Below are 70431 nucleotides of genomic sequence, written 5' to 3' on the forward strand. Positions count from 1 at the left end.
CTGTCACGTCAGATTTGGAGTGAGTTACGCTGATTAATCTCAAATGTTAAGGAGCATGTGGTTATGTTCCGTGTGGTCTAAGATTTTGAACTCTAGAACAGAGGTAAAATCATGCAGGCCGAGTAGCACGCACCCTTCCAGTGCCCGACTCCCTGTTCCCTCTAAGACATTCCTGACCCGTACATGACGAACTACCGTGTTCAGATTGCTTTAACTTGAACTTGGTTTGAATGAACCCCCCCTGCACAAAAGAAGTGTGACTCTGTGAGGGTCTTCGATTAGTTTCCAGTCGTGGCCTTTGGTTACCGGGACTTTTGACCGTGCGGCACCGTATGCCCCTGACTGCCTATTAGGATCACACCATCAAGTTTCATTCCTGTTTTCATCTTTTAAATGTATTCCTTTGAAGTCCACTGTACTGTTGTTTAGTCCCCAAATAATATTTTTACTTTTCACATTGAAGAGTTAAACATACAGGGTTTGGCACAAATAACACTCCCTTTTTATTACAGAATTATAAGCATGTGATTCTGTAATATAACAGCATCACACTCAAGCACAGCATATGACATTTTAGGTGAAATGTTCAAATTAAAACTATAAATTATCACACCCATATTATTACCCTACCAACCACACTCAAGCAGGCCTTGCTTCTGCCAGACCTTGTACAATAACAAGACAAACTCAGGTTGATTTTTCCAAATCCATTATTTATAAAAGTTTGTTCTTTATGTCATTGAAAAGATGATTCGTTATTTGCTAAACACATGGAAATTTTTCACTCGGTACATTTTCTTCAAAAGAGTTCCCACCCCTGGATGATTTTCTCATGCAAATTAGCATGTTTTTCTGAATTGCTGCTTCTGTCATCATGCTGAATACAATCAGGGAAATTATATTCATGTTATAGGAGTCTAAGTAAAACATGAAAAGGAATGCAAATTTCCTGAACTAAAACATACAAATCCTTTTAATCATGGGTCAAGTAGATTAACGCTAATCTCCAGACATGTTTAAGCTCAAAGGTGCACGACCTCACCCTCAGTAAGTGCACACACGTGCACCTGGACAAACACGTCTAGGGGGTCGCACACGTCGAGTTCCACCCCGGCCACCCAGACTCAGCGAGTGCTGTCACTTTCTTCAGCTCTGACCAAGGCAAAAAAAAAAGCCAACAAACAGGCAGGCTGAGAGAATGAGAGTATAATTCACTAATTCATACATTGTTGTCAGTGTCTTTACCCAACATGAACTTTATCTTATATCACCTGTGCATATAATTTCACCAAAGTCTGGGCTTAGGCATCTTAATATTTTATGTAGAAAAATATGAAATGTAACAGCCAAACTGGAACGTTTCCAGAAAGCACTTCAATAGAAGGTGTTTCACGTCCTTAATGATTCATTATAGTCACACGCCATAAAGCCTAGGTTAGTTTCAGCATGAACAGCTGTACATCTGCCCACACTTTCCTTCCTCTAGGTTTGCCATGCCTTTGGCCGCTACCGCAGAAAGCCACGCGGACGAGCACTGCCCCAGCGTGGCCTCCGAGAACAGCCGGCGGTCGGCAGAGCCCGCGGGCAGCCCCGGCACGGCCGCCAGCCCAGGGCCCCGCAACGCTTCCTCGGGGAGCGCGGCGGGCAGCCGGTCCCCCTGCTCCTTCCGGAGCTTGAGTTCTTACGACGACTATTCGGAAGACTTTCTGTCGGAGTGTTCGGAAACCGCCGTCCACAGCAACTACTCAGAGAAGCCTGCGGTCAAGGGGCAAAAGGAGGAGAAGAAAAACTGCGTTTCTCAAGTCTCCCAACCTAAAGGTAAGAAGCTCCGAGTCCCAACCGAGACCAAAGGTGAGGTTACGGTGACATTATTTTTAATGCACTAATATTTGACAGCGGCCCATACCGTTTTGTCATTTCTCCACATTGTAAACTCGCGTTTCTAAGTGAAGTGTAATAGGAGGAGTTAGGAAGCAGAGGGACTAAGAATAATTACGAAATAGCAGAGAGCTAAGTGTCAGGTGTAACGCCGTCTCGCACAGCTTGCTGCTGGCGCCCGCGAGTGAGGCTGGCTCCGTTTTTAGTTAACAGGTGGCCCTGTCACAGAGCACCACTGTACCTGGATTTCACCGGCTTCTTGCCTCTCTTCCCAGCTGAAGAATCCCAGTTCGGATCCCCAGCGAACCACACACTCCTGCCTCGGCAGCCCAAGAAGACGGTCTCCAAGTCCGGTGAGGCATGCTGGCCCCAGAGGTCACTGACAATGTCATTTCCTGGTGGACTGTAGAAGTGCCGTCACCGTCAGCTCCTAAGGGTCCAAATTAGAGCCGGCCCTGTGACAGCCCCGGGCTCCTCACTCCCTCCGGCCTCCCGGCCCCGATGGGGTGACTCCCCGCAGGTTAGGCGGTCCTGGGCTCACGCCTCTTCCTTGTGCCAGAAACAGCCCGACTCTTCCCCACTGTGACCTCGAGAACGGCCATCAGTCAACAGCTGGAAAATAGAGCCTGGGGAGTGGGGTGGGGCGGGCACATCCAACTGCCACCCCCAGCCTGACCAGGAAGGACCTTCTGTGCCACCTCTGGGTCATCTAGCATATTCGGTTCCCCCTCTTCCCAGCCAAAGAGCAGGGGTTCTGAACCTCAGACCCGCGCCTGCGAACCACAGGAAATGCCGGCCTCGTCTCTGTCTGTCTGCCTTTGTGGACTCTTCTAGGGAGAAGGGCCCACAGCTTCCAGCAGGTTCTTAAGAGGTCAGAAGCCCCTTCTCTGGCAGGCGGGGCCGAGGGCAGGAGACGCGAAGCGTGGCGCCCGTTGTCACAGTGGGCTCCGGCGTCTGGGAGAGGCCAGCGGCCTCAGCAGGACACACGGGGCAGTCCGCTCCCGCAGCTGCCCGGGCCTCGGCTGCCGTTGAAACACACGAAGCCCCGAACGCCAAACGTGTCTCCAATCTCTGGCACCACAGCTGATCTGGCAACAGAAACCTGGTGTAAATGGACGTGAGACTGGTCTTGATCTATTTCACTTAGTGTGAAGAGTCACATTTATTTCAAAAACTACGCTTTGATTCAGGTCTGCTGTCCCTGACCATGGTGGGAAGGAAGCGCCATGGAAAATACCATACACGCACCTTAAAAGATAAAACCCCCAAATCCAGGAAGGTGTGGCCCCTCCCCAGGTTTACGGCCAGGGATCATGGATCCGCACTCACTGCATGTTCCACTGAGTCTGTGCTTTGTGGGCCAGAGAGAGGGCAGTTAGCATTTGTGAAACTTTCCATGACACGTGAACTGCATTTTGAGTTCTAAGCACCTTAAACTTTAACTTTTAAAAATCGACTTCTCAATTATTTGTTCCACAGATGTTTACTGTGTGTTATGTGTTTTATACAAGATACCTGTTCATAGATCAGGAGCAAGCTAAGTTAATTCAGCCACCTGAATTATCAGAATTCTGAAGGGGGCTCTTTTGTATATGAATACTCTGAAATTATGTTAAATACTGGATGCATTTTTTTAAAGATTTTATTTATTTAAATAGAGGAGAAGGGAAGGAGAAAGAGAGGGAGAGAAACATCAATGTGTGGTTGCCCCTCACGTGCCCCTCACTGGGAACCTGGCCCACAACCCAGGCATGTGCCCTGAGTGGGAATCGAACCGGTGACCCTTTTGTTTGCAGGCCTGCACTCAGTCCACTGAGCTACACCAGCCAGGGCTAGGTGCATCTTTAACTCAAATTATATGCTCCCAAGGGTACATTATGAACTTAAAACTTTGTTGTAACATTAAGCTTTGTCACAGAATGATAAATTTTTGCCTTCGTTTATCCTTTCATTCTTTTGTTCTCTGACCGCTCGTGTTCTGCATGTGTTAGTCAAAGAAATTTAAGCAGCAAGTAATGAATATAATTGTAACCCAAAGCAAAGAAGCTGAATCTTTCAGCCAGTGCAGCCCCTTCTCAACTGGGCGTTCAGTGTCTGTTCATCTTTCTCCTGTGCTGGAAGTAGGTGTCTGACCCTTGGGGGCTGGGAACACTGGATTAGGAGCCACCAGTGGAGACCTGGAATTCACTAAGGAACAGTAACATCAGCCCTGGCTGGTGTGGTTCAGTGGGTTGAGCACCGGCCCACGAATGGAAAGGTCACAGGTTCGATTCCTAGTCTGTCAGAGTACATGCCTGGGCTATGGGCCAGGTCCCTGGTTGGGGGCGTGTGAGAGGGAACACATAGGTTTTTCCCTCCATCTCCTTCTCCCTCCCTCCCCCTGTCTCTGAAACAAAAAGATAAATAGCAAGCCATATATTCCTACAATTTAATTTTCAAAAGCTGGTGATTTCCTTCTTTTGTAGAAAATATATCTTCAGCACTCTTTCAATTATACAGAGTGAGGCAAATGTAGGTTTTACAGTTTGTAGGGAAAATAATACAATAACTAATAAATAATGATACAAGAATAAACTCTGTGTTTTGCACACTCACAACTATAAACCTACTTTTGCCCACCCCTGTACGTCCCTTTTTACTGTGCTTTGTCAGTACAACGCCAAAATGTGTGGCAGTCATTCCAACATAGTTGGCGTCCTGGAAGGAGGTCCTGTCACCACACCGGGTGCGGGGACGCCGTCAGCACCGCTGTATGTCGTCAGCAGCAGGCGGGAGGGGCGGTGAAGAGACCCTCCCCGATGGACTGATGCTGGGAACTGGGGAGGGCGGAAAGGGCAAAAGCCCTCTCTCGGCCCCTCCCCTTCTGCTGGTCCTCCGTGGAAAAGGGCACGTCCGTTAAGGGGAAGTACGGCGTTACCTGGAAGAGAGGGAACCCCGTGGAGGGCGGGCCAACAGGAATGAGTGGGAACGCGGCTCCGGATAAGGAGCAGAGCCAGACTGAGGGTGCGGGAGGCCTCGGGAAGGGAAGGAGACACTGAAACCGAAGAGGGAAAGGCCAGGAGAGGCGCTAGGGAGGCCAGGGAGGCCAGGGGAAGGGAACAGCATGGGCCGCGAGGACAGCAGCCCTTTGCACCCAAGGGGCCGGGGGTGAGCGTGACCCCAGGAGGGGGCAAGCTGGGGCCGGGGAAGGGAGACTGCAGGCACATCCGTAGAGCTGTTCCAAAGAGCAGAGTGCCTTGTCCGTGATGTGAGAAGTGCCTTTCTGGTTCACTGTGGACTGAAACGCACACATCTCTGAGGAAGTAACTTATATTGAGTGTTTTAGTTCAGTGGTTTAAAAATTAAGCATCCTGCCCTGGTCCGTGTGGCTCAGTTGGTTGGAGCACCATCCCATAGACCAACAAAGGTCACAGGTTCGATCCCCGGTCAGGGCACATACCCAGGTTGTGAGTTCAATTCCCCATCTGGGTGCATAGGAGAAAACAACCAATTGATGTTTCTCCCTCACATCTCTCTCTCTCTCTCCCTCGCTCTCTGATGAAAAAAAAAAAATGTCCTTGGGTAAAGATAAAAAAAAATTAAGTATTTTTGTCATTGAGCTAAATCTGCCTTAACTATGTGAAATGAGAGAGAAATTCTAAGTCTTACCCTTATTATGTGTAGGTTAGGATAATGAGATATAAAACATTAAGGATTAAATTATAGTTTAATTTTCTGTAAGCTTTATAGTTATATAAATATGTGTGATAAATGTAATGTAAATATGCTGTCTACCACTCAAATGCCAAGTGGTACCTTTACCTTTCTGAAGCAAACTGGCTCATCCTCTCAGACCTGCCCAGTAGTGCAGACACGAACATTTGGGGGAGGGCCTCTGGTCCTTCATCTCCTCCACTTCTGGGTTCCTTGCCCAGGCCTATGTGACCTTTGAAAGGCTAACAGCTCCTCTCTTCAAAGCTCCCACGTGCTCTGTGCACACCCCCACCTGTGGCCTCAGCACAACCCCAGGGCTGTGGGGTTCGTCCCCAGGGACCCACCCGCTCTAACTGCCCACCCTGCAGTCGCTTGAACACACACGACACAGGGACACAAGCCTCACTGCCCATGTGACCCCCCACCCCTCACCCTCTGGTCTCCGGGAACTCCCTCTCCTGTCGAGGGACACCTCACCCAAGAGCTGGAAGACATTGCAAGCTGGAGATCAAGTTCAGTCATGCTGGGCACGGTGTGAGGCATGGGAGTCGCCACCCACCCCTGTTTTAATCCAGCCTGGGTCTAGGGCTCCCCTAGCCAGTGCCCAGGCTATGCAAGTGGTGACCTTGCCACAACCGTGACACCTGTTCCCCGGCCTTCTGGTGCGTGTCACGGAGTCTGGCCTGCTCTGCCTTCCAGTTTTCATTGTCCTCAGAAGCTGACCCCAAAATACTCAAATATCCAACCCTAGCCCCTCCTAAATTGTTACCAGTGGGAAAACAAGTACCACTGGAGGCACACTGTAAAGACAGTTCATCGGTTCTCGATGTGATGCAGACGCTGTGATGGCGGTCAAATCTGTGTGTCCTGTCGCAGCCCAGATTCAAACACGTTACCCCAGCACACACCCTCTGCCTCGTCAGGCTCACTGCTTCCACCCCAGGCAGGGTCGCTGTCCCGTACCAGACAGACGAGGCCGGGTCTCAGAGGACGTGTCCACGCTTGGCCGAGGCCCTAAGGACCCCAGTGACCCTGGGCATGGCGTTCCCTGGAGGTCTCTCCAGGATGAGGACCAGATATTGCAGATGCTACAGTTCAGTTTCAACCTCTCTCTCTCTCAGACAACAGATACACACTAATTCAGTCATTCCTCAGTACATGTTGGCTTCAGAACTCGTCAAACTGTGGTCTCAATTTGACGAGAAAAGTGTCTGCACTCAGTGCTTGCTCGCCACTCGGCGCCCCTCCCTCCCAATGAAACAGAGGTCCATGGGTCAGTCTCTCGGTCAGTGGCCCGCAAACAGTTCAGTGCTCACCGGTTTCAGCACCTGTCATGAGTTCCAGAACGAATCAACAACGAGTTGCCACTGTATGTGCACATGCCTATTCACATATGTTTACATGCACAGAAGCACACATATACATAGCTGCATACATGCATATCATACAAAGGCACGACGACAGGGGGTAGTGACACAGGCACACAGACCTGGGCTCTGTCCCACTTACTAGCCTCGTGCCCTTTGACAAGGGACATTGCTAAGCATCAGTGTGTTTTTTCAAATGGGATGACAGGCCCTGGCCCAGAGACACCAGGGTTGCAGGTTCAATCCCTGGTCAGGGCACATACAAGAATCAACCAACAAGTGCATAAATAAGTGGAACAACAAACTGATATTTTAAAAAATAAATAATTAAATGGGATAACAATACAGTGATGTTACACATACATTTGACATTGTCAAATTCAACTATAGAAACTTGGTACTTATAAGTTTGCTAGAATATTGTTTAGAAACATTTTGTTTAAACTATACCCCTGAACACAAGCCCCCTAACCACTTTATTTAGTGCCAAAGTCATGGAGGAACAATGGTCTTTGTTGGATTTATTGAGAAATGGAATGCCTGCGTATATATCCACACTCACGCAGCGTGATGGCTTTTAGAGGGTCTTTCTGCATATGTGAGACCTTCGTACGCAACACTGGGCCCCAGCGTGACACTCTCACTACCTCATAACATTGTTAGAAGGTTCACATCAGCTGATCTGTATAAAGCACCTAGTTCAATAGCTGACATACGGTAAGCACTTAATAAATGTTACCTCTTATCATGAATTTTAGCTTAGCTTCATAAAAGAAGTAAGTGTAGGCTTCAGAGTCAAAGAAGACCTGGTTTTCAATCCATGGTGTCACTTTGTGGTTACGTAGCCCTGGGCAGCAGACTTAAAATGTCCAGCTACAAAATAGGCCCCTGCTGACCTAAGGTATTAAATGGGATATTATGTATGAAGTACCTAGGGTCAGCGTGGGTAGTCATCAAACATTAGTTCTCTCCCTTTTAGTTTTCATGAGTATGCATGACCATGCAGGAGGGTGGGGGGAGTCGTACATTTATATTTGCATATCTGCCTATCTGTAGAGATGGAGATGTTGCTAGTAACAAACTGGATTATCTGCTTAACAGGCCAGAAGGAAATCTCAGCTGAAAGAAAGCACAACCGGAATGCACCGTTTTTAAATTCTAAAATCAGTACGATCGTCCAGAGAAGAGAGGCTGTGACCTACCGCATACTCTCAGCAAGGCTCCACAGAATTAAAGAACTGAAAAACGAACTAGCTGACATACACCGGAAGCTGGAGGCCACGGTTGTGGAAAACCAGTTTTTGAAACAACTTCAGTTCAGGCACTTGAAAGCCATAGGAAAATATGAGACTTCACAGAATAATGTACCTCAGATTATACTTAAACATCAGAATGAAGTTAAAAATTTAAGGCAGCTACTTAGGAAATCCAGAGAAAAGGAAAGAACTGTATCCAGGAAACTTCGAGACGCCGAGAGCGAGTTGCTGAAAACCAAAGACGCCTTGCAGGCCCTCCAGGCGCTGTCTGAAGACAAAAGTCTCGCCGAGAGGGAAGAACTGACTCAGAGATTGGCTATCCTCACAACGAAAATGGAGGAAAATGACCAAAAACTACAGGTCTGTATGGCAGAGGCCCAGGCACGTTAAGGTTCCAGAATGAATCCAGGGGGCGTGCGTGCACGTTTGCACGCCAGCCTAGCACAGACCCGCCACGTGCCTCGCCACATGCCCCGCCCCGCAGGGCTTCGCAGCGGGCTGGTGTCCGCTAGGGGGCGAGAAGCGTGGTGGGGAGGTCAGCTTGAAGGAAGGACAGAGCAGCTCAGACCTGGGAGTGCCCTTCGGTTCTGGCGAGCAAGCCTGGGGCTCTTTACCCGGACAGGGCGGTTCTCTCCTGAGCGGGACCTTCCTCCCCTGGAAGGGCTGTGCTGTGCTGTGCTGTGTTGTACTGTACTGTGCTGTGCTGTGCTGTGCCGTGTTGTGTGTGCTGTGTTGTATTGTAATGTGCTGTGCTGTGCTGTGTTGTGTTGTGCTATACTGGGCTGGGCTGGGCTGTGTTGTGTTGTCTTGTGCTGTGCTGTGCTGTCTCGTGCTGGGCTGGGCTGGGCTGGGCTGGGCTGTGCTGTGCACAGCCTGCCTGAGAAAAACCAGCCCTCTTCCAACTCTGTATGGAAAGGCTGCGTCCCTGAAAACCTCACGGCACACCCCTCACTCCCTGTCCTCATGCTCTCTGTCATCGGTTTGTCCTGTCACCGCCACGCAGGCATCTTTGGTGTTTTAGAAAGAGAAATTTTCCCCACACAATACTGCTGGGAACAGAGAGGGAAAAGGAATTAAAATAATCAAAGAAACAAGTGGATTGATTTTCCTTGGCAATGCATGGTTGTCCAAAGCTTGGGGATTCCCTTTGAGGGATGATTTATCCGAACACCTTGATTCTAATGAGAATTCCGCTTATTTTCCATCAGATAGGTTTTGGTCTCTTTAGACATAAACACGTAAGTGCAATTAATTTACTGTTTAATTCTTTAGCACGCTATGGTAAGAAACCAGTATTTTCTGTGATCTTGAACTCATTAGAAAATATCAACTCATGTCACTCACTTTTTAAATCTCAGTCATCCCTTCCTTGGGAAAATCCTCCTCTGTTTCCAAAGAGAATTTTCTCCCCTAAAGGTGGGCACATGAGCAACAGAAAATCACGAGCAACTTGGTTTTCACGCACGCACACGGGACATCACAGTTCTTTTATGAGGCCTTTCGGGTGATATCAGGTCCGTGTTAGCACACGCCTGTCATGTAGAAGTAAATGTATTTTTACCTCATCTACACGTTTTTATATCTATAAACAAAACAAAGAGAATTCAAGAAATTGAGTATTTTCTTATCAGAAGCATTTGATTGTGTGAGAAATTCCACTTGGTTGTAAGGCATTTTATGTGGGGGGCGGAATGTGAGCCAAAACATGTAATTTTTTTTAAGGTTAATATTTTAAGGACTGGGGTTTTTAGTGATTATTGCATTGTTTTAGCTTACCATGTTTCCCACTTTCCTTTAATGAGAAGGAACTAATATTACAATGAGGGAAATGACACCTGATGAACACAAATGAAAGAGAAAGAAAGAAAAGGCCTTTGGCCACGCCTGTGCCAAAGTCCAAGCCAAGCGGTTCCCCGGTGACGCGGTTCTCCCTCCAGGGAGGTGGCGAGTCCTGGGCGTGGGTGGCACTCGTGCTGACTCAGCGGTCCCTCCGTCTGTGTGTGGCCCTGTGAGTCCCCGAGACAGCTTCCGCCCCAGTTAGCAGACCCGCAGCCCACGGTGGTCTGCACCGACGCTGCACAGCCCTTCAGAAAGAGAGGCTTGGGAGATTCTTAAAGAATACAGCAGGTCCTCAAATAATGTTTCCTTCAACACTGTTTCATCACAACACTGATCAGAAAAAATCACGGGTTCCTGGCGGGGACCACTGACTCTGAGGAGAGTCATTTCCTCCCCCCACGGCTGCGTGGGCTTTCCCTGGGGACCCCGGTTTCCGCCTGCACCCCAGAGATGTGCACTTGAGGGGAACCGGTGTGTCTCCCCCGTCCCAGCGTGAGGGGGTGTGGGTGTGAGTGTGCCCTGCCCTGGAAGGGCATCCCATCCAGGGTGGGTCCCCACTGGCACCCTGAGCTGTTGGCCACACATGACCCCGAACTGGAATCAGAGGGTCGGAGAAGAATTATCTTGTTTTTGTTCATGTTTCTTAAATGTATGCATAAGCTCACATTGATGTCAGTGTTTAATATTAGGATGCTGTTGGTCTTTATTTAGAGGGTTGGTGATGTTTTTATGCCCAGAACTCTGCCATAGGAATGTAACTCCAATTTATATCAGTTGGCTTCATTATACATCGTTTGCTTAAAGTTACAGTTTCCGGGAGCTCACTGACCTGCCAGGTGAGGACTCGCCGTACCCGATGCCGGGGCAGCAGAGTCCTTGCTGTCAGCAGGACTGCCTCGGTCGAACGGTGACATTGAGTACGTGTATCGATTTTCAGAACGTGTTCAAAAACTGTTTCATCGAATTCCAGAACATAAAAGACATTCAGTTCAAAACATGATGTTTATTCTCTAAAGCCATGATCTGGGATTTTGGCTTTTGGGGGTTATATTTATTTCTACTCTATGTCCCCTATACAAGTCATCCCTAAAACTGTATTAAAAAGTTGCACTTCTCGTCAATGTAGTTGGTCCCACTACAGTGGGAGCTTTTAGTACAAGTGCACTGGCTACAGAAGAGCTGAAACGTGTGCTGTTTTCAGAACTTGGAGAAGCAGCTGAGGTTGAAGACGAAAGCCTTCGGTCGGCAGCTGGCCGCGGAGACCCAGAAGACGCTGGCCACCCAGGCAGCCAAGGAGGCTCTGCACAAGGAGGTCCGGCACCTTCAGCAGAAACTGAAGGTACTTCTTTTCAGGCAAAATGGAACAAAATCTGTGCAATCCTGCTTCCCAAATTGTCAGAGCTATTTATGCCTATCATATCTGTAAACTATTTAACTCGGAGAATACGTTTCTCCACGGTTTTCCCTACAGCCGTACGAACAGACGGAGGGCCTGAAATTATTAAGATGCATTGGCAGCCGGTAAACGTGCGCTTCATTAGCAAAAGTAAAGCTCTCCTCTGTTCGCTGACAGCACTTTGTAATATGTTCATTTCATCACATGATGTAATAGTACTGTATTTTCTTAATATTTTCATGGAACCCAGGGTAAGTTTTTAAATTTAAAAATTAACTTATTAAAATAGTTAGAGTAATTTGCAAATAGGCTTGAAAAACTGTCTTTTAAAGCGTTTTAAAAAATGAGGATTAAAAATATTTTTTCAGACTTCTGCTATGTCTGCCTTCCAGATTTCTAAAATGGCCAACAAGTTGGAAAAGCTAGATAAGACACTTAAGAAATATAAATATGGCTTTATCAGGCTTCACCTAGTAAATCTAAGCTTGATTCTCTGAGGCAAGAACTTTGTTCGGACCTTTTCCCGGGAGCCTCCAGGGCGCTCACAGCAGGAGAGAGGGATGAGCGGGGAGGGCTGGTTGTTGGTCAGGTTTCCCTTTGTAGGGCAAGGAAGCAGTGGGCTCTTCCTTCTTTGGAGTCTCAGGGAACTTCAGAGAGTGCACTGTGCCCAGAATTGGGCATGACGGATGCGGACTCCAGCCCTCGGGGTCCGTGTGCTGTGGCTGCGACGAACAAATTCACCCGGACTACGCAAGTGCTGTGGAGGAAAAGGGACAGCATGGCGGCTCTCTAAGGGAGAGAGAGGGACCCAGCCCCCGCCTGGACAGGCTTTTATTGCTTTTCTGGGCACACGACATCGAGGACGGTCCTCATTTACTATGCACAGGTTCAATTTAGGTGATTACCTTTTACAGGTAACTGCCTCGACCGGTGCAGAGTGGGGGTTCCTGAGTGGGGTCAACAGGAGATGATGAAAATCACAACACAGATGGTTTAAGGAAAAGTGGGGACCAGGTGGGACATTGTCCTCTGATGGAGAGACAAAGAGCCCTGAATGTGGTTTCTGCGCCATTTGATAGGGGTTGGTTAGACGGAGCTCAAGGACAGCTTGCAAACTTAGGGAGCTGCTGCAGGCACAGACTGTTCCGTTCCCGGGCTGTCTAACTGATACATACGTCTTCTGCAAAAGTTACGGCGCATTCAGCTGAAGCTTGCGGTTATCTATCTCCCATTCAACCCCTGCGGGTTCTGGGGTTCTGGGTCCCAGCTGTGGTCCGCTGCTGGCTTGACCCGCCTAGCAGATGCAAGCGGTGCGGCTTCGTACCGCACTCGGCCTTGGCTATGATGCCAGCCTTCACCGCCCCCCACAGATAACAGAGGAAGGAATGTCGCTAGTTACATAAAAGAAAAGGATGTTTGCAGATGCAAGGGGAGAGGTGGTTGAACCTGTTACACTCCATACCTGGGAGGTTTAGCACAGACTTTAGGAAGCTGCCTTAAAGATACACAGTAAACATTTGCTGCCCCAATGCAGGGTGAGGGCGTTTCAGCAACAAGCAAGCCTCAGAGTCGCCCAGGTACCATGCAGACCTGGTTTCCCACGGGAGAACCGATCCGTGGATTTGGCTTCCTGTGTGCCGACTCACACCTGTCGGTTTTCCTATAGTGCCGGGCTACATTCGCCATGCCACACGGAACAGTTCCCTATACATGACCGTAGCAACCAGCTTAGAAAGCTAACAGGAAAAGCTTTAAGGTCCACTGGTTGGGGCAAACGTACATACACACACACACACACACACACACACATGTGCATAGGAGACACAATCAGGGAATTTCAACATAAATTTTGTGCTTTCATATGTCACCATATGCACACCTATAAATAGTATGTAGTCATTAAAAAACAATTTAACACAAGGGGGGGTGGAAACAGAGGTGGGGAGGGCTGGGGGGTGGGCTGGGATGGGGAAAAGGCAGAAAACTGTGCTTGAACAACAATTAAAATAAAAAAAAACAATTTAACAGGAAAAATACTTAATGAAATGCTTAGTGAAAAGAAAGATACAAAATCCTATATACAGTAGGGTCCAAATTTATTTTTAAAGAGTAAATAAACCCTGGCTGGCGTAGCTCAGTGGATTGAGCGCGGGCTGGGAACCAAAGTGTCCCAGGTTCGATTCCCAGCCAGGGTACATTCCTGGGTTGCAGGCCATAACCCCCAGCCACCACACATTGATGCTCTCTCTCTCTCTCTCTCTCTCTCTCTCTCTCTCTCTCTCTCTCTCTTCCCCCCTTCCCTCTCTAGAAATAAATAAATAAAGTCTTTAAAAAAAATTTTAAAAAAAAGAGTAAATAAACCTACACAGAATGTATTTCTGTGCATGTGTAAAAAGAAATGAGGAATCCATACAGTAGTAAGGAACAGTCTCCAGGACATATTGGTAAGTGAAGAAAGGAAGGCAGAGGGAAGTGTGTAGTATGCTATTATTTAAGAAAAGGAGGCAGTACAGCCCACGCCGAGTTAGCGACCTAAGCCGCACCCGCTGCCTCCCACCACTCCCCGGCCAGGCATCCCTGCAAACTGAGCAAGCTGCGAGCCTCAGGCCTGCATGAAAATGTGTAGGCGGGATCCGGGCACTCTGCATCCCAAGGACATGCGCTTCCTTAGGGGGTGGGTAGAGAGCATGGGCGATAAAATACCACCTGCCACTCATAAAATCAAATCAGAAGAAAAGAAGGAAGAAAAAACCAGCAGAAGGTGGAGGAAGACATAAAGACAAACAAACCGTCAAGTGAGGAAAGTGATACAGCAATTGACGGCGAGGATGGGATTGAAGCAGACACCGACGCCCGCCAGAATGGAAGGTGAAAATGTAGAGATAACCAAGATGCGGGATCAGGCAAAGAATAAAAAAGCGGCTGCCATCGATGCCCTCAACGATGGTGAGCTACAGAGAGCCACTGACTTGCCCACAGGTGCCTGCCATCAAGCTGAATCCTCGCTCGGCCACTCTGACATGCCAGGAGAGCCAGTGCCGTCTTCATCGAATTACAGAAGCCAAACGCTGCCATCCGAGACCGTGCCAGAGCTATTGGAGTAAATCCGGTTCGGCTCAGCCTCAGAAAGGGCGAGGGAAAGCACACAGACTTCTGGGCCACGGGGAAGAAGCAGCCCATGATCTTGCTCCCGAGTGTAAACTGGATCATGATGAAGATGCCAGTGCGATGCTGAAAGAAGTTCAGCCAAGGGCCCAGAAAGGTGCAGAACATCGGAGAGAGCATGAGCAGAACCGTGAAGAGCGAGAGATCAAAGAAAGAAGGGAAAGGGTTGAGAAGGCTCTGGAAGAACTGGAGAGAGCCCGGAGGGAGGGAGAAGCCAGACAACAGGCAGGAGAGCGGTGCAGCTCTTTCCCAGGTGGCTGTCCTGGGGCAATGCCTGGACCAGCGGCAAGGCCCAGGCCCAGTGAAACTCTCTGTGATGCAGAGGTTCTTGCCGTCACGCAAGATCCAAAAATCATGGTCATTCCAGGATGCGACTCATAACCTGGCAAGTGTGTCAGAATATCACAGCAACCCAAAGGTTATGACTCTCATCAGTAGGTTGTCAGCCAGATCTGCCAGTCAAGCGTCGTGCCTTTCTGACAGATAAAGCCCTTGACAAAGAAAAAGCAACTTGGGTCACCCAATGGATGTCACAGGGATACAAACCAGTGCGCCGCTGGCCTTCTGTGGATAAGGCTGGGGCACGCTGAGGAGAGTCCCTGCCCCTGTGCCCCGAACGCAGCTGCAACATGTGGTTTGTGCTACCATATTCTTTCAGGTAATGTTTTCCACTGGGAGTTAGAAAGTTTGAACACTTTTAAATCTTAAAAGTAATTAAAAACAAATTAAAAGGGTATGTTAAACCCTGCATTCTTCTTTACTAAAAAAAAAAGAGGAAAAAAGAAAAAAGAAAAGGAGGCCATACAAATATATCCACATATTAACTTATATTTTTAAAAGAAAAGCAGCAGCAGGGTAACAGTGGAAGTAGGATGACAACTCCAGTAGAAGAGACGGACACAGACCCTAGATTTCCCGACTGTCTCTTTGCTAAACATGACTTGGGAACCTTGTCAATATTTTGCATATTCATATTATGAAGCAAAAGGAAATGCAAACAAAAATGGAAAAGCGTTGCCGAAAAATCCAAATGACAATGAAAACAATAAGCCTGCTGTTTCCTCCAGCGCTGACGTGATGTCAGAGAAGCACCACTGCAAGCGGCTTACGACAAGTTCATTTTGCTTACTGCATTTGCCGAGGCGAACGGGTGAGGGCCGAGTTTTGCACGTGAGACGCTGGAGGTCGGTCAGCCTTGAAAAGGGCGGGAACTCTGGCACGTGCTACAGCACGGGTGGGCCTTGGGGACAGCACGCCAGGCACAGTCCATCAGCCACAAAAAGACAGACGCTGTGTGATTCCTCTTCCACGAGATGCCTGGAGTGAGTAGTCAAAGTCACGAGACAGAGCCCAGTGGTGGTCTCCCGGGGCTCTGGGAGGGCCGAGCGGGGAGTCCGCGCTCGGCGGGGACAGAGTTTCCATTTTACAAGACGGAAGGAGTTATGGGAGTGGACGGTGGAGAGTCGCCCAGCCCCGAGTCTGGGTCGAGCTCCACGTCTAGGCTATGGGCCACAGTCGGGGCATGGACGTCAGCCTCCCACGGCTCTGAGCGAGGTCCTGCACCCCAGCCAACGTCCAGCTGCACCCCAGCCGATGTCCAGGCCACAGGCTTACCCCTGCCAAAGAGGGGGTGTCTATTTAAACCTCGCTCCCTCTCCAATTCCCAGAAGCCCTCTGTGCTGGCCTCGATGTGGCTCCACACCGTGACTCCACTTCCCCTTGAACTCTGAGCGCGTGCCCTTCCCTACGAAGAGTCCACGGCGTTCCCTGAGCGTTCCTAGACATGGATTTTCTTCTTATTGTTTCTCTTGGTTGCACCCAATTGCACTCACCCGCAAGTATCGTGGATTGTGTTCTGAACCTGTTCAGGTCTTTGGTTCTGGACCCAGGCCCAGCTCTGTGACCCACCGCAAAGTAATATTTTTGTATTTGTTTGTTTGTTTGTTTGTTTGTTTTAATTCACATTTAGACGGGGGGGGGGGAGAAAGGGAAAGAGAGAAACATCAGCGTGTGGTTGCCTCCCATGCAACCCCGACCAGGGACCTGCCTGCAACCCAGGCGTGTGCCCTGACCAGGAATCAAACCAGCGACCCTTTGCTTCACAGGCCAGGACTCAGTCCACTGAGCCACACCAGCCAGGGCTGTGACCCAGCACTGAAACCTTTGTTCCAAGCATGAAGGGCTGTCCTTCTCATCGCCTCCCCTGGGCCTCAGCAGCCGTCCTGCACCAGCCAGTCAGTAGCTGTTGACCTTGACCTGCCGCTGCCTGCTCCCTGGGGCTGAAGGACACACTGACCCTCTAACTGAATTTCCCAATCAAAACCTGCCCCTCCAACTGTCGAGGTCTCTCCTGTCTCTCCCTACTCCCCGCTGCTAGGCCCTTCCCTCCCGGGCTCTCCTCTCTGCCCGGATGTGGGTGACACCCTGAACTCGCAGGCCCACCTCCTGTCGCCGGGTTCCAACTAAAACTCAGTGGTCTTGAGTCTGACAGGCTCGCCTTGTGATGCGTGTGTAAGAAGGCATGCTTGGTATTTAATCAATTCCAGTCTTTCCTCAACAAGCCGGGACTTCAAACCTTTCATTTTGCCGAGGCTTTAAAGACAACATTGGGATTTGAAGCTGAGTGGTGACGTCCGTGACCATGCCGCGTGAACACAGGCCTGTCTGGTGGCGCGCGCCGTGACCACAGAGAGCCATCCACGCCGGCCACAGCTGTGCGGAGTGTGGGTGGCAGGACTGAGGGCGGAGCTGCTCATCTAGTTTTATTTTAATTATTTTTCAATGGCAGTTTACTTTTGACGATATTTTGTGCTGGTTCCAGGTGCACCGCCTAGTGGTTGGACAATCATGCGCGTCACGAAGTGTCCCCCTCCTGATATTTCCAGCGCCCACCTGGCGCCTCGCGTGGTTGTCACGATGTTCCTGATTCCGTTCCCTGTGCTGTGCGTTGCATCCCCACGAGGTCCTGTAGCTGCCAGTTTGCCTTCTCAGTCCCCTCACTGCTGTCACCCAGCCCCCACCCCCCCTCTGTCCACCACCGGTCCGCCCTCTGTGCTGATGGGTCTGTTTCTATTTTGCTTGTTCATTTATTTTGTTCCTTAGGTTTCACAAGTACGTGAAATTATGGGGTGTCTGTCCCTGACTGACTTATTTCACTTAGCATAATACCCTCTAGGTCCATCTGTGCTGTCACAAAGGGTAAGATTTCATTCTTTTTCACGTGTTTTAATTAGCTCAAATCGCGACATGGCTAGTGGCCACCGTATGGCACCATGGAAAAGAATAATAAATGTCAGGGGACGGGAAGGAGTGAGAGAAGCTGGCTTGGAAACTTTTCAAAATTATTGTCCCAATCACAATAGTTTGACACTCTGTGAAAAAGTGCTTTTTTGATGTCAGGAATGAAATACAGTGATATGGCCTATTTCTATTTCTACTAGAATTAGAGATTTTACTCAGAGAATACTGAACTCACTTAAACTGCTTTCCAGAAGAAATCAAGGTTGATAAAAGCAAATGTTTACAGAAAAATGGGTATTGTGGTTCTCTCTAGGAGAAGGATAGAGAGCTTGAAATCCGAAACATCTACGCTAATCGGATACTGAAAAATTTACATGACACCGAAGATTATCCAAAAGGTATGTTTTCATTATTTTTCCTCAAACATCTGTCCTTAAGAATCTAGTCAGATTTTCCTAACTTCCATCACCAAAACAATGAATATTTTAAAAGTCATTTTACTAGGCATTCAAACACGTTTTGTGATTTTAGAAGAATACAGAAACCCCCGAGGTTGAGACAGCTGGAAAAGAACAGAAAATTGCACATTCCTGCCTCCCCACCTCCTGCTCAGTCCTGCATGTTCCTCCTGCAGGTCGAAGGGGGGGACTTTCGGGTTCAAGCCAAGTGGCTGCCAAATACTGAACTTGCTAAGAGTATCTAGTAGCCAGGGTGTGGATCTGAAAACCAACTCTACCTAGGCAGGGTGTGCCTCGCCACAATGCACCCATCTTGAGCGCGCCAGGCGATGGGTTCTCACAGACGCGCATCTCTTCCCACACAACCACGGCCGCAGGCAGTGTCACAGGGTCATGGTCATGGCCACGTCCCCGGCAGGCGCCCCCGGGCCCTCTTTGGGCTCAGCCGCCCGCATGCCTGGCCTGAGGCAGCCGCCGAGTCCCCGCTGTCGCAACGGTGCGGTTTGCCTGTTCTGCGACTCCTTAGAAACAGAGTCATCAGTGGTCGGTCCTCTGTGTCCGGCTCTTTCTGCCCAGCACCACGTTTGTCGGGTCGCCCGTGCTGCTGCTGCTGCTGCTGTGATTGTCCGTCTGCACCTCTTCATTCCCGAGCAGCGCTTTCCCTTCAGGACGAGGTGCACTGGCCTTCCGCCCCACGGGAGCGCCCAGCCAAACATCCCGCTCAAAACGTAGTTGTGACGGCAGCAACACCCGCCCTGGTTCAGTGGAAGTAACCGTGCCACTTCGTTGCGAAGGGCAACGGCCTCAGGTTCCCTGGCCTTCTTCCTTCACTTGCCTCCAGTTTATAATCTGGAATAACAGCCAGCAGAGACCGTGACAAACGCAGCCAGGGGACCATGCAAGCGGGATGATACCTCAGGGAAAGGGCGGCCTGGATTTCGGGGTCACGCACTGCAGCCAGGGCCACCCGAGCATTGGCCGGGGCAGCTCTGAGGTGGGGTAGGGGGCCCACGCCCACAGCCTTGCACGTCTGAGCCCTGAACCCAGTCTGCAGGCAGGGCCGCAGGGCCCTGGGATGCAGCGCAGGCCTGCCTGCTGCCTGCCTGCTTTGGAGCCGGCCACCGGCAGGCACTCCCGTAAGCTCTGTGGCCCAACACAGGACAAAACAAGGGCAGTGGCAGGGGAAACACAACGGCGGCAAATGGTAGACGGATGCTGAAAAATTTTAGAAAACATCTAGTGTGCTCTGTTCCATGACGTTGCGCAGTGTGATTTTATACTAAAAATCGAGATTGCTTCCAAATGTCAGGTGTGTTTCTAATGTGTAACATACCTGTTGTGCAGTGTCTTCAACAAAGTCAGTACAAGCGGACAGGACGGGCGCTCCAGCCACCAGTGTGAGGCACCAGGAAACCCAGAAATCAGAAGATGCCCCCGCCTGGATGACTAAGGTACGGCCCGGTTGGCGGTCTCGTAGCGTCTAATCAAACCGACCTCTCTGCGAAACCAGGCTGCAGGCGCCTGTTCCACACAGACAGTGTTTGTAGTCCTGCACGAAATGCAGTTCCAAAGTGTCTGCACCCCACTGACGAGGTGTCGCTGCTCTTCTGAATTGCAGAGTAAAAAGACGACAGGAAACGCTGGTCATAAAGAAAAGCCGACGGAAACGGTCCGTGCAATTCCTCGCTACAGCAGCAAACTACCAAGCCAAGAAGGTTCCGAGAGAAAATACGAAGGTAATTGAACACCTTTTCATTCATGTTTACCCTTACTGATTTTTCTGAGCTGGGAATTACTGTGTATGAAAGCACACATAAAAGACATACTGTGCGAAGAATTATTATAAGACTAATACCGTGTAGCCACTATCCTAAGAAATGGAGCATGAGTGTCCCCTTGGATACACTGTGGGCCCTTCCCAACCACATCCCCTGCCCGCCCCCCAGAAAGCACCACACTCCTCAGCCAGCTCTTCATGCCCTTGCCCGGCCGCCCCACTCCCTGTCCTCGTGAGGGTCCTTCAACAGCGTGTTCAGGTTTGCAAACTGAGCGGCAAACCGAACCCGGCTGAGTGCAGGGCCACCCTGCCACTAGTGGAGACTAACCCAAGACTTCCCGGAAGGGAGAGCTGGACGCAGACCGTGGCTCATCTCCCCCCGAGGGCACAAGGGTTAGGGTTAGGGTTAGGTCCTGCCCCATCCTGGGTGCAGAGAGCCCGTGGGTGCACAGCATCTGGCAGGGCTGCTCGGCGGGTCCGGGAGGCAGCAGTTCGGGTGGAGCGGGCTGCTCGGGGTTTCCTGTCCCACAGTCCCTGGAGCTCCCCTGCAGCTCCGGGCGTAGGTCAGGGCGGAACGCTTCCATGGGGTGAAGTGAGCCCTCGGCCCACCCAGGTGGTGGCACATGATAGGGCAACACCTCCATCAGGCCGTGGCCAAGACGGGCCAAGGACCTGCTCACCGGGCATTCGCTGCCACAGGGATGGAGACCACCAGGGGTCTTGGAGACACCAGCCCTTAAGGAGGCTTAAGCCTCCTTGCCTCTGGACTCGGAGACTGGTGTCTCTGGCGCGAAGCTGTCACCCTGGGATTGCACGTCACCAGAGGGACCAGGCCCGCCTCCTGAAGGCCAGCTGGAGACCAGTGCCACAACCCAGACGAGGGACGAGGTATGCGGGCGGGCCTGCAAGCGGTGGAGGTGGGAAACAAGCATTCCACCGGTCTCCAAACTGTAACATGTACGGGTCCTAGGGCATAACCTTAGCAATCATTTAGAATTAACTATAGACCTTGCTGGCTTCTCTGCTCACCACTGATTCTTGAAACATATTTCTTCCCTTATTAGAATTCCTTTTTTTATTTGCCTGGCGCATAAATGGTTTTGTTTTAGAATGTGTTCGCATGGAACATTTGCCAGCTTTCTGATGTCCAGCACTGTCCCCACAAACAACTGGCCATTCCGATTTGTAATCAAACAATGGTCTCGTGTGAGGAATGTGTGGGCGGCCTCTGTGGGCTTGTGCATTGGGACTCGGGTGTGTCTTTGCCCGTAAGAGGCGAGGACCGGGAAAGGACCGCCCTTCCTGATGCAGCTGTTTCCCTTGACAACACACGGAGAAACCTTTTCCTGAGGTGGCCTGTTCACCCACCTCATTCTTGATCACAAATGCCTGGAATTCCACAGGCTGCACGTACCCTCATTATTTAACCATGACCTGCCTGGCTTCTAGGACGGTTCGCTGTTATTAACCATGCTCGGTAACATCCTTATGCTACACGTTGTGCACTTTTGTAAGGTTTGGTCCTAGAAGTGCAGATGTTGTGGCTAAGACTATATCCACATGAAATTGTGACAGATACCGCCAAACTGTAATCTAAGTAATCCATGCCAACTTGCACCCCCGCCGATGGGGAATGGAAGCTCCAATTTCCCCATATTCTCACCAGCTCTGGAAATTACTGGCCAATTGGGTGGGTGAAAAATAGCCTCATCGTCTTCACTGGCGCTACATCCAGCTAGTGGTGCTGGAACTTCTAGTAATACCTTATAGGCAAATTTTTCTTTTTCTTTTTTTTTTTTAGAAGCCACCTGGACTGTGTTCTCTTCTTCTTACTCTTCCAAAGGAAGAGAAGAACTGTCATCGAGGGCTATTGGTAGTTGCAAAAGCAACACCAAAAGCCGGCTTCACACTCAGGAGAGAACGCTGTGCCGCCTCCTCCTGATGGTTTCGGTGCTCTGCAACATCCAGAGAAACCCCTCTAGTAACGAACTACAGAAATGATCCCTGAAAGTACAGTCTTCACATTTTTCTTTATGAACATCACCTTTCTTTTGGTTTCCTACTTCTCGACCATGCAGTATGTTCTAGGAGAAGGCAACATTTCGTGCCTGTGAATCGCACCCTGCCCACATTCCAGTGCTGCGTACATTTATCTTCTGGCCTTTTTTGTCGTGTTACTGTCCTTGTAAAGAAGTGTGGCAAACGTGCATGCCATCTCAAAATAAAAGTCCACTCCGTTTAAAGGTCCCCAAATTGATCATCTTTCTAAATGCAGGTTTATCGAAGGAAGAGGAACAGTTGAGGGCACAAGCAGCTCCAGAGAACACTGGAAGGCAGAGAGAGAAGAAAGCAGATCAGGAGAAGAAAATCACTTTAGAAAAAGAACAAGAACCACCACCCGAGAGAACTCAAGTCACTCACCTCGAACCGGGAGGCCAGCAGGGAGACGAAGCGGCAAAAGAAGGGGTTCCAAAAAGCCTACAGATGAGTGACGCGGACGAGGTACCGAACAAGAACGCTGCTGCCAACATGAAAATCCTCCTCAGACAGAGGAAGCGTTACTCATTCACGGTAGCTACCGAGAACTTGCACCACGGGCTCCCTGCTTCGGGGGGGCCCACCCCAGGCCCCAGGAGGTGCAACCCGGGCCCAGACAGGCGGCGCGGGGCCAGGGAGGGCCCGAAGCCCGAGCACTCCGCCAGCATGTACGAGCCCTCCTTCGGGAAGCCGTCCCGGACAAAGGCAGCGGGGGCAGCGTTCAGGGACAAGAAGAGCAGTCTGATGCGGGAGCTCTTCGGGGCAGGCTACGTCTTCAAAAAGGACCGGGCCAGTGCTATTAGAGAAGGGCCTGAGGAGACCTGGAAGAGCACGAAGGTGCCCCAGCCACCCCCCGGTCAGACCTCGGCCAGCAACGCTTTCGGAGACTCGAAAGTGACTGTGGTGAACTCGATTAAGTCATCCTCACCTACAGAAGGAAAAATAAAAATAATTATTTAAACAAGATCGATGTTCTACTGCATTCGGGTCTGACGGCCTGGTTCTTTTGCGGCTTCACCCTCGTGGTCTGGTGTGTGTGTCTGTGTTTTCAGCACATACGCTGACTTTGGGTAGTTAAGGTTTTGTTTTATTGTTAATCTAAAGTTTAACATCCATTGTATATTAGCTAATGACAGCATCTCTAATACAAAGCTACATCTTTTTTTTTCCTATAACTGAGACGTAGCAACAGAGTTTAAAAAAAACACAGTCCAAAAAAATCGCCAAACACATGAAAACAAGGTTTTGAGAGAACTGAGAGGAACAATGCATGAGGACCAGATCTGCAAAGACTTCGCCTGTTGGGCCCAGAAAATAAATTATTTGTTATACCCAGAAAATAAACATTTAAAGAAATAAAAGTAGTTTTTGGAAATGGGGAGGGGGGTCTCTGCCTGCAGAGTCCCCCACCCCCCCACCCCCGCCGTCTGCCACAGAGGGGAACAAGTCCACCAAGACAGGATCCGCCTGGGGAGGAAAGGCGCCGATCTCTCAAAGGAGAAGGGCCGGGAGCCAGTTCCTCAGTGGGCTTTCACCGGGTTCCGTTTGCACAGGAACACAGGTAAGGCTCATCAATCACTGTCAGGCAGTAAGGCTCAAACAACAGCATACAAAAAACTACCAGGGCTTATTCTGAGTCAGGCTCAGTTACCTAAGGGGCTATAAAACCTTGGGAAACAAACTCGTTTCCTGCTCGGATTCTTATCAGAAAACTGAGGACATTCTTAGCAAAGCAGGTTTCACGGGATCTTATTCATTCTTTCTTAGGCTTGATCACCCCAGGGAACCCGCCCTTTCTAGCACAGGGCTGCACCACCCTCCAGCATTGTTCCAGGCTTAAGTCAGGCAGGGGAAGTAAGGCAGCCAAGAGAATGGGAGACTTCTTGCAGACAGAATGAGGACTCAGGCTATGTCAAAGCTGAGGGGCGAGGGTCTATCACCCCCTTTTTCTATAGCCCCCCAAGTCCTTCCCTGAGGGCCCCTTCATGACTGTGCCTGTCTTAGGCTGACCCTCCCTTGAGGAATCTTACCCGTCATTGGCTAACCAGTCATCTGCCCAGGGCCAAGCAGGGTAAAGTGAAGGGTGCAGAGGCGCCGACACCCTCCCCCGCCAGGAAGATAAGCTTTGTCTCCTCAGTGGCGTCCCAAGGTCTCTCACTCAGCCTTAGCCGTGGGGGGTTACAGCTTCTGAAACCAGGCAGGCCAGTTCCCAACAAGTGTGAATAAAAAGAACAAGAACTCAGCATATGTGACAAAGAACTCAAAGACATAATAGTTTAAATTGACACACAGGCTGAGGAGCTGATGAGACCAGCATGCAGAGAAGAAAAGACAGACCTGAAGAACTGATCAGCGTCAAAGCGCTGAGAGACAGAGAGGAAAATAGGGGAGGCAGGTTAGCAGACACAAACAGAGCGGAAGGTTTAACAACATCCACTCCATTTCCCAAGGACAGGGAAGACAGAACGGAGCAGGGCTCAGTATCTAAACAAAGCCGAAAACTTCCCAGAACTGGCAACAGATTTCAATCCAATGTTTTAGAAAGCACAATAAACGCCCAGGAAAATAAACAGACATTGAAATAAAGAGAAATTCACACCCAGCTAGATCACCATGAAACTGCCAGGCACCAGAAACAAAGAGAAAAGATCTTAAAAGCAATCACATAGCCAAAGGCGGCTTCTCATCAAAGCAACAGCTGCACTTCTCGGCGGCAACCACGGAAGGCAGAAAACAGTGGAACTGAACTTTTAGCACGGTGGGGCTATTATCCTGGAATGCATACCCTCAGAAGCGATCAAGAATAAGGAAGAAACGGACACATTTTCAGAGAACCAAAAACAGAGATGGCCAGCATTAGCACTTCACTAAAGGAAACTGGAAAGCAAAGATCAGCAAACTTTTTCTGTAAAGGACCAGAGAGTAAATACTTTAGGCTTCACAGGAGATAAACCCTCTGTCGCAACTACCCCTCCATTGTAACGTGAAAAGAGACAACATGAAAACAAGTGGGCACATCAACAAACCACAGCCTGGGGGCTGAGGCCAGCCTGCTGCCTGCTTTTGCACGGAGCAGCCTGTGAACCCCCATCTCCACAGATAAAAGTCAAGCAGAGGGAAAGTGATTTGAAATACAGGGTCTCATAGGAGAGAGCAGTAAATGTGTAATTCTAAACAAGTGTCTACTAGAAATGATAAATTGGCAAAATAGCAGGATCCAAAATTAACATTCAGAAATCAGTTGCATTTTTATATGCCAATAATGAACTAAAAGAAAGGGAAATTAAGACAACAATCTCATTCACAATTGCTTCGAAAAGAATAAAACACCTAGGAATAAACCTAACCAAGGATGTAAACAAGTGTTATTGCTTTGTGCATCCTTCTCCTGTGGGGTTACAAGAAGTTAAGATACAGCTGAAGTATCATTTATGTACACACATATACGTATATATATCACAAGGGAATGTGACAAGGGAAGCACTGAAGTTAATGGGTTATGAGCCTTACGCTGCTGAAGAGGAGAGCATTGGTAGATTTTCTAGTGTAAGCACTAAAAAAAGAATCAACTTCAAAATATAAGGTGGAGAAGGGTGTGAAAAAACCAAAGGCAATTGTAAGATGATGAAAAACAGAAGTTGCTCTCTGCCCCCAGGTCCTGACACGGGCCCCTGAAGCCCTAGCACTTCCTGGGGTGGCAGAGTGTCTTCTGTCCCGATGAGGCAGCTCTGGGTGGACACCTGGGTGGTCCCAGGACGGGGCTGGTCCCCAGAAAGACCGGAGCCTCGGGGAGAAGCTGGGACTCTGTGGCCCCGCCCCCGCCCCTTGAGAAGGGAGGGGGTGCGGAACTTGGGGTTGGAGACGGACCGTGGGACTGTGTCTTCGTGGAGCTTCCGGTTGGGGAGCACCCGGAGACGGCGGGATAGTGGTGCTTCCCCCCATCTCCTCCATCTGCACGTTCCCCTGGATCCCCGATCGCATTCTCGCATAATGAACTGGTAAACGGAAAGCGAACTTGAGTCCTAGAGTTTGCTCTAGCCAATTAACTGAACCTGAGGAGGGCTCCAGGGGACCTCTGATCTATAGCTGGTCGGTCAGAAGCACAGGGGACAACCCGAATTGCAGGTAGCACCTGACGCAGGGCAGCCCTGTGGGACTGAGCCCCTGCCCTGCGCGACCTGACGCGCTCTCCAGGTAGACGGTGTCAGAATAGTTACGTTGCTGGGCACCCAGCTGGCGTGGCAGAGCACTGCTTGCTGTGGGCTAAACCAACCCCCCGCCCCCATGGCCTGTGACCAGAAGTGTCAGAAGTGTGGGAGCTGTGTGAGTAGTGAAGGAGACACACAGAAGGAAAGAACAGTAGGTTTTCCTAAAACGGCAAGCAAGGAGGAAAAAGGAAACAGAGAGAGTGGAATGAATAAAAATACAAATGAAGCAAAAACTGACAGAACTACAAGTCGAAGTCATGGTGTGAGCCTTCACATACCTCTCTCAGTAATGGGTGGCTTACTTGAATACGACGACTGATAGATTGCTCTGACCTAGCAGACATACACAAAAGACCACACCCAACAACTTCAAATTTTACATTTTCTGTCACATCTGGAGCATTGGCCAAAATTTTATCCCACTATATTTGAAAGTTGAGAAGAAATGGATAAATCCCTACACTAATATGCCTAATGTGACTCAAGAAGAAATGTGAAACTGAATATCCCTACTACCGTTAAAGAAATTGAAATCAGGAGCTAAAAAAATCTTCCAAAATGAAAAAGGCCAGTTTTTACCATCGTATATTCAAAAAATAAATAACTTAGATCTTAATCTGATCCAAAATAAAGAATAAAATGTTTGTGAATAAATTTAACAAAAGAATTACAAAAGTAATCATCTAAAAACTAAAATTAAACAAGATCAAAATAAATGGAAAGACATCCATGTTCGCGGATTGGAAGACTTCATGCCGTTAAGATGACATCACTCCCAAACTGATCTACAGACTCGATACAATCCCTGTCAGAACCCCTGCTAACTTCTTCGTGGAAACTGACAAGCCAATTCTAAAACACACATGGCATCGCAAGGGCTAGCCTAAACAATCTGTAAATTGGAGAACGCTGTTGGAGGATTCACACTTCCCAGTTTCAAAAGTTACTCCAAAGCAACAGTAATTGAACCCTGTGGTACCGATGTAAGGATGGACATGGAGATAGATAAAACCGAACTGAGAGTCCAGAAATAAACCCGTGTGTCTAGTCAACTGATTTTTGACAAGGTGGCCAAGACCACTCAGTGGGGAATAGGTTCTTCAACGGTGCTTAAATGACTGGATATCCACATACAGAAGAATAAAGGTGAACCCCTACCTCACTCTGTATACGAGAATGGACTCAAAATGGATCAGAGACCTAAATGTAAAAACGAAGACTATGAAACTCTTACAAAACAGAGGCATACATCTGGGTGGCCTTGGACCTGGCAATGGATTGTTAGATGATCCCCAAAGCACAAGCAACCACAGAAATATTGGCAAAAGCCACGTAACAGTCATTCCACTGAGACTGAACTCACTGGCAGGGAACAGCCACTGCCGAAAGACAGGCGCAGACGACCTTCCAAACACACGGCAGCGAGGCTGACCCGCACACGCCGGAGCGGCGAGCTGGGGGAGGAGGAGCCACCTGCCCCGGGATCTGCGTGCTGTGCGGACTCCCCACCCACACAGCTTTGAATCCGGTGGCATCACTGAAGGGCTTGCAAGAGAACAGCACCCTAGAAAATTCTCCTAGTAACTGTTCATTGGTGACACCCCAACTACAAAGAAAATACAGTGTATGTAAAAGGCATACATGGCCCTCGTGGGAAACCATTATGTGATTTTTTAAAAATTAAATATTACTGAGTATTGGCTTAAGACATGTTAGGAGGGGTATTTATAAAAGCACAAGGAACAGTCTGTGGCCCTAAAGGCACTTGCAGTGTTGCTGGAAAGAAAACCCTTTATCACATAAAAAGTATCTAACAGTAGAAACAAAATCACACAACAGCGAACACCAATCAGCTGACATATTGGCCACATAGATAACACTTACAATGGTCAGACTGAGAGAAGAAAAAGGAAATCACTGTCATCTAAGAGGGTCGGGGGTGGCTTTATAAACAATCTCAAAGGTCCGCCACAACACACAGAGATGGGAGGGGAAGGTCGGCACTCACGCACACTGTCCTCACGTACAGCTGCAGCTGAGTAAGAAAAATCACGGGAGCCCAAGAGCCGAGCCAGGTCAGGGGAGAGAGAACTCGTCTGACTAGCACTTCACCCAGCTGTGCCGGCAACGAGAGCATCCTATTAGCCCCATGCAACAAATGACTGTGGGTGTGCCTCTTAAAAGACTTCCCTGCTTGATTTACTGTAAATATTCAATAGAAAGCAAGCAGAGCCCTGGCTGGTGTCGCTCAGTGGATTGGGCGAGGGCTGCAAACCAAAGGGTCGCCGGTTCGATTCCCAGTCGGGGCACGTGCCTGGGTTGCAGGCCAGGTCCCTAGTGGGGGCCATGTAAGAGGCAACCACACACGATGTTTCTCTTCCTCTCTTTCTCTTTCCCTTCCCCTCTCTCTAAAAATAATAAATAAAATTTAAAAAAAAAGCAAACACAATTGGCATGAAGACAGCTTTAGGTGTTTTAAATCAAACAGATGTCTCTTTTCATAACCTATAAACTATGCCCAGTATTTTTAATAGAAACACAAGCCTATAGCCATCCATAAATAAATATAAACATGCAAATGTTAACGCCAGTAATCCCAGGTCTGTGGAATGGGGCGGGGGGGGAGACCTTGCTTCCTCGCTCCTTTCCTATACATTCCAAGTAGGATTTTTTTTAAAAAGGCAGGAGACAGTTATTTTTTTAGGTACTACTTTTATCATTCAAAAAGAATTTTATTTTAAAAGCACACATATCAACATCCATAACTGTGTGGAACATCATCGGAAGAATCACAAGAAACGGGTAACAGTGAGAAACTGGAGACTTGGGCAACGTATCAGTACAAGGGTCAGGAAAACACATACCTCTCATTTCATCCCTTTCTGTATCTTTTGAACTCAGGACCACATTTATTTATTTAAAAACAAATAGCTTTTGAAAAACCACAAAGACGTGAAATATGACCGACATTCAAATTTCCCCTATTGACCATGCTCTTCATTAACTACTAGTGTACACAGAAAGCCTGAACGGCTGCGAGCTGTAAACCTGTTCCTCTAGCCTCAGTGAGATCTGTCAGGATTGCAGCATTAACTGAAAGAATGTATCCTTGGGAGACAGATGAGGGTCTCGTCAGGGAGACCTCATCAGATGTGTTCCGAGGACGTCCCTGGGCATGCGCGCCTGGCCGCCGCACAGTGCCGACTGCACAGCCCCGCCCCCCGCCCCGCGCTTGAGGCCCGTAGCTCCCTGCAAACGGGGCGGCGCCGGACCCTGCGACTTCCTCGTGCCGCCACCACCTGCCTCCCAGGTTGGCTTCGCATCCCTGGTGGCCAGGATGTGCCCCGCGTGGTGACTGAGTCCCCACGAGGCTGTCTGCTAGAAACACGCTGTGTTCCCTGTGCTGCCTCCTTTCTTAGGGCCACGTCACCGTGCTACCGCGCCCGTCTGAGCGATCGGGGCAACCAGACACCCACTCCGCGGTGACAAACCGAAGTGACACAGCACGGTGTCTCTTCACGGCACCATCAGCAGGAATCGGAGAGAGCCCCTTGCCGGATCATTAGGGACACAGGGATACAAGCATGACCTTTTCAAAGCTAGGGAATGGTGTGGGCACAGCCTGTGGGAGTCGGGGTGGGCTGGGCGGAGGGGGGCAGAGGGGGAAAGACTGGGACAACTGCAACAGAACAAACAAAATTAAAAAACCAGGGGCGGGATTTAGCTTGATGGTGCCGTGGCCCACTCGGTCAACAGTTAAAGCCCTCTGCTACTTGTCAGTTACAGACTGGTCATGGCAAACAGCGGCCGTAAAGAAGGGAGTCACACAGGCACTTGCACGGATTTTAATTAGAAAAAAAGTGTTTTAAAAAGTATTTAGCAGAATTACACTTTATGGGTCAAACATGTAACCATGAATTAATTCATCAGGCTTCCTGCTTTTTTTTTTTTAACTTTGTTCCATTCTATGGACTATAAATATTAAATGCTTATAAAATACACTTCATTTGCAATGCTTTAAATAACAAAACACACAAATCAAGTACAAGACAATGCATTATGGTTTCCTGAATACAATGATAAAACCTGGAAATGAATAATTAACAGCGTCAAGTAAGTAGGTAACGCCTACCAAAGGCCTGCTCGGCCACGGACATTCCAACCAGAGGAAAAGCGCGGGCATTGTCGGTTAGTGTTACTCCTTAACAGCGCTCGCTGCATGACGTTAAAAACACATTTGCAAATCCCACCAGTGACCTTAAGTAAGTTGCTTTCTCACCCGGGTTAAAAAATAATATGAAGTCTTTGAAGTACTTAAGTTATTAGAAGAGGCTGACTTTCCAGTTGGCAGTGTGACCTTTAAAACACACCGAGAGTGCGAGTCGTGAGTGACAACACGCAGCCGCCGCCCGTGACGCCACAGACGTCTCATCACGGCTCTGCTGCTGAGCGGGCTCAGGGCCAGGCGCGCACCTCGCCGTTCTTACGAGAATCTCGCGTGAAGTCCAAGAACAAGCACATTCGACAGAAGAACTAACCTGTGTGCTTTTGTCTCTTTAAAGAAAAATAGCAAAACAAGAACACAGTTAAGCCAGACTTTTAACCGCAAGTCCATTTTTAAAAGCATCAGAGCCGTATCTGTGGTCCTTCTCAGCTGAAAGGGTGAAGCACAATAGCCACCACTTTGTTACACACTAAGATCCAGCAGGTAATCCCGACACCACCTGAAAATGAAGAAATCCGACATCAGAAAGCACACCAGGAGTTCTGCCCACACTCCCGGCCTGCGCTGCCTGTAACTTAGAGGAAGTGAGAGGAGCTCCCTTATCTTTGAGCAGTGCTGGGCTAAGACCACGTTTGTATTTGGTGGGTTCATTCATCCCACTTCCTATTGATTCAGGGGGCTGCCTTCACTACTCAGGAATTACTCAGAACAATGAGCACTGGTTTGAATGCCTCCTCCCTGCCTGAGAAACATGCTTTATTACTTATGATATCAACAGACTGTGAGACCCCTCTGTGAGGCTATTTCTTTTCCTTTCTCCAAAAGGCTTTATAAATGAAGCCTGTTTCCCCACACTGTTCCTGTCCCACTGGTCAATGAGACAGGAAGACAGGCTGCGAGAATGGCTAGTGGCCTGCTGGCTGCCCGGGAGCGTGGCCTCCTGCCCCCGGCACTGCCTGGAGGTTGAGCGGTGAGTAAGCGGAGTGGGAGGAGGGGAGAGGGCGTGGCTGCATCGGGGATCTCTGAAACAGTCGTTCCTTGTACTGCGGTAATTCACCTCCAGCGTGATCACAGATCACAGCCAGAGGCTGCCCGACAAGGACGTGTGCAGCAGCATTACTCTTGGGAGAAAAAATCAGGATCTAAATAAATATTCTGTCACAGGGAAATCAGTAAATCATGACACATCCAAACAAAGAACAACTATTCAAAATTTCTTAATAAATAGAGGTGTACTGATACAATACAATATTGTACCAATGGAAGGCTTACAATATAAAGTAAAAAGGGACAAAAAAATTGGACAACTGTAACTACACAGGAGTGGCCAAAAGTACAGTTGTTCATGTGGAGAAATATGTAATACAAGAATAAATAATAACACAAGAATAAACTGTGCTTTACATACTCACAACTGTAAGCCTACTTTTGCCTACCCCTGTATAAAAAGAAACAGAAAAAAATTATTTTTTTATTGGTCTTATATATTTGTAGTCACTCTACAGTGACACGTACTACTTTTACCATCCAAAAGAAACTATATCTTTCAACACTGGAGGCCGAGAGCCATGAATGCCCTCACCTCGCACAGGAACGGACCAGAGGCCACAGAATCTGGGGACCCTCGTGGGGTTTGACTGAACGGGCTACCAGCCTGCAGGCACTGGGCTAAGACTCCAGAAGCAGATCGGGGATGACTCTGGCTCCGCCACTGAACATTCCGGTGTCACCAGACAAGTGGCCCCTCTTAGGTCTCCACTTCCTTCGCCGCAAGCCTCGCGAGGCTGAGGCCAAAGCCCCGCTCTGTGGTGAAACGAATGATGTGGACGACGTCAGGCTGACTTCATCTTCTTTCTACCACACTCCTCCTTGTCTGTCTCTCCGTATTCTCCCACTGCGTGTTCCGGAAGACTCTTACCTGCGACTCTAGTGGGAAATGCCACCAGGCGGTCCAGCGGAGTTATCCATTTACTCGGCACCACGGCCACAGGCACAGAGTAATACTTCCAGATGAGGGAGACCATCAGGGCAGCCTGCAAAGACACTGCTGGTGGGCGGACACGACCTGCCAGTCATGCGGCCAGTCATGTCATCACAGAAAGACGAGGAAACATGGAAACAAACTAAGGAAACTCTCCAGTCGATGACCTCGAGCCCTGTCAACCCAGTCTTGGCAGCCAGCGGGTACCGATCACATATACAGCTGACCCTTGAACAACACAGGGGTTAGGGGCACCAACCCCACAGTCAGAACTCCCAGTGTAACATCTGACTCCTCCAAAACGTAAGCACTAATAGCTTACTATTGACTGGAAGCCTTACCAATAACAGAAACAACACATATGTTATATGTATTATTATTATTATGTAAGTATTGTGTTCTTACAATACAGTGAGCTGAAGAAATGTTACTAAGAAAATCGCCTTGGCTGGCATAGCTCAGTGGATTGAGCATGGGCTGCGAACCAAAGTGTCGCAGGTTCGATTCCTAGTCAGGGTACATGCCTGGGTTGCAGGCCATGACCCCCAGCAACCACACATTGATGTTTCTCTCTCTCTCTCTCTATCTCCCTCCCTTCTCTCTCTAAAAATAAATAAATAAAATCTTAGGAAAAAAAAGAAAATCATAAGAGAAAATACATACATACATTTTATGCATTTATGACATACTTTTTTCTTAACATTTTTGATATTTCTAGGCTACACATGGTTCATCTGTGAGGGTTTTTAAAAAGATATTGTTCATTTATTTTGAGACAGAGAGGGAAGGAGGGAAAAAGAGAAGGAAAGAAACATTGATGTGCGAGAGTAACATTGATTGGCTGCCTCTCCATGTGCCCCAGTCAGGACCTGGCCTACAACCCAGGCATGTGCTCTGACTGGGAATCGAACCAGCAACCTTTTGGTTTACAGGACAACGCCCAGCTGAGCCACACCAGTCAGGGCTTTTTTGGTCAAACTGCCTGAAATCTCCAAAATTCTTTCCAATATATTTATTTTTCAAAAATCCTCATATAGGTGGACCTGTGTAGTTCAAACCCATGTGGTTCGAGGGCCCACTGCACACACTAGTACATTAGCTGATAAATCAGCCAAGGTCTCCCATAACACAGGTGTTCTTTTCTCACGGAATATCTCCTCTGAGAAGCCAGGCTGTGATAAATGCAGCTCATCGGTGACAAAGTCGACCCTATGCAGCGAAGACCCCACCCACACTTGATGCTGGCATCCACGGGCACGGGGCCCTCTGCCAGGGTTTGCGGTGGGTGGAGCAGCAGTGCCGCCCCTCCCTCCGCTCCCTAGCAGCGTTTCCTCAGTTGTCTTCCGCCCCCTTTGTGGCCCTGAATGCCCACTCAAGTGAGGAGACCTCAGAGAGGCCTCGGACTCCACCCCAGCCCCTGAGAAACCCATGTCGTATCAGAGTGACAGTGCCTCAGGACCAAGGCGCCCAGTACCTACTGTACCCCGTATCTACCAGGGCTGGTCCAGAGAAAGGCTTTCTTTTAGTCTGACTTATAAATCCACACGGTGTTCAGAGGGACGTGCTGGCAGCACAGCACAGCAGCTGAAGGTGGAAAAACCTGCATTCCCAGACCTGGGTTCCACGGGCCAAACGGCTCTGGGACAAAGTCCATTACCAACTTGAATGATCCCAGTGACACAAGAGGACACTTACTTGCAGTATATAGAAGGCAACACTCATAACCCACTTGATCTTGGCCAGCTGAGCTGTCCGTGATTTCACTGAAAGGAAAACCAGGATGAAACGATTACATCAGTCCTAAAAAGGGAAGAAAATATTCAAGTACCTAGAAATGTTATTTCCTCACAAAATATTTTCGAATCACATATGTAAATATAAAATACAGTATCTTAAGGAAGCCTTAAAGCTATTCCCCTAAATCAGAGATTCTTTTCCCAACGCACTTGGCAACAGGACTAAATGTCCTCCCGATTCCCCGGCCCACACTGCACACTAGCCCATCAGGGAGTCCGGTTTGCCTCGGGCCTAGGCAGGCCCCTCTGCGTGTTCTACTGGCCGTGGAGACAGCTCCCTCACTGTGCACACGCCCAGCGCACAGCCCGCCCCGAGAAAATCACCTTCATCACAGCAGACTGTCGGGGCGGCGGCAAACGTCGAAATGAGTAAGACCCGAGCTCTAGCCCGAGTCCGCTCTCAGAGACGGACACTGCTGGGCACTTCGAGAGAGTGGACCAAGAAAGCTCCTGAGAGTCCACTTGGCGATTTTTTTTTCTAGGCTTCTCTCAGAAAAGTGCTGAATATGAAAATGACAACTAAGACGTCAGCTCTAAAGAAACTCTAGGAGTATCTTGGATGTTTCCGTGTTTGGAAAGCAAAGGTTCACCAGCAAGTGAAGAAAAAGTAATCATTATTATTGGGTTTCTCCTACACAACTTAAAAGTTTATGTCAACATGTAGAACATCCAAGAATCAGTGCATATATTGTACGAATCTTTATATAGAGACTTCTCTATGAATCGGCTCTCATGAAGCTTTCCAAGCCACAGTTGAGAACAGTACCGTGAGTTTTGAGCTTATCTGTCATCTTGTTGATCTTCCTTTCCAGCCTGGCGTATCTGGCGAACTCGTCCATCATGTTGACGGTGGATAGCTCCTGCTTCATGTCCTGGATCTCTGCTCTCATCTGAGACTCCTGCTCCGCATCCTTCTGCAGCACCCTGGACATCTGGTGGGGTGGGCAGCTGGGCTCAGAGCCTTCCCCCTCGGGGTAACAGTCTCCCTCCCACCCCGCACCGTCCTACCTGCTGCCTACCTCTCTCAACTGGACAAGCTGCCCTTTTCCTAGATAGCAGCCTCCGCTGCCTTGTCCTGGCCCTGCTCCCGAAAACCACAAAAACTCGCTCCCATTTGAATCGCTATTCGCATTATATTTTTTTATTTTGCAGACATGCCAATGGGTTGCTATGGGACAAATGTATCTTTCACTATAACTGTAAAATTGTAATTATAAAATAAAAACTATTTCCAACCCCAGAGCTGTCATTCGGGTACACAGGCCATGCTGCTTCTTCCCTCCCTGAAGAATTCAGTCCTAAATAAGCTAAGTTGGCAAAGCAGGAAGGGGGTGCAGAGTGCCAGTGACGGCGATGCAGAGCCCGCGCACAGTGAGGAAGACATTCTCGTACAGAGACACTCTGGCAGGGAGAGAGAGGGCAGGAGCGTGGTCAGAGCCGAGTGTCGTGACATGGGGATCTCCCAGAAAGGGCAACCTGACATGGGAGTCGGGCCCCGAGCAGAGTGAGGGGCGCATGCGCGGTAAGAGGAGGGTACCCAGCCGAACACGGTATCAGAGCCCAAGTAGGGCAGGAGGGCATCCACCCTGGAGCGGGGGTGGCGGTCGGTGAGTAATTATAAGGGATTGACCAAATAAACTGAACACAACGAGGATAAGAGGAGCGACTTTTTGCAATGCCGGACCTGATGCGCATGCGCAGTATATGCGGCTCGCTGAACACCCTCACCCCACCCTCCACCGTGGCAGTTCTGGGGCGCCTGCGCAGTGCACACCGCTCACTGAGCCCCTCCCGGCCCTCTGCCACGCCAGTCCTGGGGCGCCTGCGCAGTGTGCCTCCTGCTCCCCACGCAGAGCGCATGCCTAGAAGGAGAGTCCTTGTCACCGCCCCCCGCCCCCCCCCCCATTCAGGCCTCCTTTGACTAAAGAAAGTCTTGGATCCCCTACTAAATGATTAAGGCTGTGTCATCCGTGTGTCCTGAGACCAGCCTGAAGGGAAAGAAGATCTCTCGGGAAAATTCCAACTCAACATCAAGGACTGGGGTGTCCTTATCCAAGCACGCACCGCACCCCAGTATTCTGCTGAAATTCTCTCCCGGGATATTGCAAGATTTAGCTGGGCAGAGGATTCCTGATTCTAGTATCCTCAAGGGCCTCAGGCCCAGGGACCAGCCGACTGCCCCGCTGGTGGGGGGCAGTGGGCTGGGGCGGGGGGGCGGAGGGTGTGCAGCCCTCCCTTGCTTCCGGCTGGACAGAAAACATCAGAAACACTGCGAGAAGGTCACAGTCTAAAGTACAGGGGGTGGCTCCTCCCCAACCCACCCTTTTTTCCCGGAGGGAGGCTTTGCTACGTGGGCCCGCAGCCCAGGGCCTGCGGTGGCACCACCTCTATCGGTGCTGAAGGAGCAGCATTTTACCTCCAAGGAACCAGGGCATTCCTCAGAGCTTTTCCCCAACCCTCAGCCCACACCCCGTGACCAGGCGCAGCAGACTGCGTTATTACTCTTCCCAGTTTTGAACGCCAACAATGGGGGCTGTACTCTGCCTAAGATCATTTGACCCTGGCTCACAAGCCCGACAGAGTGCTACAACCAAGGGGGAGTAGGTTTAAGAACGCTAACTGGTTTGAGGTTAGAAAGCGTCTACAGCCCATAAGAAGAAACACAGGACGTGACACCGGTCCAAGGTCAAACCCAACCCTCTTTCATCATGAACAGCCACCCTTACAGGGCACAAGTGCCCCCATGTCTAGACTGTAGCAATAACCTCTTGTGACTGCGTTTGGTGTAGTAGGCTTGGTGAAGGAGGCTGAGATGATGACAGATCTTACTTCTAGCTCCCGGCAAACTCCAAAGACAGACTCCAACTTAGCTTGCAGCTGGTGAGAAATTACAAACAACTCATAGGGGGATGTAAAACACAGCCTCTGAGCATTGAGATTAGTTGCAAGTGGCTCCGACATGAAGTGAAATGGGACAGGATACATAGGAAAATGGGGTGATACTGCAAGAGAGATGGACAGGAAACAAACGAAATGGAAGACAAGATCTGCAAATCATACACTGAATAAGGAGTTAGTAGCCAGTATGTATAAAGAACTCCCAACTCAGGGGGCAGTGGGGAAACAGCCCCTCACCCCTGCTGGGGGCCTACAGAGGGTGCCCTTCCCCTGGGGGAGAGCTCCTGGTGCCCAATTTAAAAGTGGGCAAAGAATTTGAATAGCTATTTCTCTGAAGAACAGATACAAATGGCTAGAGGAACATGATATGATGTTCCACATCACTAATCATTAGGAAAAATGCAAATCAAAACCACAGTGATATACCACTTTGCATCTATTAGGATGGCTATTATCAAAGCAACAACCTAAAGTGGCAAGTGGTGGAGAATGTGGAGAAATTGCAACTCTTGTGCAAAGCAAAGCTGGTAAGAAGTCAATGATACAGCTGCTGTGAAAAACAGTATGGCAGTTTCTCAAAAAAATTAAATGTGAAATGACCCTATGATCCAGCAATTCCACTTCTGGGTATTTACCCAAAAAAAAGTGAAAACATGCTTGCACAGATATTTGTATACCAATGCTCTAACAGGGGTGTCAAACCTCTGGCCCACGGGCCACATGCAGCCCAGGGGGCTGTAAATGCAGCCCAACAGTAAAATGGTAAATTTACTTAAAACACTGGCATTTTTTTTGTGATTACATGTCACAATGTATTTAATGTGTGGCCCAAGACAACTCTTCTTCTTCCACTGTAGCCCAGGGACACCAAAAGGTTGGACACGCCTGCTACAGTCAAGCAGCATTACTCTCAAGAGCCAAAAGGTGGAAGCAACCCCAATGTCCATCGAAAGATGAACAGATAAACAAAATGTAGTACCTACCTACAACGGACCTAATATGCAGCCCTAAAGAAGGAATGCAGTCCAAACACATGCTACAACCAGGATGAACCCTAAAGACATTATGCTAAGTGAAATAAGCCAGTGACAAAAGGACAAATGCTATGATTCCACTCATAAGAGGGACAGTAGTCAAATCCATAGAGCCAGCAAGTGGAACGGTGGCTGCCAGGAAGAGGAAGGATGGGGAGTTAGTGTTCAATGAATGCAGAGTTTCAGTTTAGGAAGATGGAAACTTTCTGGAGATGGATGGTGGTGACGGCTGCCCAATGATATGAATGTACTTAATGCCACTGACCTGTGCACTTAAAAAGGGTTAAAATGGTAAATTTCATGTATACATAAAATTTTTTTAAAAAGAAGATGGGCAGGAGCAGGCTCTTCAATGGTCCTTCATGCGATTCTAAATGAGAGGATAAAGTCAGCACCATTTGCTGAGCAGGCCTGTGACCTTGTTAGACGTGACTGCCATGTTCTTCTTCCGAGCTTCCGTCCCCAGGACTGCAAGTTACTGGAAAGTAAGGACTAACCTACAGCCACAGGCAAAAGATAACACTGGAAAAAACTGCAGCCTCTTGTTCCAAGGCCCCCAATAGCCCAAGGGCCACACGATAGCAAAGGCCACCCTTTTTTAATCCAATGATATCCAATAAAAGCTCCAAGTCCCCATCCCTGGGCGGGTGTATCTCTCCACACCAGGCCCCTCTCCTTTCTTGGAGAGTAAACAAAAACTTTACTCTCCACACTTTCTTCTCTTTGTGAATCCTTTCACAGGCCGCATCACCGACCACCCTAACACTAAGGACTTGGTACATCGTCTTAAAGACTAGGAAGCATCAGGAAAGATTCTGAAGGGGGAGATGCAGGCCCAAGAGAGAAGTCTCTGTGCCTCAGAACAATAGGTGTAATAAAGCCCTAGATTAGAGCTTTACACAAAAAGGCAATCAATGAACACTGGTAGAATAAAACATAAAGAAGTAGAGATCCTGCCTAGCAATTAGTTTATTTCAGGAGAGAAAAGCAGGAAGAGCTGAATTGCCCGGAATAATGCTGCAATCCAAGCACCCAATCTGTGAGGTCTCCACCTGAGTCAGACAGCCTCTCATTTACCTTGTGGGCATGCAGAGGGTGCCCTTCCCCCAGGAACAGCTCCCTAAGTTTCTCACCCCTCCCCCGCACACACATCTATCTTCCCAAATGTGCCAGGGAACCCCTATTCATGCTCCAGTAAGCAGGGGAGCAGAACTACAAAAAATCACAAACCGAAGATCAAACTTCCAATTCAAAAGCCACTACTAGCTGCATGACTTTACCCCCTCTGGGAGGTAAAGGAAGATGGGATGACGTCCACCTCTCACAGCAGCGTGACAGCTGGACCTGGGGGGGGGGGGGGGGATGTACTCTCGCCTTGGCAAAACGCCCCGCTGAGACAATGCTCCCCAGCGCCCACTGCCCTCTTGCATAAAGCATCACATAACACTGAGATGCTCGGTCGTCATTGTCAACTTCCCTGCCCCATCCCCCAGAACGAGGGCTCTGCACCCTGAGATCCGTCTCCCGGGACCTGCCACAGCTGGTACTATCCGCGAGAAAGGCCGAGGCCTCCAGCAAACTCTGGACGCCGAGCTGCTCCAGGCACTGTCCCCCTATCCGCTGCGGGATGCTTCCAGAAACCAAGAAATAACAGAAATGAGTGTGCATTGCAGCGGGGCACGATGAACTCCCAGCCACGTAAACAAGTGGCCAAGGGTTATCAGATAATTCTTTCTTATCTTTTATTTATATTCATCTATGCATGTATGCATGTATTTCTTAAAACAGAGAAGGTCCCAACCAAGACACTTCTGGGGGCCCAATGCGGCCCCCACGCAGCTAGTTTTGAGACCCCTGTCAGGCCACTTACGAAGGAGGAGAAGGACGGGAGGAGGATCCTGAGGACATTGCATCCAAACACAAAGCTGAGCACCAGCAGCCACGCCCAGTGGTCGGCCTCCGCTGCGCTCATTCCTGACTCTCCCACTCGCTGGAGGCTAGAGCACCGCTACAGAGGCTCCATGGGGACCACGCCGGCGCCAGCGCCCGGGCCTGCGCAGTGAGGCCAAACCCGCTGCGCCAACCCGGAAGTGGGCGGTCTTTTCCATTCGTTCCCGGCTAACGCTTCCTGTTTGGCCTTCCGGGTTTTCGTAGCCTTCTTGCACCCACTGCCACTACTCCCGTGTGACCTGTTTTCCAAACTCCGGTGATTGGGCCACTACTGTCCCTAGTTTGTGTGTATCTGTAAATCGCGCGTGTTATTATGTAATTAATACTTTAGCTAAATCGACTCACTTTTATTTAAATTAAATCTCGGTGGACCTTTACGCTTTGCCCTGGCTGGTGGGGCTCAGTGGACTGAGCGCCAGCCTGCGAACCAGAGTGTCACCGGTTGGGTTCCCAGTCAGGGCACATGCCTGGGGTGTCCAGGTCCCCAGTAGGGGCCCACAAGAGGCACCACACATTGATGTTTCTCTCACTCCCTCCCTTCCCCTCTCTAAAAATAAATAAAATCTTTTTAAAGACACTTTTAAAAAAATAAATAAAATAAAAATAAACCTTTCCAGCTCTGGCCGGTGTGACTCGTGGATTTGAGTGTCCTTCATTAAGAGAAAGATTGTGGGTTCATGGTACCCCATCAGGACACATGCCTGGGTTGTGAGTTCATTCCCCAGTCCAGGTGTCTGGGGAGGCAACCAACTGATACTTCTCTTTCACACCAATGTTTCTCTCCCTCCCTCGCTGCCTGTAAAAGCAATGAAAATATGTCCTCTGGTGAGGATTAAAAATAAAGCAAACCTTTCTAGAAATAGAAAACTCCCATGATTGTAGTAGCAGATATCTGTAAAAACAAATGTTTTGTAAATAATTATATGTAAAATGTATTTTACATCAAAACTAAACGCTATAAGAAATTTTAACAATTTCCAAAACTGCACACCTGAAAAATAAATATAAATTAAAAAGCACTGTTTACGATGAGCCTGTAATAAACTAGTTAACCTACATTTAGCTGGAGATGGGTTATTAACAACACAAGAATCCTAATTCACATTTATATGTAGCATGTGAAAGATGTCTAGCTGCCTCTTCTGCTGTGGTTGGAGTCGGAGAACTAAAACCTAATTTAAATGAATCACGGAACTGTGGCTCTACACATTTCTGTTTCAAGAAAACACGTGGAGCAGAACTACTTAATACTCCCTGGAAAGGCAAGGAAATTCTTTCCATGAAAACACATCTCGGCTGGTAGAGGATGCTGAACTGGCCACAACAAAAGACGGGCTTGGAGGCTGCCTCTCTTCCCCAGCCCTCCGCTCCGACTGCACCATCCACAGCTGCAGCCTGGCCACTGACTCCTCTACTCACGGGAGATTTAGCATTTACAGGAAGAAACAACCTCATGGAAAGTGATGGTAGCTCCTCCGTTTCTGCCTTTCCGGCGAAAGAGGAGTTTCAGCTGTTCCCTACCCCTACCACACACCCCACACCACTACTGCATATCCCCAGGAGGAGTACCACCAATCCCTGGTGAGGCAAGGATTTGACCTCCCCCCCTGAAAAAAAATTCAAACAAAAACAAAAACACCAGAGAAAAGTCCCTGACTGTGCAGCAGTGATCTGGCCCTCAGGTGCAACCCAATTTGAATAACACAGCTCTCTCCTATTGCTCTTTTGGGCAGTCTCAAAAAGCACTCACAGTGGAAGGCTGAATTTTTCTACTAACTTGTGGAAAGAAAATATGAAAGCCAAGATATCTCAACAGGACTCTGTCTAGATCTAGTAATCAGAGATGTGCTCAGAACTGAGTGGGTTACCCTGGCCAGCATGGCTCAGGCAGTTGGAGCATTGTCCTGGAACCAAAGGACTGAGGGTTTGAGTCCCAGTCAGGGCACATAGCTGGGTTGTGGGCTTGATCCCAGGTCCAGGTATATGATTCCTGATCTCGATGGGTAAGGGAGGCAACCAACCGATGTTTCTCTCCCTCCCTCTCTCTTAAAACAATGAAAATATGTCCTTGGGTGAGGACGCACGCGAGAGAGAGAGAGAGAGAGAGAGAGAGAGAGAGAGAGAGAGAGAGGGAGGGAACTGAGACACACCCAGATGCAGCACTGAAATACAAGGTGAAACAAGATGACCTCAACTATTCTCAAAACTGCAATCAGGGTGAAAAAAGAGAAGAATCAACGTAGAGGGAACTGAATTTACCTATCCTTTGCCCACTTGATTTTACCAAATGAAAATGAGGAGGAGGAGGAGGAAGAGGAACACAGTGTTGAGCCGAAGAGCAGACTAACCGTCTTTCGGAGTGAATTAAGTGAAATCTGCAGTGTTTGTTTCGGTGAGTGGAAAATCAGGCAGCTACCTGGAATGCACAAATTTTATAGCCTTCGTATAGCTCGTTAGCTGTCCCAGCCCTGGATTTGACCTATATGTTGGCTGCCTGTTTGAGGATCAAGGACAGCTAATGTGGAATGAAGTATGAGGTTTCTTGGCAAATCATGTTCTAGCATAGCTGAATATTCAAGCATTCATATTCAAGCATTCCTTTAGTGTGCACACATATGTGCATTGTATGTGTGTACATGTGAGGAGCTAATCAGAAAGAAAAATATAACATCATTTGAACTATTTTGCTGTTTTTTAACTTGTTAAAAATATGCAAAAATTTTAAATTCAAATGTTAAATTATACTTAAAGGTGGCACTATTGATTTTGCTAGACAGTTGTCGAACAACATTGAGAATATACTAAATGCCCCTGGATTGAACCCTTAAAATGGTTAACCGCATGTTATGTAAATTTACCTCAATTTTTTGAAAAAAAAATTGCTAGAACTGAATAACCTTTAAAGTATTTTTATTTTAGTCTCTGTTATGCTAAGCCTTCTGGATATGCAAAATTCAGTAGTTTCAAAATTAATCTTATTGTTATGAGTGCAATTTACTTCATTGAAACCTCAAATTTTGCCCTGGCTGGTGTCGCTCAGGGGATTGAGCGCTGGCCTGTGAATCAAAGGGTCACCAGTTTGGTTCCCAGTCAGGGCACATGCCTGGGTTGCCAGCCAGGTCCCCTTATAGTCAGGGGGGGTGGAGGGCGGGCAAGAGGCAACCACACATTGATGTTTCTCTCCCTCTCTTTCTCTCTCCCTTCCGCTCTCTAAAAATAAATAAATAAACTATTTTAGAAAATAAAAATAAGCCTCAAATGTTTACAAGCTCTGCACTATGTCCAGAAATTTACCTCTAAGATTTTATTTTATTTATTTTTAGAGAAAGGGGAAGGGAGGGAGAAAGAGAGAAGCATCAATGTGTGAGAGAAACATCACGGGCTGCCTCCTGCACCCTGACCACGGAACACACCTGCAACCCAGGCATGTGCCCTGACCCAGAAAAGAATCGGCAACCTTTCCCTTTGAGGGACGATGCCCAACGAACCAAGCCACAGAGGTTGGGGCCAGAAATGTACCTTACACTAGCTTTTTAAAAAAATAATTTCAAACATACAGAGAACTCTCAAAAAGTAAAAATGGCGTCAAGAACATCCCACACCCTTTATTTAGATTTGTCTACTTTAATATTGTAGCCCGTTCACTCTGCCGTGTTTCCTTCCCCTCGTCCAGGGTATCGCTGAGAATATCCTCCTATAGAATCACAGTAATTTGTCAACCTCAGTAAAGTCAATGGCGGCTCGATACTTCTATCCAGCTGCCATCTGCATTCCAGTTTTGAGAGTTGACTGAATAATGTCCTTTGTGGCATTTTTCTCTCCAGTACAAGATCCAGTCTAGGGTCAGGTATGGCATTTAATTGACGTGTCTCTTTGGCCTCCTTTAATCTGGAACATTTTCATGGTCTTTGTCTTTTATCACACTGATCATTTGGAAGATACATTTCCCTTAAAAATAATATAAACAAAAACTTTTAAAGAAACTGTTGGCCTAATTTCCAAAGTGGTTTACCATTTTACATTCTAACAGGGTTTGAATCCAGTTCCTCCATACCCTATCCAATGTAAGTCTCTTACCTTTTTGTCATTCTAACAGGTGAATAGTGGTATCTCATTAGACTTTTGTGCTCTATCTATATCACCCTAATGACTACTGATATTGAGCAGGCCTTCATTTGCTTGTCACGCTTATGTCTTTCTTCATGAAGTATCTGTTCAAATCTTTTGCCCTCTTTTTACTGAGTTGCCCTCTTAGAACTGGATAGAGTTTTGAGTTCATTCTGGATACAAGTCCTTTATCTGATATATGCTTTGCAAATATTTACTCCCAGTCTGTGGCTTGTCTTTTCATTCTCTTAAAAATGTTCTTTGAGCTCTGGCTGGTATGACTCAGTGGATTGAGTGCAGCCTGGGAACCAGAAGGTCACTGGGTGGATTTCCAGTCAGGAAACACGCCTGGGTTGCAGACCAGGTCCCTGGTTGGGTGCAAGAGGTCCCCAGTTGGGGGTAAGTGAGAAGCAACTGATCAATATATCTCTCACACATTAAGGTTCCTCTCCCTCTTTTTCTCCCTCTCTCCCCCTCTCAGATAAAATCTTTTTTTTTTTAAGTACTTAAGGACTTCCAGCCAAGATGGAGGCGTAGGTAGACAAACTGTGCCTCCTCACACAACCAAAAGAAAGACAACAAATTTTAAAACAAAAAACAATCAGAACTCACAGAAAACTGAACTATATGGACGTCTGACAACCAAGGAGTTAAAGAAGAAACATTCATCCAGACTGGTAGGAGGGGCTCGTGGCAGGGCAGTAGCCAGCATAGTGGGCGGTCCCACATTCACGTGCAGATAAACTGGGGGAACAACTGGGGAGCAAGACAGACCACGCAACCCAGAGTTCCAGCTCGGGGAAATAAAGCCTCAAAACCTCCTACTGAAAACACCTATGGGGTTGCTGGAGTAGGAGAAACTCCCAGCCTCACAGGAGAGTTTGTTGGAGAGACCCACAGGGTCCTGGAATGTACTCAAACCCACTCACCAGGGAATCAGCCCAGAAGGGCCCAATTTGCTTGTGGGTAGCAGAGGAAGTGACTGAAAGCTGGCAGAGAGCTGAGCAGGCCACATTGTTCCCTCTTGGACCCCTCCCCCACATATAGTGCCACAACACAGTGACCTGGGTTGTCCCACCCTGGTGAACAACCTAAGACTCTGCCCTCACTACAAAACAGGTGCACTGAGACAAAGAAAAAAAAATATGGCCCAAATGAAAGAACAGAACAAAGCTCCAGAAAAAAATACAACTAAGTGAAGAAGATGCACAGTTCAAAACAATGGTAATCAGGATGCTCTCAGAATTGGATGAGTATGGTCACAAAATAGAAGAAAAAGTGAAGGCTATGAAGAGTGAAATAAAGGAAAATGTACAGGGAACCAACAATGAAGGGAAGAAAAACAGGACTCAATTCATTGGTTTGGAGCAGAAGGAAGAAATAAACATTCAACCAGAACAGAATGAAGAAACAAGAATTCAAAAAATGAGGAGAGGCTTAGGAACCTCCGGGACACCTTTAAACATTCCAACATATGAATCATAGGGGTGCCAGAAGGAGAAGAGGAAGAGCAAGAAACTGAACACTTATTTGAACAAATAATGAATGAGAACTTCCCAATCTGGCAAAGGAAATAAACTTCCAGAAAGTCCAAGAAGGTCAGAGAGTCCCAAAGAAGTTGGACCCAAGGAAGCACACACCCAGGCACACCATAATTACATTAGCCAAGATTACAGATAAGGAGAGAATCTGAACAGGAGACAGTAACCTACAAAGCAGTTCCCATTAGGCTATCAGCTGATTTCTCAAAAGAAACGCTATAGGCAAGAAGGGGTTGGAAAGAAGTATTCCAAGTCAGGAAGGGAAAGGACCTACCTCCAAGATTACTCTATCCAGCAAAGCTATCATTTAGAATGGAAGGCTAGATAAAGTGCTTCCCAGATAAGGTCAAGTTACAGGAGTTCATCATCACCAAGCCCTTAATATGTGAAATGTTAAAGGGATATATCCAAGAAAAAGAAGATCAAAACTGTGAACAGTAAAATGACAACAAACTCACAACTATTAACAACTGAGCCTCCCTGCCAAAAACAAACAAACAAACAAAAAACCCTAAGCAAACAACTGGAACAGGAACAGAGTCACAGAAATAGAGATCACATGGAAGGCTATCAACAGGGGAGTGGTAGGGGGAGAAAGGGGGAAAACGTACAGGGAATAAGTAGCATAGATGGTAGGTAGAAAATAGACAGGGGGAGGTTAAGAATAGTATGGGAAATGTAAAAGCCAAAGAACTTACGTGTATGACCCGTGGACATGAACTAAAGGAGGGGAATGTGGGTGGAAGAGGGTGTGCAGGGCAGAGGGGAATAAGGGGGGGAAATGGGGCAACTGTAATAGCATAATCAATAAAATATATTTTTTAAAAAAGTACTTAAAAACAGACACATAGGTTTATCTAGGTAACTATCTGTGTCCTAAGGTCCAAGCTCGGAAGATGGATTTATGGGTACTCAGTCAATTGTTAGTAAATAATGTAAAATAAAAGAGTGTTATGCATGAAATAATGATGGTATATGCACCATTTAAAAACTTTTTTTCAGAAATGTGGCATGAGGTGCTATTAAACACAGGGGGGCCTGAGCTAAGGCGGGAGTTGAGCATGTGACAGTTAGTGAATGATTTCATATACTTCATTCTTTTCACTTCACATCCATGGAAAAGTGAACTAGATTAATGCATCGGTGTCAGAAATTTCCAAAAGAAAAAGGGCACCAATGCAGCCTTCTGATCCCACTGCCTCCCGCACACCATGAACTTACTAGCGTTACACAGGAAGTTTTACAAGGTCACCAAAATAATGAGGGTAGACAACACAAGCACACAAGTAAAACACACTAGCATGCAAGTCTGAGATCACTCACTTCTCTTAGGCCTATTGATGGCAAGAAGAACTTTACTGGTCACCTAACAGGACATTTTGCAGGACAAATGCACCTAAACAGATGCATTTTGATGACCAGAAAATTTTTTTTTAGATCAAACCTAAATTTATGGTATTTCACAGACAGTGTTAGACTGAGTTGATTGCATAGGCTGGCCCCAGTAAAAGGGCAAAGGGCATTTTACAACATGAAATATGATCAATATTAGCAATAGGAAGGCAATGCAAAACCATGTGACAATCAAGACTATAAGTCACAAAATGCAACTGGTTATACTTAGGCTCAATAAGCAAGAAAAAATATGTAAGGCTTCTCTGTTTTTCTTTTCGTCTAAAAGACTTTATTTTTTAGAGAGAGGGGAAGAGAGGGGGAAAGTGGGGGAAACATCAATGCATGGTTGCCTCTTGCACGCATCCCCTACTGGGGACCTGGGCCACAACCCAGGCATGTGCCCTGACTGGGAATCAAACTGGCGACCTTTTGGTTCACAGGGTGGCACTCAATCTACTGAGCCACACCAGCCAGGGCTGTTTTTCTAAGTATGCTATATCTGGTGTCTCTGAACAGAAAGGAAAATCTGTTTTAACTATAATAAAATGTCACAATCTATTCCCTTTTTTCCTATTTTTGTCCTTAAAGAAAATAACACTAAAGTGAATTCTATATAAATTACAATTACAATGCTTTTGAAAAGGGATTCAGAAAGAAATCTTTTTTTTTAATTATTTGAAAAATGTAAAAAAAACATTAACTTTTTTTCCTGACTGTTATTCTGGCCAACACTTCAAACCACAGTTGTGAGGCAACATCTAACCAGAGTTGAGATAGCTTCCTCCTGTCTCTTTATGAATGGGCCAGCCTTCAAACCATGTCAGCTGAACTCATCTATGCCATTGCCTCTGCTTTTAGAGTTCACGCAAGCCAAGGAAACAAAACTCTTTCATGTCGTAATAGGGTACAGCCAAAGGTGGGGTGCAAATAGGGATTTGTAATGGGGTCCAGAACTCAGGGTGTCCAGGAAATACTAGAAAAATGTATATATATAGGATTTCCTCACCCCCACAAGTCTGAGCAGGGGATGGGACACATGGAGCAAGGCCATTGAGAGTTGTTTTAAAAAGCAACAGGTTTGCAGCTAACCTCTGGCACGGTCATTTAACATTATCTATAACCTTTAACTGGTTTCATGGGTATGTTAGACAGCTGTGGCCCTGCTTTGAGCCAGGGGGATGGGAGTGACTTCAACCCAGGATGTAAACTGGGAGGCAACTCCCCCTGGTTGCAGAGCCTGCGTAAGAGCTTGGAGATGATTGGCTCCACACCACAGGGCCACACCTGCCTGGACTTACTATGGCAGCCCAGCAAAGCTGGAAAAAGACTGGAATGCTGGCAGCTGTGGCCAATTGTGGGAGGAGTCTGAAATGGTGCGGCAGAGGAAGATTGGTGCTGGGATTTAAATTTAGGCGTGGCAGCCAGGCGCGGCAGCCATGCGGCATCTTTTTGGGAACACGCGGCTTGGGCAGAAAAGAACCCTGGACTTCTAGTTCTTTTCCTGAGATATGGTACTCTGGACTGGGCAGAGAGGGAAGGATGGACTGTTATTTGTGGGTATTCTAGAGGACTTTGGGATCTCAATGAAAACATTGTCATTACTCTTAAGTTCGTATAACTCTTTAAATAAATAATCCCTTTCCTTTTCACCAATCTCTGTATTGAGAGACGTCTTTCCCTGGTGGCGGGCAAGGTGAACCTAGTACGGGGTGGGGGACCCCCGTAGCACAAGGGTGGGTCCATTCGGTAATAGTATATCATTTGCACCCCTGCCCCAGTTCTGTTCCGTATCAATGTCATTTTGGAGAGAACAAGTAGCCCTTAACATCGGAGTAGAGTATTTTTGCTCAAGTCTAAAATATTATGAGATGGCTGCCCGTTTGAGAAGACAATTCTTCTCCCAGGTCACAGAAGCTGAGTGATCTGGAAGAGATGTAGGGAGTGTTTCTGCTCTAGACTGAATGGCTGTGTTCCCCCCAAATTCAAAAGTTGGAACCTCTTGATATGGTGGTATTTGGAGGTGGGCCTTTGAGTGATTAGGTCACGGGGTGGAGGCCTCAGGAATGAGACTATTATCCTCATAAAAGAGACCCCAGAGAGCTGCCTTCCCCCTCCCTCCACATGAGGACACAGCAAAAAGATAGCCTTCTATAAACTAGGGAGTGGTCTCTCACCAGACTCCAAATCTGCCAGTGCCTTGAGCTTAGACTTCCCAGCCCATGGAACTGTGAGAAGTATGTGTCTGTTATTTATGAATATCAATCTATGGTACTTTTGTTATAGCGGCCCTAACAGACTAAGACATTTCCATATTTGGAAAGCCAGGCTTCTCCCATGAGCAGGAAAGAATAATATGATCAGTTTCTAGCTGGCTTAATGTTCTTCCTGTTTTCAAGATTTTATTTTTAGAGGGAGGGGAAGGGAGAGAGAAAGAGACGGAGAGAAACATTGATTGGTTGCCTCTTGCACACCCCCAACTGGTCACATGGCCCACAACCCAGGCACATGCCCTGATGGAGAATTGAACTGGCCACCTTTCTGTTTGCAGGCTGACACTCAATCCACTGAGCCACACCAGCCTAGGCGTAATGTTCTTTCTAAAATAACAACCAGGACTATGAACTGCTGGAAGGGAAAGCTTGTAGTAATAATTCCAATGATATCATCTAACAACAATTACTTCTATGGTCATATATCCATAAAATTTGCAGGCAGGCTAGAAACACCTGCAGCATGGTGAGTTCCACATCTATCAGTCACCTTTGAGCTCTTTCTTTGTGCCCCAGTGTTTCTGGTCAACTCGTGCAGAGTGAGGACAGCTCCTGCATCAGACCTGTATTTGTTCTCTCACCTGCATGCCTGACATCTCATCCTTTTGCAGCAGCTTCGATTTCCAACACAGTGGTGACCAGCAGGCAGTCAGGAGTCCTGACCATCACCATCCCTCATACCTTTGCTCACAAACTTGTCACACATCTAGGCTCCTTTTACCTTCCATCCACATGACACAGACAAGACGGCTCTGGGAGACACAGTATGGCCCAGCACTGACACATGGGCATCACAAACGGAAGTGCCTCCAGAGGCCTGGCAGGAAACACAGGTGAGAAACATCAGCCGGACTGGCACCACAGCAAACTGGAGAAGGGACGCCTCCTAAAAGTGACAGGGTCCAGTGCATGCAGACACAAAGGGGGACAGAAGTGGAAGAGTCGAATTTGTATGTGAAATCCTCTGATTCTGACATGTTGCTTAAAAAGACCTTTAAACTTTATTGATGATATACTCATATATCCAAAAGTGTTTATACACATATATTGATTAATATTCACACAATTGACAGAGCACTGCAACAAGATCAAGAAATGGAACATGAGCAGCACCCTAGAGTCCTCTACTTCAGTCACTAACAAGCTCCTCACCCACCCCAACTAGTCTGAGTTCTAACAGACTAGATTGGTTTTGCCTCCCTTTGTGTATTATATAAATGGAATCACAGTTTGCATGTTTGGGAGTCTGGCATCCTCCTCTCTACACTGCGCTTGTGAAATGCACACACATTGTTGTCTGTAGTGCCAGATGGCTCTTTCTTATTGCTGATCGTCTCCCACTTATTCATCCATCCTCCCGTTGATGGACATTTAGGTTGCTCCCAGTTGGGCCTATAGAAATAGTTCAGCTATGAATATCTTACTTCCTGTCTTCTGGTGAACAGATGTAAGCACTTTTGTTGGGTGTACTTCTAGGAGTAAAATTACTGAGTCATAGAGTGTTTAGCTTTAAAAGGTACTGCCAGTTTTGTTACTGAGTTCCCGTTGTTCCATGTGCTTGATTGAGTAACTTAAAAAAAAATCTGGGCCAAAGCAAGTAAGTAGGCCACGCATCTATCACCACTAGCCTAGTACATCTTCAGTCCTCAAGGGTGAAAGGCCTTCATGAGGTAAGTTCAGGTATCAGCACTGTCGTTCCCTTGATTAAGACCTTGCAGTGTCTCCCCCTCCTTGGATAATGGCCCAACTCCTAAGCCTCGCATCAAACACCTGCAGGTTGCGGCTCTGCTGCTTTTTGACTCTCCCCTGTAATCTTCACCATCCACTCTCCATTATCTCCATCTCCACCACTCTGATGGTCCAGGAGTGCTGTCAGGATCTACTAAGTCTGCAGGTTTTGGAATGTGCTGTCCCCCTGCCTGTGGCTTCCCCTTTCCCTTACCTGGCCAATTCCTGTGCTTTCTCTCCCTACTCTAAACTACCACCCAAGTCCTTGGGGTATTACTCTGTCTTCAGCCTTTCTACCCCAGGGTCTATTATAAGGCTTGGCACACAGCAGGAACTCAGCCCATATTTGTGCCAGGTACCCTCTGATGTTGTCATTATTTTTTTTTAATGCAGACAAGGGAGGAAAGAAGAGAGAAAAAGATAAATTTTAATGTTACCCTGTTGCCCTCGATTGTTCTCTCCAGGAGCAACCACTGGGGCCACTTTGTTAGGTATTCTTCCTGAGATGTACAATCAATGTATAACTTTATCTTCAATATAACTAGATATTCAATAGATGTTACGGAGAAAATAAGGTTGCAAACAGAGTTAGGGAGTTGCAATTTGAACTTGAAAGGTCAGGAAAGGCCTCACTGAGAGGCCGACATTTGTGCAAAGATCCAGAGGAGTTTGAGGAGGAGAGCGGCAGTGGTCTGAGGAAACAGCAGGTGGCAAGGCCCTGACGAAAGGGGTGTTGTGTTTCAGGTTCGGAAGGTGAAACACTGAGCCGCGATGACGATCATTGAAGTAGGCCAGGTCACAGAAGGCTTAATTAGCCACTCTAAGGATTTCAGGCTTTCTTGAATGAGAAGGGAAGGCGCTAGAATTATTGATCAGGAGTTACACAGTCTGATTTGTGGTTTTCAAAATTCACTTCTTTGGTAAAGAGGAGCCTCATTTTTTTTTTCTTCAGTTGCTCAGTATTCCACTAGGTGAAGATGCCATATATAATTTATCCGAACCTCTCAAACGATCGACATTTGGTCTATTTCCAATCTTTTGGATTCAAAGTAGTCTAACGTTTCTTCCCCTCCCAAGAATTCCAGCTGACAATTTTCCGATTAAAATTTTGTTCTATAATAACCCAACTCATTTCAGTCTTTTAAACGTAATTTGTTCTTCATTAGAGAGACAGGGTAACGTGCAGCCTCACTGGTTCCGGGATTCCAAGCTGCGACCCCCAATCTGAAGCCCTTTCTCCACTTTTAAATGGTGCTTATGTGAGCAGCTGGTTAAAACCGGGCAGCAGCTGGGTGGCGACGCTGCCCACTTCACTTCAGCTGCAAGAAGGGCAGGCTGGCCCAAGGGTTTGCCAGTGGACACGTCCTGGGACAGTGGGGGCCAGGAACACACAAGGCTCCTGAGTCGACCCACGTGCACGTCTGGCCTCTGAAGGAAAAGATCAAAGAGAAACAATCGAGGAAAGAGCAAACCCCAAACAACCTAGCAAGGGGACATCACCCAGCGCCACCCTCCAATCTGGAGACGTCGCAAAGACCCGCACCTGCGCAGTGGCCTCTCGCGAGTTGCCCGCTCCCGCTTTCCTTCCCACGACCTCCTTTCAGCGCCTGCGCACTGCAACCCGCTTCCCATAGGCCTGAGAAGCTAGAGACCCTAAATTTCCTTTCCTGTCGACTGGGGTGGGAGAAGTGACCTCGTACTTGAATCCATTGTGGCCCCCTTCCCAGTCTACGAGATTTTTACTGTTTCATCGTAATTTATCGTGCAGGGAATGTACCCGATGTTTCTGGCATGCAGACCTGGCGTACCCCCAGGTGTGGGGGGGGCCACTCAGATCACGTGGCAAGCGCTCACCAATCGGCAGGCAGACCGCACTTTGCGGCTCGACTTCAAACTACCGTGAGGCAAGAGCTTGCCACTGAGGCCCCGCCCCACTCGCCCCACTCGCCTGGGTCTGGGGCCTCGAGATGGCAGGCGGGAGTGGGGGCCTCCAGAGCGGGGGCGGGGCGGAGTGGTCGAGTGACGGCCCGCCTCACCTATTCGGGGCGCAGACCGCGGGCGAAGTGGGCCCTGCAGCCAATGGGAAGGGGAGGGGGGCGGCCGCCTGGCGAAAAGGGGGAGCAAGCGGCCGGGGGACGCGGGGGGAGGAGGAGGCGGGCTTCCAATCCGGTTTCATCCAGTTCTCCCACCGCCCCCATCGCGGGTCCGAGCAGTTTGGACCGCGGGAGCAGCAGTATCAGCCAGGCAGTCCAAGTCTGCGAAGGTCCCCCGCGCGGCGCTGCTCTCAGGCACCCGGCACGCGCCCGCCCCACCGCCACGATGCCCAAGAGGAAGGTGAGCGGGACTGCGGCCCGCACACGCCCCCTCCGCTGCCCAGGCCTGCTGCGACGCTCCGCAAGGCCCAGGCCTGGCGCGTCCACGGTGGTGCTTGGCCCAGGGGCCACCCCGAGACCTGCGACAGGCGGGCGGGTGCCCCGTGGCCTCATGAGCCGTGGTTTGCAGCGTTGGGCTGCCCGAAGATCCGGGTGGGAGATTCGAACGCAGCGGCGGGAAGCCCCTGACGTCACGCGGCCAGGCATTGTTCTGGCGGGTGGGCGCGCAGGGCGCTGGGGCACTTTTTGTTTGCGGGTAGTTCCCACTCGTGGTGTGCTTCCTCCCACAGGTCAGCTCCGCCGAGGGGGCGGCGAAGGAGGAGGTAAGCGCCCTGCTCCCCGGCCTTGGGGGGAGGGGTCCGCTTGACTGCATTCTTCATTCCTCATTCCTCGCTCATTTTCTTTTTCTCTCCTAAAGCCCAAGAGGAGATCTGCGAGGTTGTCAGCTGTAAGTAAAGCGAGCCCTAGATCCGTTTCTTTCCGGTGGGGTCCTACCCATTGAAGAAACTCAGTGCTACCTTTGCCTTTCAGAAACCTGCTCCTGCAAAAGTGGAAGCCAAGCCAAAAAAGGCGGCAGGAAAGGTAGGTATCAAGCTTACCTGGGGCCCGCGGTGTCTTGCTGAAGTGTTACTGCTCAGCGTGGGACTTTCCCTTCATACAACGCTGTGGCCAGCGACCAACATCTGCATTTGGAATGACTCAAAACGATGAATAGATGTCATTCTCCGGAAATGTAGGAACTTCACTTTTTCTGTTCAGCAGTATATTTTAGTAACTTAAGTGAACATTTGGGGGGGGGGTGAGGTCTGGGTAAAATACAGATGTAAGTGCCCTGGGCTTATGGAAATACAATGTGACATTAATGCAGCTGCAGAGGTTAGGAGACAAGACGACTGAAAATATTCAATGTTAATGTTATGTGGGCTTGCAAGGAAACCCATTCTTTGTGTTGCGTACACGTGGTGCGTGTTTGTGGTTGCATGCTTGTGTTTCTTGGGACAGTAACACTGGAGCTGGGAATGGGGCCAGGAGAAAGGTACTCGTGACGTACCTTTTTGCTTGTGAAGTTCACAAACTAAGGTGGGGGGTCATATCTCAGGTATGTGGGTAGGTAAGAGCTGTGTTCCCTGAGAACGTGACTTTTAAATGTAATTTGCAGTTACGTGAAGAGGTTGACTAAAGCATCTTTTTTGTCGTAACGTTTCATTGTGACGGTTATTGATATGGAGGAGATTTATGATTGCATTATTCACATTGCAGGTCTTTGGAAAGAAGTTCTCGAGATATACACATTTGAAAGCTTAAGTTGGAAAGGCAGAATATGTGTAAATCATTGGTAGCTTTGTTTTTGGTTACAGCAGTGGAACCACTCTCTGCTAAGCTCTCCATGTGCTTCAGGGGGAACTCGTGGTGTGATTCATCTCTGTTCACTCAGAACTAAGTGAAAGTTTGGTATTTGCAGTCTCTTCCTCAAAGAAATGTCCCTAATTGCTGTCATCCCTTTCCTGAAAGCGTAGGTGGAAGCTTAGAATTGCACAAAGGGTTTTTTCCCTCCCCCATTACTTCATTCACATATTGTACAGAGCTGAGTATAAAAATTTTAACTTAAGGCGGGGTTCAAGGAAGGTGTATGAACATAGTATGTCAACTTAGGATTTCCTACACCAAGAAGAAAATGCGGAAATTGCATACGGACCAAATGGCGGCTGGGGAAAAATGGCGGATCTTTCTGGAAAATGTCGACAGGAACAATGTAGTATTATTACCCATCTTCTTCTATCTGCTTTTTAAATAGACTGATTGGTTCAAATAGCATGCCTGTTTTTGTCTATGTTTTGATCTGTCCTAAAATTATTTTAGTGAAAACAGTTCAAACTTGGTGACTCCAGTTTAGGACATAAAATTTAACACACAGACATTTTGCTTCCTCCCAGGGGGTCAACAGGTAAGTCTTAATGTTGGTGCTCCTCATGGATCAAATCTGTCAGTTGAGTTTTTCCAAAAGAAAAAGGAGACTTTTTGGCTTTTTCCCCCACTTTAGTTTGTAAAATACACCTTTGTTTTTATAATTGATCGATTTGTTTTCATGATTGGTCTGTTTAAAGTGCTAAACAAAAGGTAAAACTTTTGAAGTATTGATTTCCAATACTACAGGTTACACATGGTGTTTTCAAAGCGTTTGTATCTCACTGTGTGCTCCTGACTTGGATAATTTTAAAGGTGGTATTATTTCAATCCAAGCCATTACTACAAAGTGTATTTCCGATTTTAAGGTTTTACATTTTTATATCATTACAGTAGTGGTTGTGAAATCAATGAGAGCTCTCAAGATCGAGAAACAATAGTTTTTAAGTACAGGAGCGTTTGTGACATTTCATGGCAGCAACATCTGCAGCAGTGTTACAGCAAATGTATTTGTTTACATAATTTAGTATTTGTCTGAAAGATACAGAATTGTTAGTAATCACACTGTCTTTATGTATGGAATGCCCCAGCTGGTACAGAATCCACTGCACTGATTTTTACCTCCTCAGCATGGATGCTTGTGAGACCTACCTGCCTCTCTCTGGCCATTTAACTCAAATGATCAGTGTTGATAGGGGTCTTCATACAACTTACTACTGACCTAACTTAATTACTTTCAGGAAATATTAAAATGTTTGTCAAGCTTCTTCCCCATTGATGGATGGTATCCAGAAATACTGTTTTACATTGCTGTAAAAGTGGCTTAAATTTTGAACCTATGTTATCATCATACTAATTAATATGTGTGCTTTCAGATTCTTCAAACACCTAAATGATAACGATAAACTCAAAATTGATCCTTTTAGCTACTCATTATATGATAGTCAACCTGACCCTACAACATGGTGCTCTTTTCAGGTGAATGGGCTTACTTGTGAGGCTGAATGTCTTGTCAGGACAGTGGACATTTGACCATTTGATTGTTGTTCAGTTTCGGAGTTACCGGGGAAAGAGATTCCTCCCACTGTTCTTTACCTTGTTTGTTCTGCCATGTGGAAATTCGGAGAATAGTGGGTGATGGGGAAGATGTTGGGAAAAGTTGTGTTTGGGCTTTATGATGACCAAGTCATCATAAGAGTTTGATAGGCAAGTCCTGTTACAGTTCTCCTTAGACTTGGTGGCCCTGATTACTGGGGGTGGCCCTTAAGGTAGCTCATTTAAAAAACATGTCGTGTGACTCGGGCTGACGTGTGACGGAGCATTAACAGTGCACTTTTTGTGGAAACTCTATAGCAAGTCGGAAAACATCAGTAGTGTAGAGTTCGTGCTTAAAATATATTCTTATTCTATCATAGGACAAGTCTGCAGACAAAAAGGTGCAAACGAAAGGGAAAAGGGGAGCAAAGGGGAAACAGGCTGAAGTGGCTAACCAGGAGCCTAAGGAAGACCTACCTGCGGAAAACGGAGAAACTAAAAACGAGGAGGTTGGAGTGTTTGTGTCGTTGGTTTTTAACTCTAAACAGTGGATAATAAATTGTATGCTTTCGTGTAGCTGATGAGGTGGTCTTTGATTTTTATAGTACTGAAAGTTTTGTGCAGTGACCCTGAGTGTATAGACAGATTATTTTTATGAATTAGATTATACTTGAAAATATCTATATGTAAAGAGTTTCTTTTTAAGTGCGTGAACAAGAAATTCTAATGAATTCATAATTTCACCAATAACAGGTGGATCATCTATGATGTACATGGGGTTCATTAGTGTAAAGAGGATTTAATTACTAATTGGTATAGCACTCATTTCTCTTTCACATGACATCAGGAGTTTGTTTAAGTCTCTTCTGTTTTTCAAATTGCCATCTATAGAACTGTTTCGATCTTTTTATATTCCGGATATTGCTTTAAACTTTAAAGAAATCTATTCCCTTCATTTGGCACATTTTTACCCTTTTTGTTTCTAATACATTTGGTTTATTTTTCCTAAAAGGGGCAAGTTGTCTTGGACTAAGTAATAATTTAGCTCAAGCAAATAAAAAGTAACTAAAATAAGCAAATAACTAGTGTACATGATAATTAAGTTTACTTTCTTAATCTGAATTCTTTTAAGCTATGAGGAAAATAGGGTTTTTCAACTTTTCTATTTGTAGGGTAAATTTTAGTGTAAATCGTCTGCTTACTTCTATATTATGAAATTTGCAATCACAATTTACTTTTAATTCCTAGCTGTAACCACACATCAAATACTGTGTGATACAAGAAGAGATTACTAACCTAATATGTTATCAAAAGACAGTTGATTGTTGTCGTTCATGGTGGTTATATTCTATAAGGTTGCTGTGAATGCTGAACAATTGCAAATAGGGAAAATACAGGGTCAGATTCCTGCAACACCTATCACAATATTTCATCAAGTGATCAGTATATAACCTTATTTTCTGTATGTTTCTGTTTAATATATGTTGCTGATACATTAGCATTGAGCTTGGGCCCCCCCCTAAAAAAAAACAAAAAACAGTGTAATTCATGCTAAATGAAGCTATCCCTCATGTACTTTCTCCATAAGACACATCACAACATCGGCAAAACACACACAAAATATGAAATGTGTGGCGCTAAATAGAGCGTGAAAAAGATGCTTGTTTACAGTAGCAGAGCTGACACAAGGACTCAGCTGGGAATGTGCGTGTTGGACGATTCCGGTGGTTGGTGGTCTGTGTCTGTGCACAGCCATGGAAGTGCTGTGGATGCCGATTTTGGGATTACAAATAAATTTTAATGAGCAGGTGAATTGACAAACGCAGAACCTACAAATAATGAGGATGGACTGTTTTTAACACCTGTGGTTTAATATATATAAATAAAACTTACGCTGTGAAATGCTAAAGCTCTCAAAGATCAAAGCAACAACACAGAAACCAAACGTTTAGTCATTATTTTTTATTTTATTTGCAGAGTCCAGCCTCGGATGAAGCAGGAGAAAAAGAAGCCAAGTCTGATTAATATCATATATCATGTCTTATCAGTGGTCCCTGTCTCCCTTCTTGTACAATCCAGAGGAATATTTTTATCAACTATTTTGTAAATGCAAGTTTTTTAGTAGCTCTAGAAACATTTTTAAGAAGGAGGGAATTCCACCTCATCCCATTTTTTTAAGTGTAAATGATTTTTTTTAAGAGGTGAAATCATTTGCTGGTTGTTTATTTTTTGGTACAACCAGAAAATAGTGGGATATTGAATATGGGAGGCTTTGATTGTCTTGGGTGCCGGCTAAACATTCCATGGATGGGGGTAGTTTTTATATCCTATAACACAAAGCATACTAAATGGCAATTTGGAGTCAGTCGTGCATTTACTCTGTCTCAAACATTTTAAATTACTTCTATTCTCATGTTTTTGGTAGAAGTGTTTCCTAAAGAAAACCACTCCTTGATCTTGGCTCCCCCCATCAGAACTTTGTGCACTCTGTAACATCTTGTGGTAGTCCAGTTTTCCTAGTAACTTCGTTCCTGTGCTGTGAAAGATTGAAAATTCGATTATGTAGTATATATATTAAATTGTGAATTAGTCAGGCTTTGATGTAACAGCGTATCAGCATTTGCAGATATTGGTACTTGATACATAAGAGTATCCTTAATAAGATAAGGAAATTAGTCCCCAAATTTTAAGCTGGAAAGTCACTGGAATAACTTCAGAAAAGAATCATAACTACATGATTTTACATTTTTGGTACGTATGTTAAGAATTGTGTACAAATTGAAATGTCAGTGTACTTATCTTCAGAACAACCAATAAAATCTCACTTATGAAAAATGGCTTAAGTTTTATTTAAAAACAATTTCCATATACTTCCAAAGTTTTCTTAAAATTGGAAAGAGGAGCAGTTTTTAAAAATATTTTTTTTTCTTGGGAAGGGAGGGAGAAAGGAAGGAGAGAAACATCAATTGGTTGCCTCTAGCACACCCTCAACCAGGGACCTGGCCCTCAACCCAAGTGTGTGTCCTGGGTGGGAATTGAACTTGTGACTTTTCAGTTTGCAGGCCAGCCCTCAACCCACTGAACCTCGTGAGCCAGGGCTAATTTTTCTGTCATACTGCAACATCTACATTGTACATTGAAGATGTGTGTGTGATTGAATTGGTTTATAATGGTTAAATAGTCCAATGTTCCCCAAAGCAAAATTAGTTTGTTGTTCACAGGAAGCTTGTAGGTACTAGCTGAACTAGAGTTAGACCTAGTGTGGTTTGTATTTGCATGTTTTTGAAATTTGCTTTCCTGTATATTGGACTTTGCATTTTGCCATCTAAATAGTCTTTAGAAATGGTTGATATTCAACACCTGTGCTGATTTGGCAACTCAAAAATCAGTGGGGCCAGAGAAAGTACCTTGCCAGGGTTACCACTTGAGGGGGGACCCTGGAACAACACACAGATTTCTCAGTAGGTTATTTTGCCCGTGAGCTGATGAGTGGGAGGCAAAAATGCGTTAAAAACGAGTCCTACGGGGTCACAGCTCTGCAAAGACAGCACAAATGACATCACTTCCACAAACACTATATAACTTTGTGCCAGAATTTCTCTAGCTCGTTTGTACCAGAGATATTTAGAAATGAATGAATTTTAACCCATCCAGCAGTGTTCATCTATAATATTCCTCACCCTAGGAATGGTGATAAATTGTACAGTAAAATTTTTCTAAATTCTGAGTTCATTGCTATTAATTTTTCTTAAAAAATAGTACAGCCGGGGTTGGTTGTTTTTTTATTATGCGTTGTTACCTAAAAATCGTCTTCTCTAGAAAGTTGGAATGGAAGTACTTTGAGGTCCTAGTTGCCTTCATTGCCCTTTTGTGATAAAATGAACCCCTCAACTGTATGTTCTTTGTTGTCAAACGATTTTTTAAAAAACATGATCCACTTTGAGGTCTGTCGGGGATCAGTATTCACCAAAGAAAACCTCTTGCCCTTTAAAGAACTGGTTGAACAGAGAACAGTGGTTAAGAGCGGTGGACTGGACATCAATTCAGACATCTGAAGAGAGAAAGGAAGATAACTTTGAATAGTGATGTAAACAAATGAATCTTTAATTTAGAAAAACCAGTTAACAAAACCCCTATCTTCTGGCTTGTCAGAAATTGAATGAGAATTAATCAGGATTTAAGGCCCAGAATGTGGTACCTGGTACTGAGATTAATCATGGAGGGCCAAGGGGAAAGGTGAGGTTGTAGCAGCAGTCAGTTCAGCAGTGTGCAGAAAAGTATTCGTGGCGGTGGGGATGGGAATTAGGGGGACTGGGCGGGTGCAGTGAAGAGAACTCTGTATGTGTGTCATTTAAATATACAGAAGCAACTCCTTAGGAAAACCTGGGTAATGCAGAAAGGCTACAAACATCCTTAATTCAGTTACCAAAGTGCATTTTTCTCAGATCCTTTTCTGTGCTATCCTATTTTGTAATCTTTCTCAGACTTTATGTTAATGAATATAATTCTATAGCATTTATAAGGGTTGCATAGTAGTATATTTTGAGAACTTAATTTGTCAGATGTAGACATTTTCCCCTGTAAAACAAGCATGGTGAAACAAACATGGGTAATTTTTATTAATTTGACAGATCCTAAAGATGTATCTGCCTATCAGAATCAGCAATTGTTCCATGAGTTTGCAATAACTTTATTTGCAAGACAGTTGAATGTTTCAAAACAGTAGGCTTTGAATAGGTGAGGAAGAGTCTCAGATTATGGGAAACAGCTCAGTTACAAGCTGGTTTACGTTAAGAGGAGTGATAGGTAAGATTTCATTAAAAAAAACTGAAAAAATAAAATCATTTAATCCCAGAAGCTGAAAGTAATATTTCAGAAACAGCAAATTTCCTTCATATATATTTGGGTTTTTCTTGATTTGTAAAATGTTTTAATACTTGCATAACAGTTCATTGTGTGGCTACGCCATAATTTGGCCGATACAGTTAGGTGTGTGTTTGGTTTTTGAATGAGGGATAATTCTACCCGCAGTCAAAGGCAGCACGGTATCCTGAGCCCCGTGTCCCAATCACTCCCAACAGCCATCAAACCAGTGTCCTTCTGGCCCATCCAGATTATTCTGAAGCCAAGAAAGATGAATATTTTTCAAATTACATATATGTAGAAAATTAAAAGTGAACAAAATGCACAAAAAGCACATATTCATAGTAAAAAAAACTTTTTATCTTTGAAGTTTTAGACACTTGATCAGGATTGGGTGCAGATTCAATTGAACAAGCAGCTGTCACTATTTTTAATCCAGTGTGGCCAGTTTCATCTTTAGAATCAACATACGACTTTTCAGATGCTGATTCAACATTGATGAAAACAAAGTAAATGGGTATTTTGGAGTTTTTTGAGTGCATGGAAATGTAAAGCGATGTGATTAAGTGAGAGAAAGGCGTTAGGGAGAAGGGAAGCCACCACAGAGATGCAAAAAAAGCTACTCTCAGCGGGCGCCCCTGCGGAGTTAGGGGCCGGCAGGGCGCCTTCCGGGCTGTGGATGGATGTGAGCCCACCACGGGAGGGGGGAAGGTGGGTAATAGGGCCTAACCGAAGTCGTCATTCCTTTCTCGGGGCCTGAGGAGCGAATGCATTTCCTGGCACACACTGCCCAATAAATGTCCGCTGAGACTCCTCGGTGATTTCAGAGCTTGTAATAACTGGGTATCTGAAGGATTCCCTGCCGCACCTCCCCCCGCCCCGCGCCGCCCCCGCGCCCCGCCCGCCTTCACAACAACACAGGACAGGGCCAGAGTAAGTTTACAGTTGTGAGTACAAAAACCAGAATCTATTCATGTATTATTACTTATTAATTATTGTGTTATTTTTCCATGTGAACAACTGTAAATCTACTTTGGCCCCACCCTGTATATGTCATCAAGTAAAGCATTAGAAAATACATTTAATTTAACTAGCTTTAAGTTGAGAATTACACTTGAGAAGATGCGGTTGTGGTATCTTGCCAGAATATGACCTTTACGTCCAGTGTTCCCTTACATTCTTCCCTGGGAAGATGACTGTTGTGTCTTAGATTTAATTCAAAACGGTAAAGAATGTCCGTATGAAATTCTATCTCTAAAAGCACTTTGTGTTACCCGTAGAAAATTCTAGCTGAAAAACAATGTGAAAGCCAACGACAAATTCAAGTTATGTATGTAAAAGTATAAAGACACCCCTCTGTTATGCATGGCTCGTGGAGAGGAAAAGTGGAGAGTCTCTTATGCTTGGATGTGTCTGCATCAGGATGCGGCTGCATGTTACAATGTGCAACATCATCGCTTTTCCCAGGGCTGATTTGGGTTTTCCCAAGAAGTATATTTCAAGATAGTCTTAACCGTTGTAGCATGATTTCTCACTTTCGCCTCACTTCTTGTTTCATTGAATTTTTGAAGCCAAAGTGAGCTAAAGGTGAAATTCAACACATGTAACTGAGCTGCTATGAATGAAGTGGTCTCCTGTCTGGCACCGGACCTCACTGCTTTCCAGAACTTCCGGGCCTCCAAATGGGTCTGGATCAGAGTCAAGTGCACAGCTCGGTGGTCTTCATGTTGTGTGGCCACCGGTGACATCCGTTGCCATAGCTCTCTTCATCTCGGAAAACAAACTCTGTGCCCATCGAACAATCATTTCCCACCCCTCCGACTCCCAGCAACTGCTACTCCACTTTCCATCTCTGTGATTCTGTCCACTCCGCTGGCCTCATCTCAGTGGGATCGCATGATCTGTCCTTCTGCGACCGGCTTACTTTGCTTAGCACAATGTCCTCAAGATTCACCCCCGCTGTAGCCTGTGTCAGAAATGTCCTTCCTTTTTAAGGACAATATTCTGTTGTACGTGTGTATCGCATTTTGTTGATTCAGTCATCTAACTTTTTTTTTAAGATTTTATTTATGTATTTTTAGAGAGGGAAGGGGGGGAGAGAGAGAGAGAGAGAGAAACATCAATGTGCGGTTGCTGGGGGTCATGGCCTGCAACCCAGGCATGTACCCTGGCTGGGAATCGAACCTGTGACACTTTGGTTTGCAGCCCACGTTCAATCCACTGAGCTACGCCAGCCAGGGCTCAGTCATCTAACTTTAAAGATCATGTTTATTTGGGGGGATGTGGTCATCCCATGGAACCGTGTTTTTAGTAGGTACCTACTGAATGATGTGAGGTGAAAAGTCATGATGTGTGTGATTTCATGTCGAGTGGTTCAGCAAAATAAGAAAACAAATGTGGCAAACAGTAAACAACCGGCCCTAGCTGGAGTAACTGGGTTGGAGCGACATCCCGTAAACTGAAAGGTCATGGGTGTGATTCCAGGTCAGGGCACAGAGCTAAGGTTACTGGTTTGGTCCCCAGTAAGGGCATGTCAGGGAGGTGGCTGATTGATATCTCTCACACTGATGTTTCTCTCCCTCCCTCCCCCTCACTTTAAAGCCAATAAGCATCTCCTCGGGTGAGGATGAAAACATAAAAAGTAAACGATGCACATGAAGGACATAGAAGATTTCTTTATACTATTCTTTCAATTTTTCTATAGGCTTGAGAATGTTCAAGATAAAAATGTGGGTGGGGGGAAGCAAAACCACCGAAAAAGAAGATAATCACTTGGTTAATGAAACACTGGTAGGCTTGTGCTTAGACATTGCTAAACTTGGCATTGCGTTTATTTGGAATCTTGAAATAAACATTTTTTAACATGTGGATACTTTTGCAGAGGCATCTAAATTTAGCTACAGGGTTGCCATGGAGAAATACTTGCCTCGTGAATCAGACGTTGAAAAGGTAGAGTTGATTTTGGCGGGGAATACCTCACCTACTGGCTCGAAGAAAATGTTCTCCCTCGGCTAATCATAGTTGAATTTTACAGTACAACTATTCAGAGGATACATTTACTGTTTACTTAACAGGACTTAGGACAGAAGTTGTCCCTCTTCTGGAATGGAGGAACAAGAGGTCGCCAAAAATACAAGATAATGATAGAAAACTATAGAGAGCCCTGGCTGGTGTAGCTCACTGGCCCAAGAACCAAAGGGTCGCCGGTTCGATTCCCAGTCTAGGGCACACGCCTAGGTTGCTGCTGGGTCCCCAGTAGGGGGCACGTGAGAGGCAACCACACACTGATGTTTCTCTCCCTCTCTTTCTCCCTCCCTTCCCTTCTGTCTAAAAATAGATAAATAAAATCTTTTTTTTTTTTTTAAAGAGAAAACTATAGAGAGGATGGGGTGCGTGCTTGGTGTTGCAGACACAGAAAGGCTCTAATTCTGAAGTTGCTTACCCAGAGAGGGGCAGAAGGCAGAATGGGAACTGTGCGCCTGGAGTCCGAAGGACTCGTGAGCAAAGACGGACTTTTACTGGTGGGGGGAGTGTTTAAAAAATGAAGTGTGTCTTCATTGTAGATGATACTGAAGACGTAGAAAAGCACAAAAGAAGAAAACAAAAAACCACCAACAGCCCACCACAGAGGTCAGCAGCCCTCAGGTCTGTACCTATGAATAATGACGGCGACAGTGGCGAGCAAACTGGCTGTGTGCCAGGGGCTATTTTAAGCGGGCACCCACATTTTCTAAGTTAATCAGACAACTCTGTGAGGTCAGAGCGATCACCCTCCTTTTTCACTAACAACGTTGTTACCTCGTTCACCTGATTTTCCCACAGGTCCTGGTGCCAAGTGGAGGCCAGAGTCACATTCCTGTCATCTGACCACAGAAGCATTTGGTATAAAACATTTCATGCATTTGTGTGTAATCGATGTCTTTTACCACTTCAAAGAGCTAATTATCTTTACGAGCGTACAGTTAAACCAAAAGCACATTCTTCGAGCGTCTAAGTTAGTAGTGGGGTCAATGAACTAATTCAGCAAAAATGTGAGCCTCTGAGTCTAGGCAGGGTGCCCAGAACATATATTGCTTCATTTAACTGTTGTGGAAATCCACGCATGTTTATTATTATTTACCTTTTTCAGAAGAAGTGAAGGGATTTCTCCCCGGCCCAAGGGATGCCAGCTCATCAGGGTACACCCACATGGTTATGTACCGGGAGATGGGCCACCTTGGTGAGCTGAGCTGTGTTTCCCAGTATTCTCCCCTCTGTATGTTTCATGCAGAGCGGGTTACAAAAGCCATGTGGCAGCACCTTGGGAGCCAGAGCACGTGGACTTTTACACTCAGCAGGTCCACGCAGGGCGTTCAGGAGCTGTTGGCGTTCCCATGCCCACCCAGGCCCTCCGGAGCTACTCTTACACCTGCACCCCACCCCGGATTCTCCAGGTGTGACTTAGTTCTTTGACAAAGTTCTTTGTCACCTTCTCTCACAAGATACTCACATCCTCAAAGTTGGAGGCTGGTGGAGAGACACCCCCATGGCCCCCATCTGTCATTGTGGATTCCAGTCTGTCCTAGCCCTCCCCACCTTCTCTTCCCTACTTCCTGCCCTGTGGGCTTCAGGCTCCAGCGTCAGAAAGGAAGACGGAAGCCCTGGCTGGCGTAGCTCAGTGGATTGAGCGCGGGCTGCGAACCAAAGTGTTGCAGGTTCGATTCCCAGCCAGGGTACATGCCTGGGTTGCAGGCCATAACCCCCAGTAACCGCACATTGATGTTTCTCTCTATCTCCCTCCCTTCTCTCTCTAAAAATAAATAAATAAAATCTTAAAAAAAAAAAGAAAAAAGAAAGGAAGACAGCACTCCTTACAGAGATTGTGTAACCAGCTTCCACAATTGCAGGTCGAATCCTTGGCATAGACCCCATGATCTGCAGGTTGAACCCCAATTATTGGTGGAATCCAGAACTTAAAAAAAATTTTTTTTGGTGGTCAGATGGAAATAACTTTGATTATTCATATTTAAATAGGTTGGAGTCCCATCTGAACCTTCTTTTGAGAATTATCGAAGCTAAGAAGGAAAACAGAGGTATCTTTTCCAGGGCCTGACATTTTTGAACAGCGAATGAAATCGTTTCATGTCACTTAGCAAATTATTATTACTGAAGTAGATTGTCAGGATCTTAAAAGTTGCTTCTGGCACCTCTTGCTGCTGTAACACACTTGCTGGCTTCGCACAAATGTATTAGTTTACAATCGTGGAGGTCAGAAGTGAAAACTGGGTTTCAAATGGGTCACAGTTGGGGTGTCGGTAGAGCTGGTGCCCCCTGGAGGCTCCCGGGGAGGCTCTGTTTACTTCCCCTTTTTCCAGCCTCGCCCAGCCCTCATTGTGTGGCCGGCCGGGGGCTCCTTCCTACAGTTTCGAAATGCATCTCCAACCCCTGCTTCCCTCCTCGTATCTGCTCTTGGATTCTGACTCATGCTTTCTCCTGATAAGGACTCTTGTGATTACACTGGCTCCACCTGGATAATCCAGGACAGTCTCCCCATCCTGAGGCCCTTATGTAAGTTACATACAAAGTCCTTTCTGCCATGTAACAGGATATATTTAGAAAATTCAGGGGGTGGGGGTTAGGATGTGGACATTTTGGCAGAGCCATTGTTCTGACAACCGTAGGAACCGTGGAATTTTTCCTTTTGTCTCTTTTCTCTTAACATAAACTTTTTTTCAAAGTACTACCACGTAAAGGTAGAAAAGTGCCTAAGCCAGGCATAGGGCTTGATGAATGTTTCACCACATGACTAATAAACCCCAAACGAAGAGAGAACTTACCCAGAACCCCAGAGGTGTCCTCCGCTCACTCTCCCTGCCCCAAGCCTGCCTGCTCTCCTAACTTCTAATGCCACAGGCTAGTTTTGCTGGTTTCCAACCGAATCGCACAGAATCATCTGTTGTGTCTGCCTTCTTTTGCTTAATCTGTACGTATGTCTGCGACAGTCATTTAGGGTATAATTCACTCGCACTTTTGTGTGGCCCGCCAGTCCTCTAAATGAACTCTAATTCATCCATCCGTTCTACGGTCAATGGGCACGTGGTTATTCTTGGTGCGGGACTGTTGTAAGTGGATCCGCTATGAACATATTCACACACATCTGTTGATGAACACGAGTGTGCATTTCTGTGGTGTATGACCTGAGCAGTGGCAATGCTGGGGGCTGGGGTCGGCATACACTCAGCTTTAGCAGGTGCCTTGGAGCCCACTCTCCCCGTTATTCCACCCCTCCCCCAACTGTGCCCCAGGAATGAGGGGTGGAGTGCAGTTCAGTACTGGAATGAGGCTGAGGGATCCCATGGCTTGGTTGATTTGTAAAATGATGCAAGTGTAATGGTCTATTTTGTTTTAGGTTATGACATAGGTCCTTTGGGTCAAAACAGTGTGTTAGAGGGCACACCGATGGCGTGTTAAAATGGACAGGATGCATTCTCAAGCCAAAAATTTATCTTAACCTGATCTCATCACCAATATTCATGTCTTAAACCTTCCGAGGCTTTGCCATTGAACATTAAGATTATATGGTGTTAGGCTGAGGGTCTGGGTCAGCTCTGTCCATAAGTAAAAAAGAGGGACCAGAAAGCAGCTCTGGGTTGCAAACAGGGTGTCAGATCCCATGACGGAAAATGAGATCTTGCTGTAGGCACCCAGCTTACATGCAGCCATTGCATAAACAGTTGCAAAGGGCCCTGGCTGGTGTAGCTCAGTGAATTGAGTGTGGGCCTGCAAACCAAAAGGTTGCAGGTTCGATTCCCAGTCAGGGCCCATGGCTGGGTTGAGGGCCAGGTCCTCATGAAAGGCAGCCACACATTGATGTTTCTCTCCCTCTCTTTCTCCTTCCCTTCCCCTCTCTCTAAACAAATAAATAAAATTAAGCAGTCCCTTCCTTCACCCCTTCACAATTTCTCCACCCTTTGCAGACTTCTTGCAGACTTCCCTTGGGCCTGCTGGGGTTGCCCCGCCCTCCCAGAAGCCCCAGAGGCTCTCCTTGTGAGCCGGTCTTGTGAGCAGGCGAGGCCGGTTTTCTCGGTCTCCTATCTCTGCCATCAGCAAGGCCCTGAGGGCCCCCCAGAAGGCTGTGCTTGGCTGGGGGCGCCAGGCGTCTGTGCACAGGGCGCTGTGTGGCGAAGGTAGAGGCCACAGGGGAAAGACGTGGCAGGGTGTTCTCTCCTCCGTTCCTGCTCCTGAACATGCTCTCTTCCCGCTCTGCCTCTCTCCAGACTCTACTTTCTTCCTCCTTCGAGAAGCCAGGAGGCCCTTCTCCCATGGGGCGCCTGGGGCTGGGGGGAAGTCGTGGAGAGGGGCGCCGCCCTCCTGGCCCTCCAAGGTCCATCTGCTGCTGGCCTTGTCTTCACGGCTGGCCTGGAACCGGCAAGGGCCACTGTCTCCGGGTATGTTGGGGCCATCAGGGTTTGTGGGCTGTCCTCGGAATAAACCACACTACCCAAAAGATTTATGAGTGAATATTGAGGGCATAACCACCTCATATGTGAGGGCCTGTCTTGTTGGGAAATTTTTCATTAAACATCCAACAAATATTTATTGTGCATCTACCATTATCAGGCTTCGTTGTAGCTCAAGACACATGTCAGAGGGCAAAACAGGTAGAAATCTCGGCCTGCCTTCAGAGTGGGAGGAGGGAGGCAGGCAGGCAGGAAACACACAGGACAGGCAACTTCTCCCGCGGGTTAGAAGGTCAGAGGTGCTATGGAGGGAAAGGAAGTGGGAAGGAGCAAAGGGAAAAGGGGGCACGGGGTGAGGGCAAGCTTTATTTTTATTTAGGGCATTTTGGGTAGTCAGGGAAGGTCTCACCGGCAATGCAACATGGGAGCCAAGACTTGAAGGGGGCGAGGGACTGAGCTACACCGTGTTCCGGGGAAGAGCGTTCCTGGCGGAAGGAACAGCAAGCACAAAGGCCCTGAGGCAGCGGCGTGCCTGGTTCCCCCGGGGCCATCAAGGCAGCCAGTGTGGCTGGAAGAGCATGAGAGGAGGGGAGAATAGTGGGACAGGAGGTCAGAGAAGTGCTAAAGAGGCCAGCTGATCAGGGCCTCGTGGGACCTGGGCTTCTCCTCTAGCCAGCTGGAGCCATGGGAGAGTTCTGGGAGAGGAGAACGGGTCTGGCTCGGGTTCGAACGGGACCCCTTCAGCTGCCCGTTGGGACAGGTGTCAGCCAGCTGAAGGCAAGCAGGAAGACACTTAGGCGGTTGGGTGCTCATCCAGGTGAGAAGTGCTTCCACTTTAGCTACATAGGGATGGACACAAATAGCGCCCCTCTTTTATGACAAAATCGTAAGCATGCAATTCTGTAACACAACACTATCGCCCTCAAGCACACCATATAACACTTGAGGTGAAATGTTCAAATTAAAACTACAAATTATTACCCCCATATTGCTGCCAACTACATTCCGGCAGGCGTTAGTTCTGGACCCTGAACTTTGAAGGTGAGCTCCTTAGAGCTCGCTGATGGATTGCACGTGTGATTAAAAGAGAGGCGATCCTAAGATTTTTGAAGAGGGACCAACAAGGGCCGAAGTGGCTCAGGAAGGAGTTTCGGAAGGAAGCAGTGCAGGGATCTAGGTGGGTCCTTTCCAGCGCGAGGACACGCTGTAGAGGCAGGGAAGACACAGGAGAGCAGAGGGAGAGAGACCTGGCGAGAGGGTGTTCTGGACTGAGTGGGAACGTGGGTTCCTCACGGAGAGCTTCAGTACCTACCGAGTTGCGGCAGAAAACGGAAGGCGTGGTCCTTTGGGATCACTGAGCGGACATACGGATGCTAGCTAGGATTGGGGAGGACGTGGGCGGAGTTATATCAGCAAGGGATGGCTCCCCTCTGCCCCAGAAGAGAAGTCCAAGTGCCGAGGGGCCAGGGGAGGGTGGGGTGTTAAAACCCGGAGTGGGGCTGTGTGGAGAGAAGGCTGTCCCTCGTGGACCCTGGCCTGCGGCGGAGGATCAGCAGCCCCTGCCGACCGGTGTGGCTC

General features: G+C 47.2%; 3 protein-coding genes, 1 non-coding gene and 1 pseudogene across 5 annotated transcripts; 3 read left to right on the plus strand and 2 right to left on the minus strand.

The window, feature by feature from the left end:
* The first annotated feature begins 1493 nt into the window (after positions 1–1493).
* Positions 1494–23066, plus strand: LCA5L (lebercilin LCA5 like). The gene is made up of 7 exons (XM_045852479.1): positions 1494–1818; positions 8040–8554; positions 11235–11372; positions 18148–18232; positions 19637–19743; positions 19911–20028; positions 22345–23066. The coding sequence occupies exons 1-7, from the start codon at positions 1494–1496 to the stop codon at positions 23064–23066; spliced, it is 2010 nt and encodes a 669-aa protein (XP_045708435.1).
* Positions 13911–15081, plus strand: LOC123827925 (annotated as a pseudogene).
* On the minus strand, positions 21873–22089 carry LOC123828136. The gene has a single exon (XR_006787428.1). It is a non-coding gene; the product is annotated as a small nucleolar RNA U3 (small nucleolar RNA).
* Positions 23067–30143: 7077 nt separating the features above from the next.
* On the minus strand, positions 30144–40313 carry GET1 (guided entry of tail-anchored proteins factor 1). Of its 2 annotated transcripts, none has more exons than XM_045852482.1 (5): positions 40119–40312; positions 35083–35248; positions 34216–34283; positions 32458–32572; positions 30144–31038 (listed from the first exon to the last, which is right to left on the minus strand). In XM_045852482.1, exons 1-5 carry the CDS (start codon positions 40218–40220, stop codon positions 30965–30967), a joined length of 525 nt encoding a protein of 174 aa, XP_045708438.1. In that variant the 5' UTR covers positions 40221–40312; the 3' UTR covers positions 30144–30964. The 2 variants fall into 2 exon arrangements, with proteins under 2 accessions (XP_045708438.1, XP_045708439.1); XM_045852483.1 differs by lacking the exon at positions 30144–31038 and adding an exon at positions 31052–32342 and having other exon boundaries at positions 40119–40313.
* A 13044-nt stretch (positions 40314–53357) lies between these two features.
* On the plus strand, positions 53358–59386 carry HMGN1 (high mobility group nucleosome binding domain 1). Its single transcript, XM_045852740.1, has 6 exons — positions 53358–53573; positions 53902–53934; positions 54030–54059; positions 54143–54193; positions 56932–57060; positions 58529–59386. Exons 1-6 carry the CDS (start codon positions 53559–53561, stop codon positions 58574–58576), a joined length of 306 nt encoding a protein of 101 aa, XP_045708696.1. The 5' UTR covers positions 53358–53558; the 3' UTR covers positions 58577–59386.
* The last annotated feature ends 11045 nt before the right edge of the window (positions 59387–70431 follow it).

This window comes from Phyllostomus hastatus, unplaced genomic scaffold (genome assembly GCF_019186645.2).
Source record: "Phyllostomus hastatus isolate PE091 unplaced genomic scaffold, TTU_PhHast_1.1 phas_contig_948, whole genome shotgun sequence".
NCBI lineage: Eukaryota > Metazoa > Chordata > Mammalia > Chiroptera > Phyllostomidae > Phyllostomus > Phyllostomus hastatus.

Coding starts and splice junctions, on each gene's coding strand:
- LCA5L (XM_045852479.1), top strand. CDS start 1,494: ATGCCTTTGGCCGCTACCGCAGAAAGCCACGCGGACGAGCACTGCCCC. Junction 1,819..8,039: donor TCAAGTCTCCCAACCTAAAG/GTAAGAAGCTCC, acceptor TCTGCTTAACAG/GCCAGAAGGAAATCTCAGCT. Junction 18,233..19,636: donor CACCGAAGATTATCCAAAAG/GTATGTTTTCAT, acceptor CCTGTTGTGCAG/TGTCTTCAACAAAGTCAGTA.
- HMGN1 (XM_045852740.1), top strand. Junction 53,935..54,029: donor AGGGGGCGGCGAAGGAGGAG/GTAAGCGCCCTG, acceptor TCTCTCCTAAAG/CCCAAGAGGAGATCTGCGAG. Junction 54,194..56,931: donor CAAAAAAGGCGGCAGGAAAG/GTAGGTATCAAG, acceptor ATTCTATCATAG/GACAAGTCTGCAGACAAAAA.
- GET1 (XM_045852482.1), bottom strand. CDS start 40,220: ATGAGCGCAGCGGAGGCCGACCACTGGGCGTGGCTGCTGGTGCTCAGC. Junction 35,249..40,118: donor TCCCGTCCTTCTCCTCCTTC/GTAAGTGGCCTG, acceptor CCACCCCACCAG/ATGTCCAGGGTGCTGCAGAA. Junction 31,039..32,457: donor ATTTCCCACTAGAGTCGCAG/GTAAGAGTCTTC, acceptor CTTCATTTTCAG/GTGGTGTCGGGATTACCTGC.